The 72089-nt window shown below is 37.7% G+C and overlaps 1 protein-coding gene across 4 annotated transcripts; it reads left to right on the top strand.

The window, feature by feature from the left end:
• The first annotated feature begins 5540 nt into the window (after nt 1-5540).
• Nucleotides 5541-40964, top strand: TFPI (tissue factor pathway inhibitor). 4 transcript variants are annotated; one of them, XM_070956858.1, is made up of 9 exons: nt 5541-5669; nt 5792-5884; nt 16263-16382; nt 24407-24607; nt 28518-28556; nt 30728-30904; nt 32151-32237; nt 39219-39401; nt 40779-40964. In XM_070956858.1, the coding sequence occupies exons 3-9, from the start codon at nt 16268-16270 to the stop codon at nt 40883-40885; spliced, it is 909 nt and encodes a 302-aa protein (XP_070812959.1). In that variant the 5' UTR covers nt 5541-5669; nt 5792-5884; nt 16263-16267; the 3' UTR covers nt 40886-40964. The 4 variants fall into 4 exon arrangements, with proteins under 4 accessions (XP_070812959.1, XP_070812957.1, XP_070812961.1 ...); XM_070956856.1 differs by having other exon boundaries at nt 5541-5884; XM_070956859.1 differs by lacking the exons at nt 5541-5669; nt 5792-5884 and adding an exon at nt 11226-11293.
• Nucleotides 40965-72089: the final 31125 nt, after the last annotated feature.

The following is a 72089-nucleotide window of genomic DNA, read 5'->3' on the forward strand; positions in this document are numbered from 1 at the left end:
CATTCCAGAGGGCAGGCACTGCTATAGAGAAAGTGCAATTCTGAGATGTCAAAAGATGGTGGGTGTTTTAATCATAGGAATTAGCCAGGGAGATACTGTGAGTGACATATAGATCCCTCAAACAGCTGGGCCCTGTGCAATGTAGGATTTTATAAATAATGGCCAGCATTTTATATCTCATCCAGTAGCAAACCAGACACCAGTATAGCTAGGGAATCAGCGGTGTTATATGATCATACTGAATTATGCCCTTCACTGCTGCATTCTGGACCAACTAAGGCTTGTGGGTGGTCTTCAACAGCAGCTCCACTGAGAACACATTGGAATAGTTAAGCCATTAGTCCAGTGGTGAAATCTAAAATTTGTTACTACCGGTTCTGTGCGTGTGGCTTGGTGGTGGGGGGGCAATGTGACTGGGTGGGCATGGCCAATTTTTTTTTTTTTTACTTTTAAAACCATTTTTTCTACAACCTCTTCGGTGAAGAGGTTGTAAAAAAATGCTTTCAAAAGGCTCTGACAATCCCAGCTGAGTTGCCTGATCGTCAGAGGTTTTTTAAAAACCCTCTGCCGATCAAGCAACTCAGCTGGGATCGTCAGAACTTGGATCATCAGAGGCATTTAAAAGAAAAAAACTTTTTTTCTTTTAAATGGTTCTGACGATCCCAGCTGAGTTGCCTGATTGCTGATCAGGCAACTCAGCTGGGATCATCAGAGCCATTTAAAAGAAAAAAAGCCTCTGATGATCGCATGGCTCAGCTGGGCATGGGGGGGGCAGGGATTTTTGCTACCGGTTCTCCGAACCACCCGCCTCCATCGCTACCGGATCGAGTGATCCGGTCCGAACCAGGAGCATTTCACCCCTGCATTACTCTTTTCTCCTTGTAGGAGATTTCTTACTCCGTTCCCCCCACCCTAAGGTTTGCTTTTCTTCCCCCAGGTAAATGGGTCACAGCCTTCCATCATTTTTATTTTCTAACAACACATATGTGATCATCTGGATTGTAGAGGAATTCTTAGAAATAAAGATAATGCTTATTGGGGTCCCTAGGTTTAGTAGGAAGATCCAGTACACATAAGGATGTTGGGTTGGGACCAGCATACACAGTGCCAATCTTATCTTAGTCAGAACAGAGCATGAAGATAGATTAAGGTGGGGATGGGGAAACTGTAGCCCTTTGATGTTCAGTTAACATGGCCAGAAAACATTAGGAATCATAGCACAGAAGCATCTGGTTGGTTATTTACATCTCATTTAAAAGACTAAGCAATTCATGTCCTGATCTCTCAGTCGTGATTTCTCCACATGTACTTACAATCATATATGATTTGATTGAGATCCCAATTTTATGGTTTAGATCACGGGCTCCCAACCCTTGATCTGTAGCCCGGTGCTGGATCGCAGGCCGTTCAGAACCAGGCCACGGAAGTGTTACGCATGCAAAACTATTCCCCCCTCCCCCCCCACCCCGTGTGCCATCTCAGCTGGTCCACCAAGCTGGAAAGATTGGAGACCACTGGTTTAGAGAACAGTTCTTTCACTTCAGGCTTAAACAAAGGCTGATCCATTCCATTCAGCAACTAGGTGGGAAGCTTAAAGATTTCATACCATGCTACTTTATGCATGTGACTCTTTCCCTTTCCTCACCAATTGATTCTTTATATATATTAAAGTCTAGTATTATTATCGACAACAATATATGTGCTACTTTTGCATACAAAACAAATAGAAATGACCTGAAATGTGAAAACGGCAAGAACTATTAAAAACAGAACCCACCAAAATACTATATGTAGTTGTTTTAAAAATGCATTGCTTTTTTACTATCTGCTCTTCAAGTATCACACTTAGATTTTCTATCATGCTGGGAAGCACAAGATTTGAAATTTGCTCCATCCATTGACCTGGACTTTCCCATAAGGAATTTACTTTTGTGTTATCTTTTACTGTTCATTCTTTGTCCCAGATCAATATATAGTCAAAACAAAGCTTCTATTCATTGCTTTGGATTTGTGAGTATTTGTTTTTGTATGTGACTAAATGCTATCAGCAAAGAAACTTTCCAGGTTCACAAAGTTCATGCTTACTGAAATTTGGTAAAGATTTCATATGTTAACTATTTCTTCCCGAATTTTTTTCTTAATTATTTCCTTCAGTTTCTTTTGCATGCATTGTCTACAATGCAATGCTTCTCTTCTCAGCCTTGAGATGTCTTATGGAACTGAAATAGACAAAACATTCACAGATGTAGACCAATATTCTTTGCTGAAGCTGCTAATTCTTGTGGATTTGCATTGACGTTTTGTACATGTATTTAAGACATGTAGAAGTAAATGTTATTCATATATATTTGAATAATATAAATGTAGTTTATTTATGTTTGATAAATACAGCATAGAGTATACAATTTTGATACACCTTATGCTCAGTTTTAAGTTATGAGCAAAGCATGGTACGTTAGTATTGACTAAAAGCAAGGGAAAAAACAAAAAAAATAAATACTAACACTGAGTTTATTGGCTAGCTTTTTGAAGTTTAATGAAAAACTACATTTTCTCAAGGTTCAATGTCTCTGTGATGGCTCAGCAGCTAAAGAGAGCTGGAGAGCTGACAGCCCAGGTTCGAGACCCGCACAATGGGGTGAGCTCCCGTTATTTGCCCCAGCTCCTGCCCACCTAGTAGTTCAAAAGCATGCAAATGCGAATAGAATAGAAAATGGAATGGAACGGAACGGAATGGAACAGAACAGAACAGAATAACAGAGCTGAAACTTGGACGGGACCTCGGAGGTCCAATCCCGTTTAGGCAGGAAACCCTATACCATTTCAGACAAATGGTTGTCCAATCTCTTCTTAAAAACTTGCAATGTTGGAGCATTTACAATTTCTGCAGGCAAGTTGTTCCACTGATTAATTGTTCTAACTGTCAGGAAATTTCTCCTTATTTCTAGGTTTCTTCTCTCCTTGATTAATTTCCACCCATTGCTTCTTGTCCTGCCCTCAGGTGCTTTGGAGAATAGAGTATCTACTAGAGTAGATTAATAGATACTATTTCAATGGGAAGGTAACAGAGTTCTGTGTGCCTTTGGTGTATAGCCATGCTGGCCACATGACATGACCATGAAAGGGGTTCCTCAGCTAAGAAATGGAGATGAGCACCATGCCCTAGAGTTGCACATAAGTGACAGGGAAACCTTTACCTTTTTACCAATGTCCTCAATTATCTCTTATTGGAATCTTCCCCACTTATTCAAGATTTTCAGAGCTTTGAAAACAGAGCCCTCTCATCTGTCTTGGTTCTAAAAGATCAGTGTGACAAAAATTTGTAAAACAAGATGTTTGATCATTGAAACGCATATTTCAAATTTATAGAATTGCATATAAACAATGAGTCCGAGTAATTATGAACTGAGTTACAAATATTCACAATAAAATGCATACATAATTTTCGTTTGATCTTTGTGAGAAGAGTGATATGGAAATGTGTTAAGTAGCTAAACTTACACAATCGCAATGTTTTATATAACATTGTTATTCCTTTTGATGTAATGTCTTTTTATTTATTTATTTTAATCTCACGAAAACAATTCGAATCATTTTGGAGTTGGACAGCCCAGAAAACTGATAAACAGACTTTATACTTGAAATCAATGAATAATATAAATTTCAGGTAGTGCAGAAAGCGAAAGGTAAATGTGTTTTAGTTCCTTTATTTGATCAAGAAATATGAGTTAGACTTACTGGAGCTGAAGTGACCACCATGTTTCATCTATTGCTTTGATCGATGTGTTTATGACACAGGAAATTACATATAAAGTAATTAAAGAATGTCAATAATATTATGATTAAATGAGAGGCCAGACACTAAAATGACTGGTCTGGTAAGTCTATGTCTGGCACAGGCTTTATGTCATTGACAGAAAGTCACATATCAGAGCCAAAGATGATCTTATTCAGGAGTCCTGGGGCAACTGTCATCCCAAGCTGCTGTTATGGGGGGGATTGTAACTAAGGAGTTTCCCAGGTCCCTGAGTTGTGGGATTCTTTTTACCCTAAAACCGTAATTTTCCCTTGCACAAACCAATTCATCATCATATTAACAGGTTAACCGAGTTGGACTGGACCTTGCAGGTCATCTAGTCCAACCCCCTGCCCAACCAGGAGACCCTACTAGTTCCTTGCTTCCAATGCTTCCCATCTGTTGACTTTCATGATGGTTTAAAAATGCCCATATAGATGCCAGAAAACAGAAGAATACTGAAAATAAACTCTCATACGATAGTCATCTTTTTTGCAGTTGACAAAACATCAACCTACTGAGCAGACGTCTGTCTGCATGTTTATATTCAATGACTCTGTCGCAGCTTGTGGTTTCAAAAATATGTTCCTGCTGTTACCCTTCAGCGTCTGAGAGTGTTTTATCTCCAAATGGAACAAACTGGACTTAACAGCCTTAGCTAAGCATAACTATGAGTGGGAGGAAGGGAAAAGGAATGATAGTCCTAGGTCTTTGTTTCTGGATGAGAGCCAGACCATCTGCTTAATCCAGGATCATATTAGCCAACAACTTCCTTTTTACCCAGTAGTTGCTAGTAACGTGCCCTAACAGGAATGAGGTCTGGGAGAAGTATTATCTTCTTTCTTCATGGCACAGTTTCATGAAAAATTGCCATTTTTCAGGGTACAGTTGGGGGAGGGGGGAAGCAGGAGATTTATTTGCAAAAGGTATATGAAGAGAACAAAAAGCTAAACCTCCCCCACCCCACACACACATACCTGGCATTACAACCCCCCATCCTGGATTTCTCTCACAGTTGCAAATGTTTTTTTTCTCCATTTTTTTTTAGGAAAGCCTGGGTTTTTTTTCCCCTAATTTATTTATTTTTTTTTATTTTATTTCCAATTTATATACTGCCCTTCTCCCTGAGGACTCAGGGCGGTGTACAGCAAGAATTACGAACATGAAATACAAATATTAAAAAACAATTAAAATATATATAAATTTGGCCCAAAAATTAAAAATCACAAATCAATTAAAACATTTAAAAATTTCTTCTTAAGCCAATATTTTGGCCTAGTTCCTTCTATGCACATGAGCAGTAATAGCATTAAGATTCCTGCCCATCCTTGGGAGGCAGGAGCAGACAGCAAAAACAGAAGATTTCCAGGTCCAAGTATATGCATGCTTTGTCTGGATTTTAAACATTAAAAAGATATCCTGGATTTTCTTGTTTTGGGGTGGGGGGAAACAGGCAGAAACTCTGTTTATCCCCCAAAAGACAAACTCTTCTGATAAATGGGAAGGAAGGGCTGGAAACCATAGAACCTTGTAGGGATTCTATAGCAGTAGCCCAGATCCGAGGCTGGCAAAAAACCCCATTGCTGGAGAGAGTCTCAAGATCAATTTACACTCCTTGTTTGGGGGAAAAAGGGAGGTGGCTAAGGAGAGAAGACAGTCTGAAATTAGTCAGAAAGGCTGCTCATCCTGCCTCCCACATACTGAAACGCCTCTTATAGAGAAAGTGCTTTCCTGGAAGGGAGAGGTGCAAAATAATTTCACAGGAAGATCATCAACGTGCTTTGAACCGGAAGCTCTGCTGTTGATCTCTGCCAGGCGAACTTCTTGGGATCCCAAGGTTTTCTGCACAGCATAAAGGAGCAACTTCAGAGCAGTGTGTTCAGATTCCCCACTCCCTCTTCACTGCCAGCTTGTCGATTGAAAAGTCTGGTAATAAGATCAGATTATATTCCTCTCCTTGTCTTTTCTCTCCCTGTCCCCTCCACCCCACCCCAGGCCCTGCCTTCTGGAAGAAACAAATACCGAAAGTCTTCCTGGAATCTTGTGATAACTTTTGGGACGTTTTTCAGCTCTGCAAGCAATTTGGTGGTAAGACAATAGCAATGTTCTTTTCATGTTATTTCCCTGGCTGGGTATGCATTGTTGCCAGATGAGTGTCAGATGTCAGATTTATTGATGTTGTCGAAGTCTACTTTTGTGTACTGGGAACAAAATTAAAACGGCAGTGTAATTTAGCTGGAAGGATACCTGAGCAATGACAGTGAGTATTGCCTTCACAGACCCAAACTTTTAAAGCAACTACATGCAAACAGTTGGCAATGTAAACAGGCATATTTTCTATAGATAGCATGGGGAAAAATAAATGTTTTCATCATTTTCCTTCGACTTGTTAACAACTAAAATACTGTGTTTTCCACCATGTAATACCTTCTCTCTCAAACTGTCAAGTACATTTCATTGAACTCTATGATAATTATACCTAAGAGAATTGCAACATAAAACCTACTTAGAGGTTTGGAGTATTTATTTTCTTGGCTCTGCACATCCACAATTGTCTGCAACATCATTTACAACAGATTTCCTTGGGATTCCCTCTTGTGTATGTGAATGTAGAATTCCATCCCAAGTTAAAGATATTATATTATGAACAACTTATGTACTGAAGAAGCTGTTTCAAAGCAATCTACAAAGGAAAGCTATTTATTCACATACATATATGCGTGAAAGGGAACCAAGGAAGAATGCAACAGTTAATCAGCCACTATTTTCATGAAACAAGTTTTAGTACAATTGGTGATAAGTTTTGTCTATGCCATTTGTAGAAAAGAAAGCTGGTGATAAATAAAAATTTCTCTATTAAACTGGAGGGGAAAGAGTAGGTTTTATGTTGCAATTCTCTTAGGTATAATTATCATAGAGTTCAATGAAATGTACTTGACAGTTTGAGAGAGAAAGTATTACATGGTGGAAAACACAGTATTTTAGTTGTTAACAAGTCGAAGGAAAAGGGAAGAGATGATGTCTATACTGAAAGATGATTTATCAGGCACATATTAGGAAGTTGGTCTTGACTAATAAAACTCAAAAGGGCTTAGGTTTCTATGAAGCCATCTCTTCCATTTCACACCTGTCCAGTTGATATGATTGGCAGAAGAAGCTCTGTTGCTTCTGAGGTCAGAGGCTTGTTCTTTTAGCATGCAAGAGAAGTTCTTGTCCTGATTGCTCCTAGATACAGAAGACCCTACTACTCCCTTGGGAGCTGTGTTTGCCTTTCTTAGTATTTGGAGTCCTGTATAGGTATATCTCTTTGCTAAGCTTGGAATTGTTAGATCATTTTATTCCTTGCTGTTATAATTGCTACTAATGTTTAACTTTAATCTATAATTTTAACTGTTTTTATATATTACTTTTGTCTTAAATTGGGTTTGATGCCTTGAATGCTTCAGATCCAGAAGAGAAAGTAATTATAGAACTCTAATAAATAAAAGTAAACATGTCTTCCCACTAGCCAAAAGGTCGCTATCTCATTTAATCCGCCATTGATTTTGAATCCCTTCAGATTAATAGCCTTGAATTTACTTATTAGAAATATAGAGTTGCTTTTCTGCCTAGCATCTTCCTCCTCTCATTATCTTCCTCCTCCCTCCTATTATTATCTCTGGGAAGAATCAAAAGTCAGTTTGGCATTGTGGTGAAGGTACTGGTCCAGAAACCAGGACACTAGTACTGAGTACAGTACTAGTTCCACTTTAGGCATGAAAGCCAGCTGGGTGATTTTGGGCCAGTCCTTCTCTCTCATCCCAACCCACCTGACCGGATTGCTGTTGTGAGCAAAATAGGAAGATGGAGTATTATTAATATTAACTCCCACCTTGAGTTATTTGTAAGAATGATAAAGGCAAGATAAAAACAAAACATACTGTAAATAACTAAAAGAAATAAAACTAGGACAGCTTGGGGATGTGCCTAGGAAGGAAAAAAGCTGATGCAGGTATTTAAATCATGTAAATCATTTGCATAATGATATTACACACATACATGGATGCCCATTAAGTTACTCCTAAATTTTAACATGTATGACATATGAAAGTTGCTTTTGCAAACAACCTTGACATAGCATGCAATAAATATCCTTTGGGTAACAAATTTCCTTTATTTGATTAAAAAAAAGGATTTCCTTTGGTTCAAAGAGTTATTCTCAGTAGTTGTTTATTTTTTTTTAAAGGAAGGTCTAAGAAATGTGAATCTTTGAAGCGCTAAAGATGTCACGCACATAGGCAACATGAGCTATGCAATTTCCTGTGACATTTCTACACAAAATAGAAAGTATATAGAATTATAATATGATTCATTCAAATCTAAAGCTAATTCCCACTCTGGGTTTTCTCTAACTCATTCTAGAGTTTGATTTAAAATTGCCAGCAGAGCTCTCTTTTATAATTGTCTATGGTATCCTGTCAAAACCTCTCTTAGAATCAACATCTGCACACAATTTTCCTAACTTCTTTAGAAAGATCATATTCATTTAAAACTTTATCTCTCTAGAGAAATGAAACACCTGCACAAATACTGCTTTCCAGAATTCAAATATTTGTCCTGCACTGAAATAAAAACTCCCTAAAGAATGCTGCTGATTTTAAAGTCAGTCTAATATTTAACCAGTATTAAGGCAAGATGCATTACTAGCCAAATCACATTTTAAATCAAAGACTGTTTTATTTTCTGCAGACTAGGGTAATTCCTATTGGAAAATGTAGTGATATGTTATCTATGTGATTGGGTCACCACTGATAAGCCTTATTGTTTCACAAAATAAAGATAGTTTCATATTACTAATTAGTTACTTTTTCATGTGCCATTATACATTATCCTGTGTCATAATACGGTGCTTAGCTATGGAGACATTGAGTATCGTAGAAATTTATTTGAACTAGTTTTTGGTTTAACGATAGACCTATCAATATAACATTGATATAGATGCGAATGTAGATATAGATACAGATACAGATACAGATGTAGATGTAGATGTAGATGTAGATGTACATGTACATGTACATGTAGATGTAGATATAGAAAGGCCTATAGCTTGGCTTAACGATAGACCTCTGTCCAGAGTGATTGCTGTCATATGGGTACATTATTACTTGTCATATTTGACTGAGACAGTCCTGATTAAAATAGAAAGAAGTTTCAGGTTTAGGTTCTTCAGTGAGCTAAACCGGAAGTGTTTGTTTTTAAAACTCTGAATCTGTGTGACCCTCTCAAAGAGATCAACCAGACCTCTTTACTTGAAAGTCAGTAATACCGTTGAATACCTTTTTTTAATAGACATGGCTGGTAGTGTGTGAAGTGAATTCCTGATAGCTTGTGCTTCTATGCTCCTGCCTTTGTATATATAGGTTTGGGGTATACTGAGTTAAGTATATCTTCTAGTTCAATATTACTCTTTTTGGTTGCCAGCAATTTTCTAACATTTTATGCAAGAGCTTTCCCATCCTACTTGGATATGAAAATTAAAGCTTGAGTTTTCTGCAGCAAAGCGTCAAATTCTGCCATTCAACTTCCACTGAGTTCATTAGACATTTTGCTTGCATGTGGGCAAGGTATATACATCAAGGCACGAGCAAAAGTTTCACACACAAACAGACATAAATTGTGTTTAAATGCTAGTCAAAGATTGTGTCAAATGCACATGGGAATAGTGGGGAACAATCCCAATTTATATTCCGAGTTTGCATTCAGTTAGGTTATGTATAGGGTCATCATAAGACTTACCTCTTGTGACTAATGAACACAACTATATTAAAAGACAGGGGACTTTTGCTAAACCACAGAAACATTTTTTCTAATAATAAAAGATTACCACTAAAGTTATGACATCTTTTCTTCTTTGACAGCTATCTTTGCAGACCTTTAAAAATCTTTCATTTAAATTGTATTCTTAATAACTTCAGACTTTTATCTCTTTTCGGTTTTTCATTCTATCCTTCCTGTTGTTCCACAGCCACAAAAGTGACTCATTCAAAGTGACAGCCCAGGAAATTGAACAGAAAAACATAAGGCTTTTGAAGCTCAAAATCAACCTAGAAACTTCTTTTTTTTTTATTCTATCCATCAGGAACACGCATAGTTAAAATAACTAGGGATGTACATATGCAAACAAGTAAACAAAAATATTTTAAGGATCTGGGCAAAGCTGAAGAAAAGATTGCTACAGGTTTGAAAAAGCAAAATAACAAAGAAGTATTTATTGCTTTGTTCATGCATTCCTATATTGAATGTATCTGTAAATGTATCTATGAACTGTTGTAAATTGAGGACTACCTGTATTAATTCCTCCAGAATTTAGCACACTGTTCCAAAAGAGTGTTGTAAAGGGGAGCCAGGCATGTATAATCCGATAAACTAGAACTATATTAACATTTGGGTGGTCTAGTTATTTATCTGTGCTTTCAGTTTTAAAAAAAAATGGCAAAACTTGTGTTGTTTTATTATTCAAACTCAAACAACATTGATCCCTAGCAATTTTATTTTCTAAAGAGAACATGGATACAAATATGCTGAAATTCTACCATAAAAGATTTGGAAGATTGCTGCACAAATGCAGAAGGTGTTCAGGATTAAGATCTAAAACTGTGGCCTTCTTATTAAATATTTCTAAAGAGAGCAAGCATGTGGATAATGATTTTCCCAATTTGTTTTTAAATTAAATTAGAATAGAATAGAATAGAATAGAATAGAAAAGAATAGAATAGAATAGAATAGAATAGAATAGAATAGAATAGAATAGAATAGAATAACAGAGTTGGAAGGGACCTTGGAGGTCTTCTAGTCCAACCCCCTGCCCAGGCAGGAAACCCTACACCACTTCAGACAAATGGTTATCCAACATCTTCTTAAAAATTTCCAGTGTTGGAGCATTCACAACTTTTGCAGGCAAGTTGTTCCACTTATTAATTGTTCTAACTGTCAGGAAATTTCTCCTTAATTCTAAATTGCTTCTCTCCTTGATTAGTTTCCACCCATTGCTTCTTGTTCTACCCTCAGGTGCTTTGAAGAATAGTTTGACTCCCTCTTCTTTGTGGAAACCCCTGAGATATTGGAACACTGCTATCATGTCTCTCCTAGTACTTCTTTTCATTAAACTAGACATACCCAGTTCCTGCAACCGTTCTTCATATGTTTTAGCCTCCAGTCCCCTAATCATCTTTGTTGTTCTTCTCTGCACTCTTTCTAGAGTCTCAACATCTTTTTTACATTGTGGCGACCAAAACTGAATGCAATATTCCAAGTGTGACCTTACCAAGTGTGGTATTAACACTTCATGTGATCTTGATTCTATCTCTCTGTTTCTGCAGCCCACAACTGTGTTGGCTTTGCACACTACTGTGCAAAGTAGTGCAGCAGCCAGTAGCTGCTGCACACTACTGGCTCATATCTAAATGGTTGTCTACTAGGACTTCAAGATCCCTCTCACAGTTACTACTATTGAGCAAGGTACCACATATACTGTACCTTTGCATAGATCAAGGCACAGTTCACAATACAGTTTGATTTGGTATTCTTTATCTTGATTCTTTCCTTTGAAAATATTGGCAGTATGGTGATGATTTGTAAAAGCAAAGAACCAAAAAGCTACTTTGGATAGAGCTTGGTTTCATGTGAGCAAAGTCAGGGTCCTAATCTCCCATCTGACTCTTCCTCTCAATGCATTTTTCCCTCTCCTTATCTTATAGCAAGTCTTTATGCTGAAACTGCATAAATCATCTGCAAATAAGATTTGTGATCCAAAATAAAGCCAACAACCGTCTGTTAAGATTCTCAGTCATCCAGATCATGGTTTTTGTCTCACGGGCGCTTTTTCCAAAGGGGCCAGGAAAGGATATTATTTCTCATATCCTTTCTGGGTTCTGAAAGATTGTAAGAGCCGCAGAGCACATTAACCTTAATTCAGTTGGAGATCTGAATACACAAGTCCTGTGTGCCTTCAGTTTTCCCTTTGTCAGTTTTTCAGCATTACCAGGTTGTATGCTTCATGTACCTAGTTATCTTTGAGACCGCCTGCTGCTACCGACGACCTCCCACCGACCTGTGCGCTCCCACAGAGAGGGCCTCCTCGGGGTGCCATCAGCCAAACAATGTAGGCTGGTGACCCCCAGGGGGAGGGCCTTCTCTGTGGGGGCACCTACCCTATGGAATCAGCTGCCCCCTGAGATAAGGAGGATCCAAGACCTCGGTGCCTTCCTCCGTGCCCTTAAAACTTTCTTTTTTCAGCAAGCTGGGCTGGCTTAACATATTTCTTTTAATATTTTTTAATTCTTAATTGGTTTGTTATCTTAAATTGGGGCCAAATTAATATATATCCTTTTAATTGTTTTTAATGTTTGTATTGTATGTTTTTATCTGGCTGTATACTGCCCTGAGTCCCTCGGGAGAAGGTGCGGTATATAAATTCGAGATAAAATAAATAAAATAAAATAAATGTGAAGACAGAAAACTAAAACTAAAACTTGCTTCCACTTTTGTTTTTATAAAGCACAAATTTGAAAAAGACATATGTTTTAAAATTACTCAGTGAAGGAATGTTGGCCCAAGTTTTATTTTTAACAATGGATTAATAAAACAAGGAAGAAGGGAACTACAAAGAGTAATTAATCTTTGGAAGCTTCAGTCCCTGCTTCTGCATCTCCCAGATGGTGCAATAAATAGGTCAAGTATCTGAGATTGGGAAACAGATGGAAGATTTAAAACAAAACGTAGGTACTAGGTATACTGAAACAGGTAATTATAAATACTAATATTCAGGAATGTCCATCCTCCCCCCCCATTTCCTTTTGCTCCATTTCCCATAATAAGATTGCATTTAAAAGTGTTTGATTTATTACTCAGCTTTTACAGTCATTTATTTTTTTTTTAAAGAAAGAACCTTTCGATGAAACCTAGTTTCAGGTTGAATCTACTACTGCATTAATATTGCATAAGCACTTTACATTCTTTGCTGCTTACTAATGTCATATCATTATACACTACTGTCTTCTATGAGACAGGCTGATGATGATCTCTACAGTCCTTGTTTCCTAATCCTGAATCTCAAAGGGAATTTCTTGCAATACAGATTGAAGCCGTGATTTAATAGCAAACTACTGTTAAATAATAAGATATACCATTAATAATTGGCTTGAATTATTTCCAAATTTAAGTGCTTAGGAATGTTTGTTAAAGAATATTTCTTGTGGAAATTTGCCCTGACTCACTTGAAACCACGTAACAGATTTCTGTGAAATGGGAAAGGATTTTACATTACACTAGTTCAGTCTGGCTTGTGCGATCTAGATATTTGATCAAAACATTAATTTTGTGACTAGACTAGATTTTCAGGAACCAATGAGCAGATTTAAGATAATAAAACTTTTGAAGGAAAAAAAAAGAAACAAAATAGCAATATTTTCATAAAAGTCAATATTATAATTTCACTGGGGGCAATCCTGCCATTGATGGTGATTTACCTTCCTCTTCTGGAGCTATTCCTCCCTGTGCCCCTGTGTTCTCCAACACGTGGAACAGATTTTGAAGGCATACTTTCAAGAAGAAAGGACCAAAAAAAAAGTAGCTTTTGGTGTAATTTCACTCTAGGCTTTGTCAAAAACAATTTCATCTACACATTAACAGTCTACAGATTTGCAGGTAGTGCATTTCAAATAACCTTTCAAAATCTCCATGTTCTGCCACCAAACAATGAAGAGTTCTGCAAATAATAGAGAAAACCCATTCAACATGATAATTTGATCAAAGCTGGGCAAAAATAAGTGTTATTGAACATACAAAAGTTGCATTTAGTGAGATGGGCAGTTATATAAATGTGATTAATAAATGTATAATTTGTGTTATTATGGGTAATATGTTATTGAACATAATAACATACTAGTATTGAAGTTCCAAAGACATAAAAATCTTAGTATTCTGCAAATTCTAGCAAATTTGCAAAAATATCCAAATTTTAAAAAAGGATACTCTCAGTCTCAATCTAATAACCAATATCATTGGATTCCTTGAAAAAAAGAAATGTTCTGTTTCTCTCCTTCCAAATTGGACTTTTTTTTTATTTTAGAAAATGTATTCATAGAGCATATCAGTATCTCAGAAATGTTTATGTTAATTCTAAACTTTTTTCATTATTAAATAGATAGTTTTGTTTTGTTTTTTTGTTTAAGCATACAGGAGACAGACAGATAGTCTCTCCATTATTTAAATATAATTATTTCTTGTCTCTTGAAGTATGGCCAAGGTTACAGATACAGGTTTCATGAGGACAAATGGAGCACTAGGAAAAATAATCCTGGTTAAAGATAAGCATTTTTTCCTGCTGATAGAGGGGGAAAAGGAGAGAAAATGAGCAGAGACTTATCTTTACATACTTTTGTGGAACAGATTGAATGTGGTTTCTGAAGTATTAATACCATATGAAAATATATCAGATTCCTAGGCAAAAGATATTTTAAGTCGGAGACTTTCACAGACCTCTAGAGCAGGGGTCCTCAACCCCTGGTCTGCAGTCAAGTGCCGGGCCACGGCCCATTGGGAATCAGGCCATGTAAATGGCAGTTGGGTGCATGAAGCTGCATTTGTGCAAGTAGTGCATGTGTGCAAAACAATCCCCACTCCCCCCCCCCCCGGTCGCCACCACCACTGGTCCACAGAGCAGAAAAGGTTGGAGATCTCTGCTCTTGATATTCCTAATGTGTTATCCTTATTTGATTATTTATTTATTCATTACATTTATGTACCACCCATCTCATCTAGAGATGATCATGAGATAGGACTAATTTTAGTATAGTGAGCTTTCCCAGTCACTAGCCTGGTTGTTGCATTCTGGACCAATTGGGGGTTTTGAGTCATTTTCAAAAGCAACCCACATCAAGCATGTTGCAGTAGTGATCAAGATGAATTCCTATCACAACAGCTTCCTTGCCCATGGGTATGATAGTCCTTTGTTGTCATTGATTGATTGATAGATTGATTGACTGACTGACTGACTGACTGACTGACTGACTGACTGACTGTATGCCAGTGTCAGTGTCAGCTCTAGCAACCGCATAGATAGATCTTCTCCAGGTTTGTCTTTCCTAATCTGACTTTTCACATCTTCCTGGATGGAAGCAATGGTGTACTCATTATTATTGTAATTGCCAAGTAAGTGTAATCATCTTGCTGCTGGTTGTCCTCTTCTTGTCTTTCCTTCCACCTTTTCTAGTGTCATGGATTTATTCAGAGAGTTATGTTTTCACAGAACATGTCCAAAATAGGATCCTTTGTGCCTCAAGTGAGAATTCTGAATTGACTTGTTTGTTGATTCATTTGTTTCTTATAGCTGCTGTCTATGGTATTCTATGGAGTCTTTTCCAACACCAAGTCTAAAAGCCTCAATGCTCCTTCTGTTCTGCTTCTTTCTTTTTGACAGAACCTCACATTGCCTGCAAAATTCTGATCTTTGCAAATATAGAGGCATCCCTGAATCTTTTCTCAGGTCTATTCTATCAAGTGCTAGTCTGGGCTATATTTCATAACAGCTGATTCATTTATACTTTATAGTTGATCCTAAAAAGCAGAAGCTGTCCACCCTGTCTTCATTGCCAATTAAGATGTATATGGCCACCCATCTTAAGCAAATCTGGTGGTTTACAATAAGCATAAAACTAATAAATAATCATAAAGACAATGGTAAGTCTGGTTGTTGTACCTGTTATCATTAATTTGGTGTTTTTTGCATTTAATCTTAATCTTATTTTTTTCCTTAAATTGCGGTCCTTATACAGCCCTTAACTGGTATTAAATAAATATAAGTCCCCCTTTATTCAGGGGAGATGTAAATGTATTAAAATGTATTAAATAATAGATTACATTATACATTACTTTGGATGGAAGGGACTGCAGGAACTTAAAACATAGGTGAAATAGGAATTAACAGTGGGGCGAGGAAATTTCATGCCAATATAATGCTTTGCCAATTCCAGGATTAATAGACAGCGCCCAGAATGCATAATTCACCATGAATTGGCAACAATCAATCAGGCCAAATATAAGAAAAAATAGAGAAACTGATGCTAATTCAACCCGTTTAATTTGTTAGGATTTATCTCATTTGATTAAACTCCAAAACCCATTTCTTTAGACTCAGTATTATTCGGGATAAGCAGGGGCAAGCTTTTCAACTTCTCCTCAGGGTGAACCATATTTTTGAGTTACGCTTCGGTAACTCTGGTGCTCAGGCCTATGCATTAACACAGGCATCATAATAAGTAAGCCTTTGTATCCAGGCCCTTTTTTCTCTTTCCCTTCTGGATGATGATGTGAATTGAACTGTAACACCTATAAGACCTTTTTTCCTTGGCAGTGGAAGGAAGGATGTTTCAAAGCTCTCTTGTTCCTTGTCTTCTGTACTAAAGTTTATTTATTTTTGCTTGTTTAGAAAAGATGAATGGAAGGAGGATCAATATGTGTGTAACTGCCACCTTGTATCTTCTCTCCCAATTTGTCCTTTGCGATGGGACTGCAGCTTCAGAGAATGAGGAATATGCAGAGATTATTGGTAAGTGCTCTTTTATTTATTCTCACAAAGCTACAGTACAGAGAAATAAAATGTCCTGGTTTAACAGGCCGTATTTAATGCAATTCCTAATTGTGGTATGCATTTTCAAGATGAATGGGTAATAATATTTTCAGTCCTGATTGAATTCCACTGGTTATCATTCATGAGCCTGTTCTGTCTTAATTTGCAATTAGTCTGCAATTTCATCCATTCATATGTATGATTTCGAATGTACTTTTCACAAAATACCCTTTTAGCAGCAAACCTAATTTCAAAGCATATTTTATCTAAACTAAAAGTATAAATTAATTACGACAATTTATTTGAGGTCTGAAATTCAAAGATAATGTAAATACAGAAGAAATGTTTTAAAAAGGTAATGTAGTTAAAAACAAAAGAGTTTCCATCTTTGGCATTAATCCCCCTCACTATTGCAATATTTTAATAACCCAGACAGTTCCTATTAAAAAATAAGCTTTAAAACTCGATTGTAAGGAGGATCCTGATATATTAATTATGTCCAGTAAAGTATCTCTTGAAAGATGCATTTCCTGAAGGGAATGAGTCACAGCCATTGAAACTGCCTCTTTCTTGTAAAGGGTGAAAGTCCATAACTTATTAGCATCGCTGCTTGGAGATTCAGCTTGTCTAGCAGGAAAAGCTTTTAGCAGGCGTGGGTGTTGGGTGGGTGGCAAGTTGTCAAATCAAGCTTATGATGGGGACAAAAAAGAGACTCATTTTCTCTCAATGCGACAAGCTGTTTTGCCTTGATAATGCTCATCAACAAGAATAATTTGAACAGAGTCTTGTGATGGATGAACTGTATAAATAGAATATAAATAGAATATATAGACACGAAGCATTTCACTTGGGAGACAACAGAACAATCAGCCATAGGAAAGAGTACTGAATATTTTTTCCTGTCAAGTCAGCTTATCATAAATAGGTGATCATTTAGTTATGATTGTAGAATTAAAGAGTTGTCATATTCTGCAAGGAAATTTGATTTGGGTTAGTAAAAAAAAAACTCACTTAACAAAACCTACATGCATGAGGCTCATTTTAGTAGGAGTAAGAAATAAGGAGAGTCAGTTTGGTGTAGTGGTGAAGGTACTGGCCTAGAAATCAAGAGGCTGTGAATTCTAGTCCTACCTTAGGCCTGAAAACCAGCTGGGTGACCTTGGGGCTTGGGCTAGTCATTCTCTCTCAGCCCAACACACAACACAGGGTGGTTGTTGTTGGAGAAATAGGAGGAAGAAGGAATAGTAGGTATGTTTGCCATCTTGGATTATTTGTAAACAAACAAACATGCTGTGAGTTTCAGACTTCCTTTATGCCCAAAGCCAGTTAGGTGAGGTTGGATCAATCCCTACCCTCAGTTCAAGGGAAAAAAGCAACAAAAACCACTTTTAAAACAAGATGACAACTATCCAGACTGATTTGAAGATATATACATAGTAGAATAATACAACTTTCAATGATAATAATTCTTATTTCAATACAAAATTGAAAAAAATTAATTATTTCAATACAAAATTATCAAACCTTTTATTTGAAACATCTTTTTTGAAATAAATTCTTCTCCATATTTTATATATCTTTCTTTAAGTATTATTATATATTAATAACTGAGCCCAGTGCAAAATGGGATAAGTATAAGAGGGAAAAATATGAGGCGCAAAAACTGAGTGATTTAGCCCCTCGGCTAAATAGAATCTTCTGTAAATCTTCTAGGTTAGGTTAGGTTAGGTTAGGTTAGGTTAGGTTAGGTTAGGTTAGGTTAGGTTAGGTTAGGTTAGGTTAGGTTAGGTTAGGTAATACTGTGCTGTACTGTGCTATACTAATACTGTACTGTTCTATACTATACTGTACAGTACTATACTGTACTGTACTGTACTGTACTGTACTGTACTGTACTGTACTATACATTAAGCTGTTTTCTGTATCACTGTTTTGCAATAAATTTGACTTGGCTTAGCTTAACCTTTACCAGAACTTTATCTAGCTTTAAGGGACAATTAATAAATGACCCAAATTACTTTTTTCATTAACTATACATCCCTTGGAAAAGGTTAAGAACACAGGAATATTAAAAACAAATAAACTTTAAATATAATAGTTTACATTTAGTGTAAATTAAATCACATTTAATGTTTTGCCTTTCTCAGTTCTCAGTACATTGTTCTCGGTATATTGGAGTCTGTTCCTTGCCATACCACTTAAAACAAAGAACACATGTTAAATCTTATAAAGACAAACGAAATCAGGTTTCAGGCATTTGATGGGAAACTGGAACCAAAACGTTTTTTTAGTCTTCAGAAAAATACTGTATCAAATTTTCTTTCCCCACCTTTCCCAGAATTGTGAGAAATGATATGATGAGTTTATTCCATTATATCCAGCTTATGGCTGTCATTCTAGTTCCTACTGAATTCAGAGGATAAGTTGGGACATCAATTTCAACTGCAGGAACATTCAACATTCAAATTCAACAAGGATAGGCTGTATTCTGAATTTCTTGGAACTTGTATCATCCTGAGTGTGGTTTCCACAATTGCTTTTCCGTTAGAACTCTTGGCGTTCTCCTGTTCCATTCTGGAAAATCATTCTGGAAGAATGGGAACAAGGGAAGAGACAAATGGGTAAAAAAATCTCACCTCCCTTTCATAAATTGAATCCTCTCTTGTATTTTAGCCCATCCATGAATAAGAGGGACATTTCTCTTTATGGGCATGAAGTTAATCCCCAAGGCACTAGTGGGTAAACAAACCTATGTAAATACAAAAATCTACTTATTTGCTATCATCACCTTACTTCTTTTGCTTTTTGTGCTTATTTTTGTGTTTATTTTTGCAACCCTTTTTCTGTTAGTCATCGGTCAGCTCTAAGAGAAAAGCAAATAGGAATTGAAACAGGTTAGTGTAACACGTAATTACAGGTCTACCATAAACTCCTCCTGAAGAGCAGGACATGGATGCCATTTGTCCTTGGCTGCCATCTATCTTGGCAGTTCCATCTTTCAAGATTGGGGGGAGGGGGTTTAAAAGAAATTTGCAGGCAATAAAGAGGTTGACCTACCAATTATAGCTCTAGTTAGCCATCGTTTTGGGTTTTTTTGTTTTTGGTTTTTTGTGAACAGTCCATTCTGAGACTGCTATTTCTTTAAATTGTCTGCTTTTGTCCATCTCCCCCACATTTTTTCCCCTCTGGTTTACTTTCTTCCTGCTGTATTCACTGGAAACGTTTTATATTGAAATCCTGTGGTTGCTGATGAAGCATCCCAAGCAGCACAGGATATGTTGTGTGTTCCTCTCCAAGGACCACAAAGGCAGTCTGACCTTATTACTACTTCCCAGCTGCTGTGGAAACCTCCTTGGGAGAAGTGTGTATGTGTATGTGTTGTCCTCTTGTTGAAACTAATGTAGTTGATCTTGTGATGGAGAACTGTTACGTATGGAGGAAAAAGTTCAAATATACTGTTCCACCCTCACTGCTATCCTGCTAGAATGAGCCCAGCAGAGTATGACAAGCAGTAGTGTGTTTCGTGCGGAATTTCTGCAACTCAGCAAGTATCTTTGCTAGGAAGAAGTCCAAGTCCGGTATATTTTTATTACTGAGGAAATATTGACCTCTTGGTTCTCCCATATGTTTAGAAGTCTTTGATTCCAAAAAGGAAATCTCTAATGTTTGAAATAGAAACAAAGACAGCTGCATTTCACACGGTGTATAAATAATGACCAATACTAGGATGTTGTTTTTTTGTCATTCCCAGAATGGCTAAGAGTAAGCATACTCTTTGTGCCTTAGGGGGCCAACAAAACTAGTCTAAATATAATTTTGGATGAAAGATTAGGAGAACTTCCATCAAATGGTAAAATTAATCTCCAGTGTTTTGACATATTTGTTCCAATATATTGCGTCTGAATTCTTTGGGGAAAAAAATACACCACCAGGAAATTAAAGAAAAATTCTACTTCATACTCACAGATTTCACTATCTGGAGTTATCTTAGTGAGGCCGAGGGAAGCTGCTTTCTCTTCTTTTTCTTCCCCTGAACACAAAGCAGAAGGAAACTAAGAATGCCAAGATATGCCAAGAATCAAACAAAAGAACAGATCCTTGGATGAAGAAAAACCTATTAATTCTCTTCCTTCTGTGTAAATTATTATACTCTTAAAAACTAATGGAAACTTCCGAGTACTGTGTGCAATTGCCCCATTTATTGGGAATGTGTTAACTATTAAAAACTCCAAATGTGGAAAATGGAATATATTTCTAAGGGGCTACAAAAGGTCTTGAGAACAGAAGACCTTGCCTTTGATTTGAGTTTATTCAGCTCAGATTGAGTTTTCTGCTAAACCGCAAATAGCCTTTTGGTGTATAGAAAACAGTTTTTCCACTAAAGAACAATATCATTGGATTCCACTTAATAAAAATGAGGCGTGTTTTGCAGTAATAATAATGTAAAATCATTGACTTTGCCAGACTGACAGGGCACTCAGATAATGAGAATCCCTCCAAACTGTTTTATACAAGGTCATTGCCATGTCAGTCAAGGTCACTATAAGATAATAAGTGTCATACGGGAAAAACCCAAGTTAACTGTGGTGAACCACAAAAAGATGATTCAACAATGGACTCAGTAAGCAAAATAGATACAATATCCACCCACCCCACATATACACATAGACATTTTCACAGGAATATAGTGAATCCAAATTTGATTGTGTGTTCAGGTTTTTAATGTCTAAATGACATTAATTAATAATTGTTGAGATTTTTTTAAAAAAGAATTTCCTTTTTCCCAATTATACATGATAGATATCACTAATTTCCCATTGTTCATGGCTTCCTTCTCCCTGCCCTTCTTCTCAGTGTCCCATCCTTTCTACTAAACAATTTATACTCTCATCTTCCTCCCTGGTCAGAGCAGAGGAAAAGAGAGAGGCATTGCAGCCACAGATGGAGCATCAGCTTTAGGCCTCTCCCAATCTGGCCTGGCCTTTTTTGGGGACAGAGAGGTTTTCTGGCTCCAATCATAACCATCCCCATTGACAGATAGGAATGATCTAAACCAGGGGTTCCCCAGTTGATGGACCGGTGCCGGTCCATGGCATGCCATAAACTGGTACGCACAAACAAGCAAAGCCCCCTCCACGGGATACAGGCAGCACACAAAACCACCACCCCACTGGTCCATGGAAAAACCTCTTTCCATGAAACCAATCCCTGTTGCCCAAAAGATTGGGGGCTGCTGATCTAAACTGATAGCAACTGCAAGGAAGAAAATAATTGGAATTAAAGGATCTCTGTCCACAGATGTGTACTCATGTTTTCCATATTTTGCATTTGCAGTAAAAGGCTGCCAAGCAGTTTGAAAAAAAGGGGTGGCTTCAATGGATATCCTTTAAAAGAATAGAACCCTTAAACACTGATTACATCTTATCTCATCTTTTTTAAAAAAAATATAGATCTGTATGATATTAAGATGTGGTAATTTGTCATTTGTAATCTTCAAAGGAAATGAATAAATGAACAGTGTGCGTGACACTTCAGTTTTGTAACTTCCAGGAAATTAATGGCTCTTTGATGTATAATTTCTAGGCAGATGCTGCCCCCTAGAGATTAGTTATGCCTCTTTAAGTCTCAATAATACATAGTCAAATGTTTGAATGAAGCTATATAGGGATATATAGATAAAATATTATAGTGTCATTTAAAAGATAAACTAATATTGAACTTTGTAATAATATAAACATATATAGACAATGTATGCTATATGTAGTATATAAACATTCAGTCCTTTTTCATGCTAACTTGCAAGTGAAAAAATATTGTACCATTGAACCTACTTTTCAGCAGTTTGTTCATCGTCAGTGATATTCTTGTTTCTTTTTATAATTACATCCTACAATAATAAGCATAGTAATTATGCTTTCAATGGAGAGGAAAGCAATTTTTTTAAAAAAAAATAATAAGCAAAGTTGAAAGAGCTACATGATCCTTGAATTTACAAAAAGAAAGCTTTTAGTATACTATAAAGAATAGTTATATAAAGAATGTCATAGTAAGAAAAATGGAATCGTTGACCTGCCATCCAGGAAAAGAGGTTTTAGGTTCTTCCTATGTCTTGACAAGCTGTATCAAGACAGTGTATAGCAGTGTATGGCCAGCAGTTTTAAGCAAATGAAACCTTTTTCATTCCACTGGTGCATTTGGTAAGGTATCTTTATTTTTTCTAGTGCTCTTGAAAAACTATGTTGGAACTAGCTACCAATACCGTGTTTCCCTGAAAAGAAGACCCTGTTTTATATTTTTTGAACCCTGAAATAAGTGCTTGGCCTTATTTTGGGGCAGGTCTTGTTATTTTGGGGCGCGTGGAGGAAACCAGAGGAAATGGCAGGGACCGGCTGCGCATGCATTTAAATATTTTTGGGGAGAGCTTATTTTCAGGGGGGGCTTATTTTAGCGCATGCACTCAAAAGCCCGATTGGGCTTATTATCAGGGAATGTCTTATTTTTGGGGAAACAGGGTATATTTATTTATGGGATAGGCATAGTGAAGGACTTTACAAACTCTACTATATGCAGCCTCCCCCAAACAGCAAATATAAGTGGGGTTACAAGTTGGACTCAGAGGCGCTTGTGCATAGCTGAGTAGCTGATAATACTGTTCCCAGCTTTATCTTGCAAGCAAGCTGGCAACTGGCTGATGCAGGAAAACCCAGAGTCAATTTTTACTGGGTTCTTGCTTTAGATGGGTAACCTCATGGCATTTTATAAAAGCTGGAGTATTGTCAAAATGGAAGGGACGCGGTAGCTCAGTGGCTAAGACACTGAGCTTGTCGATCAAAAGGTCGGCAGTTCAGCGATTCGAATCCCTAGTGCCGTGTAACAGGGTGAGCTCCCATTACTTGTCCTAGCTTCTGCCAACCTAGCAGTTCAAAAGCACGTAAAAAATGCAAGTAGAAAAATAGGGACCACCTTTGGTGGGAAGGTAACAGCGTTCCATGCGCCTTTGGTGTTTAGTCATGCCGGCCACATGATCACAGAGACGTCTTCGGACAGCACTGGCTCTTCTGCTTTGAAACGGAGATGAGCACCGCCCCCTAGAGTCGGGAACGACTAGCACATATGTGCAAGGGGAACCTTTACCTTTACCTATTGTCAGAATGGATTCCTAATCTGTCTGGACAAAGGGACAGAAGGTCAGGATTTTCATCTGCTTCTATCAAAAGCAAATTCTGTTCTAAAGTAAATGTGGATCAAGGAATAAATAAAATTCAGATTGCAGACTAAATGCCAGACTAAGCAAGTGCTTCCTTTCCACTAAATAAACTAAAATTTAGATTTTAGATTCAAGAGTTTTACATCCAGTAGGAAAGTTTTACTTTATGATGCTGCCAGATTCTATATGAATGACAGTTACAAGTAAATTGTTTGTGGTTATTTTATTCCCAGGGCAATCACACAAACGCACTTGATTTTAGGGTATAATGGTACTCAATACATAAAGAATGAAAACCAGTTTGATGCAGTGATTAGGGTACCAGGTTATAAACTAGGATATGTCCAATCCTGCCTTAGAAATGAAACCAAATGGGTCACTTTGGGTCAATCACTCTCTTTTAGTTCCAAGGAGACAAGGATAAATAAAACTTTACTAAAGAAAAATAGAAGGAGGAAGGAGTATTGTGTTGTTCAATTATTATTTATAAAAATAATAAAGGCATTAAAAAGAAAGCCTACAGGGACTAGTCCAGGCAGTCATCAGAAGTCTACACTGACTTGAAGGTGCACGTGTACACACACACACACACACACACACACACACACACACACACACTGAAATGTAGTGTTGGACCAAAAGGAATATTTTACAGACATTCTCATTCTAGCTCTTGGAAAAAGAACTGAATATATATGATACATCATGTTTAGATTCCTTCAAATGCATTTGGCTGTTATACTGTGCATATTATAGCAGGCAATATTATGGAATACTGTTATTTACCTTCTTTCAGGTCTCAATTCATCCCCACTCATACTAGGCATGTCAATCTGTGCCTTGAAAGCTGATTCTGGTCCCTGCAAAGCCCTGCACACCCGCTATCATTTCAACATCCATACTCACCACTGTGAACTTTTCAACTTTGGTGGATGTCAAGGCAATGAAAACAACTTTTTAACCCTAGACGAATGTCAAGAAAAGTGTGTCGTGAAAGGTCAGTATATTCCTTGCTACAATTCTTTCTTTTTCAAAAGAAACACTTCTTTTTAAGTCTCAGGCGAAAGCCAATTCTTTGGACAACTTATCAGATTGTCATATTATGTACTACTGGCTTACCTGCAGAATTTATACAAATATATACATGAATATAGGAAACAGCGTTGTACCAAATTAGATCATTGATCCAACTCGCTCCATTCTTGTAGTTTCCCAAAATGTCAGTGATTACAGCCATTCCTAGAGACATCACAAATTAAATTTGGTGCCATATTCATGTGAAACATCTTTATACACCTGAACTCTGGTCATTCTTAGAATTAAAACTAACTCAATGATAAATATAAAGCTTTGAAAAAGTATTTTGAATAGTAAGTTCCATATCTCATTTTCACCAGGCAAAATGAACATTAAGTCCTAGGTATCCATCAACTTAACCCACATTCCAACAGATGTAAATTTGATGCTCTGGGCAATTTCCATGTTTTAAACTTCAGTCAGTACTAACACTATATACATAAAGCAATTGTTATCCAGGTTTAATAATACATACTTCAGAGATATTGCAGATGTGGTTCCAGACCACTGGAATAAAGCAAATATTGCAGTAAAGCAAATCACACAAATGTTTTGGTTTCCCAGTCTGTATAAATGTGATATTTACACTATACTATGGTCTATTAAGTGTGCAATAGTATGTCTGAAAAAGAAAACCAATGCACATACTTTAATTAAAAAATACTTTATTGCTAAAAAATGCTAATCATCTGAGCCTTCAGCAAGTCATAATCTTTTTGCTGGTGGAGGATCTTGAAAAAAAAAAAACTCACACTAAGTGTGAAGTGTAATAAAGTGAAGCGCAATAAAACAAGTTATGCCTGTATATACTAAAAGTCCAAGTGGGAAATATATCTTATAACCAAGATGTTAATTCAGCAGGGATTTAGTTATTCCAGAGTCTCCAGCAGAGAAAAGTACTATCAAATAGCTGGCTGGTTAAGAAAATCCCAAGCTGCAACTTTTAATAAATCTTTCTGCCAGAAAAAAACAATCTTACTTAACTCAGTCAAGGCAAGTGAAAAGAGCACTGCAGTGGGCAAGTATAATAAACATCATGAATTTGTATGCTGACCTGGAGAAGCCAAACCAGTCAGGGCCCCAGGTGCATGTTTAAGGGTGTACAAATGCAGTGTAAGGAAAAGTGTTTAATTCAAACATAACAAAAGTCAGATGACGAAATAAGACCTCAGTCTCCAAGGGAAAAAGGCTTAAATCATGCCCTTCAGCCTTAATCTCCAAGAAAATTGAAAGTCCTTTTAAAATTAGAAGGAAGGTGACATCATCATGCAGGCAGGGAAGGTATGTTATAGAGCCTTTCATTTAAAGAATGAAAGGGGTCCAGGAAAAGAGCCTCTCTTCCATTTCCCCCATCTTCTGGAATATTCTCCCTTCAGAAGTGAGGTGGGCTATCATTCTCCTGGCCTTTTGAAGGAATTTGAAGACCTCTGCCAACTCAAATAGGGCTCACTGAGCAATACGCAACCCTGGAACCTAAAAGTCTCTCCCCCCACCCCCCATACACACTTTTTAACTTCTAACTTATTTTATTCTTGTTTTTATCTGGCTCTTCTTATTGATGCATTGTATTTTTATATGGCTTTTATGCTTTTAACCGTATATCACCAGAGTCACTCTGGGAGTTGGGCAGTACCCAGGGATGGGTTCTACTTACCTTTACTACTGGTTTGCAACGGGAGTGCGTTTCGCTCACGTGCGAAGAAGCTTCTGTGCATGCGCAGATCATCAGTGATGACATTGTGGCGGGTGGGCGGAGCTTACTACCGGTTCTCAAGAACCAGACCAAACCAGGAGCAACCCACCACTGGCAGTACCTAAATTTGACAGATAATAAATAAATACCCATAATAAATACCCATGGAAAACAAAACTTCAGAAAGTCCCTCTGAATTTGGAAATGAAAAAGATGTCAGTTACATTTTCTGATGCATCTGAAAAAAATATGTGTCAGTACATTTATAAGATTTGAAAAAGAATCATGCTTATAAGATGTTCATATGCTCTGCAACATGTATAACTTATAACTTTGATTACTAGAACACTGGGAATTGCCAATTGCTTGTCTAGTTGCTGAAATTAGTTTAGATGCTTTGTGTACATTTCTTTTATCAGACTTCATCGTTTTCAGCAGAGTTTGTTGGTACTATCTCTCAATTATCTCAGCCTGTCCATCCAAATTGGACTGAGTTGACATGTTACAAGTGCCATCTATTAAAGAGTTTTATTTTATAGAACTCAGGAACTCTGTGGCTCTGGCTGTCTTGTAGAACAGCATTTCCCCGCCTGCCCCTCCCCCCCCATCACAGATTCAGATGGCCCTGATCCTCCTGGCCTTTAGACCTAACTTTTCCTCCTGATGTTGGGCCAGGATGTTGCACAGGCCATTGATATGTGAATTGTGAGTTATCATCCCCAGCACTATATATGTGACTTTCTTGATTTTTATTCTGATTTTTTAAAATTCTTGATATCAGTATGTTAAAGTATATTAGCTGCTCAGTGTCAGCTCGCACTGCGAGATGAGTGGCATATATATTTAATAAACACATAAAGTTAATGTATTCAGAGGAACATGTATAGTCCAACAATGACATTAATGGCTTGGCAGCTTCATTTTTGATATTTCTGAAAGAAAGGGGTTCTACATAGATGCGGCAATGACAAAGTAAATCTACATTTTTAAGAAAAATAACTATGATGTGCAAATTTTGAGAAGCAAAGGAAAAAATTGAAAACTAACCTCCACAGGATGTTTCTATTCAAAAGAAATCATCATCAGCCAAAATGTTGGAGATGTGAATGTTTGGATGCTACGTATTATCATGTTTGGTGGACCTGTAGGAAAGTTAAGGCTTTTTGGATAAAAATTTGGTGGGTCATGCAGAATGTTTTGAAGAAAAAAATTCAATTTTCTCCACAATTGTTTTTACTGGGTATAGTTAGGGGTTTTACATTGGGTGAAACAAAATTGATATTGTATATGATAACAGCAGCAAGATTGTTGATAGGTAAATACTGGAAGAATGAAGCTTTGCCCACTATTGAGGAATGGACTTTGAAGATGGCCAGTTTTGCAGAGATGGAGAAGATTTCAGCATATTTAAAAGATTGTTCACAAGAGACTTATGAGTGGGAATGGAAAAGGTGGATAGAATATGTTCAGAACAAATATCAAACTAGAAAGTATCAAATAGCTTTTACTTGAAAATAATGTACTAGAAATTTTTTAAAGTAATGAGATAAAGAGAAAAACTATACAGGGGAGGGAGCGGCTCAAGTTTATATATAAGTGTTATATTATATTATGTTATTATATTAGGGTTCTTCATGATTATGAGTATATTATAGGGAAGTCAGGGGGGAGGGGAGGGTTAGGGAGGGTTAGGGAGGTTGGGAAGTTTGGGGGGAGGGGAGGGTTAGGGAGGGTTAGGGAGGTTGGGAAGATTGGGGGGGAGGTGGGGGGGGAAAAAGGGGTGAAAATGTAATTGTAAAACTTTTGCAATAAAAAAAAAAAAAAGAAATCATCATCATCATCAGGCTTCTATCCTTCCAAGGTAAAATGAGAACCCAGATTGTGGGGGCAATATGCTGACTCTTATTGTTTAGAGAGGGCTGTAAAGCACTGTGAAGCGGCATACAAGTCTAAATGCTATTGTTAGTGCTATCATCATCTATATTTCAAAAACTATACACATGAACACACCTCTACAAACTATATTCATATATATCATACTGTATATATCGATCTATATTAAAGAGAGAAAGATTATGCCCATATGAGGACTTTTACTGTTACTAGATCTAGTTTAAAATTATCTTTTCCATTACAGATGTGCCAGCGAAGATAAAGAAATCAAGACTTAAGAATGGTAACTTACTGTTTCATTGTGTTTTGTTATCTCTCAGTATTAAGAAATAATTTCCCAACAGAAATGTGGTTGGGTTAAGTTACTATACAGATTTTACTCAAATGTCCAAAGTTCTTATTAGCTTATAAGATTGTTGTACTTATCATAGCAAACAATAACTATAATTTTTTAAAATGTTTCTTTCATCTGTAAGAAGGTGAGGGGCTCAAAAATGAGATCATTTTTATTTCTGGTGTTTGATTTTGGAGAGCTTCATATTAATAGTACAATGCAGTACAATAATTTTTAACTTATAATTTACAATGTATAATGTAATATAATTGTATCACAATTAAGTTTGTATTGTAAAATGAATAATGAATGAGAAATGAACATTGCCAAGATAAATTATTAGTGTTCATATCACATCAACTCAATTATCCTTAGTTAATTAGGTTTTAAGTGGCTGTCTTCTTTGCATTGCACATGAATATCTTGATTGTAAAAAGTACCATTATCTTGAAATCCATTGAAACCAATCAAAGCAATAGGAAAGCAGTGGCATGAGAATCAATATGTTGCAAGACAGATTCTTTTTTATTATTATTTTTTATTATTCAGAAGAATATTTTTACCCATAACAATCCACAGTTTTGGAAGAATTGCATTAAAGTTGATTTCATTTCAGACATTAATTTCTTTATCCAAAAACTGACAAAGGACAGTGCTATCTAATCCTTCTTAGGAGATATAGGGATCAAGCAGTAAGATCTCTGAATCAGGGGTGGGTTCTACGTACCTTTACTACTGGTTCGTGATGGGACCGCATGCGTGCGCGTGCTTCTACGCATGCACAGATCACCCATGACGATGTCGTGGTGGGTGGGCGGAGCCTCCCGTCGGTTTTATTACCGGTTCTATAGAACTGGACCAAACTGGGAGCAACCCACCACTGCTCTGAATGCCACTAACAATAAGTTTGGTTCATCCTGAAATAGACTAATTTCTTCCCATATTACCAAAAATTAAGTTTGGCCCCTTAGGTTTAAAGTTTGAGATTAAAATGTAATGATGGAGAGCATTTCACTGTAATTAGACTAACATAGATATAGTGCATAAACTGTTGGATTAAAAGTGGCAGAAGCAAGTTCAGATCTATCCCCAGATATGCATTTATTTATTAAATTCATATGGCATCCATCTCATTGTCAAACGACTGTGGGCTGCTTAAAACATCATAAAATAACAATATAAAACAATTAAGATGGTAAAAACATACGAGAGATCGCTAGGTAACTTTGGACCAATTATTCTCTCAGTCCAACCTGATTCACAGCAGTGTTGTTGGCATGAAAAGTGGAAGGAAGGAGTGGTATATATTTATGCCACCTGGAGCTCCTGAAGGAAAGGCAGGATATAAAATTTGTAAATAAATAACAGAATGAGAAGTCGGATGTTTAATTGACAAATTTAGCCGAGTTATCATTATGAAATCTTTTGGACCAAGGTTTTCAAACTATTGTCCAATTTCCAGCTGCATTAGAAGTCGTAGCAGCTGTTCTTACTTTCATCATTGGGGTGAGATCATTTTTGTAGCATACGCTTGAAGACTATGTAAATATAGCTGAGTTTAAGCCTGACAACTGAGTATAAGGAAGGAAGAAAAAAGATACAAATCTCATATTTTTGTGGGAGACATTTTCTATCATAGATTACCTTTTTGAAAAATTGAGGCCATCTGGACTCTGAAATTAAATATTAAATATTATGGCGGCATCAAAGATTTACCACTCTCTTGAGGGCTATTGCCTAACTGTGGCTGAAAATATCAGAATAAACCCGGCCTGTGAAACTCATCACATTCCATCTCAGTTATGGCTATTATGGAAACTGAATCAGCCATATTATTTGCAAACCAAAGTAGAGTATATAGCTAGTCCCTAGACAACTACTATGGATAATACACTACAATTACATTATGTTTCACATTCTGGATATACAAAAATCTTCCACCTATAAAACTAGAGTATTGAAGGATTTCCTAAATCTTTCTCCTGAAGTCAATGGGACTGAGTAGCATTTAACTTTAGTTAGAACTGAATGATTTTATAATGAAGTTAAGAGGAATCAATAACAATAACAGTGGAAAAAATGACTGTTATTTTCCTTCCTGAAACAATCCTAATTCACAGAAAAGCCGTCCTTCTGCCTTTTGGAAAATGACCCTGGTGTCTGCCGAGGATTAATTTCCAGGTATTTCTACAACAAAGAGTCACAGCAGTGTGAAAAATTCCAATATGGAGGTTGCCTGGGAAACCAAAACAACTTTAAATCTTTGCAAGAATGCCAAAATACCTGCCATGACAGAGGTAAGTGGAGCTGGTACTTAACTGCATCTCTCAGTGCCTGTTGGTGTAAGGCAGGAATAGAGAGCCTCTGTCCTTCCAGATCTTTTTTTAGAAAACAACTGTTGCTAGATTCCTTCTCTGTGGGAGCCCCAGCCCTGTGGAATGAACTGCCCCCGAAATACGTAAGATCTCCGACCTCCGGGTGTTTCGTTGTGCACTCAAGACCCTGTTGTTCCGCCAGGCTGGGCTATCAACAACAATTTTAAATTGGGTTTTAAATTTCTGGGGTTTTAAAATTTAGCCGAATTCATTTAATAATTTTAAACTATTTTAACTGATGTTGTTTGTGTTTTTAATAGGCTGTACACCGCCCTGAGTCCTTCGGGAGAAGGGCGGTATAGAAATAAAATTATTATTATTATTAAATTATTATTATTATTTTATTGGCTGAATTACCAATGGCTGATAGGACTTGAAATTTATAGAATTCAAAGCTTGTGGGAATGGTAGCATGTCTGCTAAGTTACAACAGAAATTCATTCACATGTTCAGTTTGAAGGCTGCATATATGAGTGGTTGCTATCATCTGTTTTCATAATTGGAGAGAAAAAGCAAAGAGGATAAGGAGTCCCTTTCAGTCTTCAGTGAAAGAACTGCATAAACAATGTATTAGCAAGCTAGTATGACATAGAACTAAGGGACATGGTGGCTCAGTGGCTAAGACGCTGAGCTTGTCGATCGAAAGGTCGGCAGTTCAGCGGTTCAAATCCCTAGTGCCGTGTAACAGGTTGAGCTCCTGTTACTTGTCCCAGCTTCTGCCAACCTAGCAGTTCGAAAGCATGTAAAAAATTCAAGTAGAAAAATAGGGACCACCTTTGGTGGGAAGGTAACAGCGTTCCGTGCGCCTTTGGCGTTCAATCATGCCAGCCACATGACCATGGAGACTCTTCGGACAGCGCTGGCTCTTCGGCTTTCAAACGGAGATGAGCATCGCTCCCTAGAGTCGGGAACGACTAGCGCATATGTGCAAGGGGAAACTTTTCCTTTATCTAACAACATAGAACAGAAGGTGGGAATAAACTCCTTTTTCAGTTTAATGTAAACAAATGTAAATGAAGTGAAAACTGCTTCTTATGTCTAAGTAAGTTCAAATGAAAAGCGGATTTCAGGAAACTACAATCTTGGGGTATTAAATAAATGTTAATCACTGTGTTTTCTCTGTCCCAATATACCATTTTGATCAGATATTTTTTTATATATATTTCAGTCCCCTCAACCAATTCACTACAAATCGATGATGACCACACGGTTTTGGGTACTATTAGTAATAATAGTGCTCCACTTATTAAGCAAGGTATGTATTAATAGTTATGCCTGAGTAAGAATCGGGCTCACTCTATAGTTCTCATCTGAACTTTTCCCTGTCATGTTTCTACTTTGCTTCTCATGATTCTGAAGGGAATTCAGTTTATTAACTAATGGGGGTTTCTGCAAAGCTTGAACCGATTCCTCTCTATATATTTTTTATTTCCTCTCTATTCCATCATCTGTATTGCTTTTTTAAAAGCAGATGTTTTTGCCCTCCCTCCATGGAAAAGCTGCTACTCTGTGCATTCTATTATTCTCCTAAAAGATGAGATCACTCTCATATATAATGCCTAAATAGAAAAGAGCCATAGCATATGAACATATGAAGCTTCCTTAACCAGGGTCACATAGTGCATACTATATTATTAATTCTAATTAGTAACAGCCAAAAACATACTCAACTCTGCTAACTAACACTGGGTATGGTAGAAATTGCTGGGAATTTCTCCTTTAACTATGCCACTGCACAGTAGTGGGTTTCAATTTCGGCTGCTACTGGTTTGCTCATGGGCGTGTGTGCATTCGCTCATCTACGCATGCACAGAGACATCCAGGTGGGTGGGCGGAGCCTCCTGCTGCCGCTGCTGCTGCTACTAGTTCGCCCAATCCAGGGTGAACCAGTAGCAACCCACCACTGCTGCACAAGTATAGTTTACCGAAGAGATCTCAAATTTCTAATATGCCATTGCAGCATGGGAATAGTCACATAATACATGCTAGCACCTAGCATGTTATCTGACAGATTACTTCTTCTGAATGTGCTGCATTTGTATTTTACTGCTTTCTGCCATAGTAGTGGCACTACTATGTTCACATCAGGAATATGCACTTTGTCTTTAGACTAATGACTCCAAACATCACTGAGGAAACATGGATGAGTCCAAGGAAGCCAAAACAAAAACATAGATTATAAAATTTATTCCTCAATAAATTAAATCAGAGTTTTGTTTAAGTTCCGTTTTTAATTGTTACCTAACTATTCTGCATACCTCCTAGAGTCTTGAGACTGGGATATATAAATGTCAGGAAAGAAATAATAAATACTAACATTTCTGAGGTAATTGTTAGTGGCAGAAATAAATCCCTTTTGTTGTTTTTTGGCTCGTTTTTTTAATCTTTCCTGATTTTTATTTTTATTTTTTGTCTGAAAGCTTTCTTTGAAAGATTTGTTGCCACTGTTTATCCATGAGTATATGCCATACTGGAGATTGAGGCTTCTCACTTTTATGATCCACAGTTGTACGTCAGGGAGAAAGGAACAGCTGGAAAAAGACTGATCACGGTTGCTATATTTTTCTGCTGGCCATCTGCACTTTCATTCATATGTGCTTCTGGGAACTGGCTGGTAGTTTGTGGATTATGCATGCTGGCTAGAAATCTGGAGTGCTTGTGAGAAAAGTCCAGGGAGATCTTCTTAATGAACTTTGGGACTGCCTATGATGGGAAAGTGCTGTGTGGTTTTTCTACACCCTGGCTTCATTCATCACAGAACATAGACCTTTGCTTGGGCTATAATCACCTAATCCAGTAATGGGATGGAGGAAAGGCATTCTTGTGTCAGCCAAAATCCAATCAGGATGAAGGGTGGTACAGAAATGTTCTGAGTAGATAAATAAATAAAGCATTCAAACTGTTTCAAGAGTTATTGACAATACTTTTTCTTTTTTGCTTAGTCTTGGTGTTGGCCCTGATTGAACAGTTGAATACATCTCATGTCTTTATATTGATTCTTGCCCCTTGCTTAGGCAAGGATCTGCTGTTGAATTTGGAGACCCCACTCAAAACTTAAACCTATCCAATCAGAGGTACATATTGGTGGGAAAACATAGTATCTTAGAAGTTCTTAGTTCTAGTTCTTAGAACTTAGAAGCGCTATCTTTTAAAAATATCTTTACAGTCCTATGGAGCCACCGTGAGGAACAGTTTGACAGAATTACAAAATACTGGTGAGGTAGCCCTCAACTCATGACTGTAATGCAGCCTGCTCATTACAGTCAGATGTCATGATGGCTATTAAGTGAAGTACCCATGTGATCATCCCTGCTCTTCCTAATGTGGTTGTTAAATGAACATGCTGATCACTAAGCAAAGCATGGGGTGGCTTGGGCCCTGGAGGAGACCCTGACCCAGGCTCCCCAAAGCCTTCCCCACCCTTAAGGCATACCATGCTCCACTTCCTGCTCCTCAAGGGCCACAGGCCCTGCTTTCCATCCCACTGGGCCCAATACCTTTTTCCTTACTTCATATAACCCATTACACACTTACCTTTGAAAGAGCTCCATAGTTTGAGTGAGGGAAGCAAAGCAAGTTTTGTTGCTGGGCTATGTGGCATGAACCCAGAGGTGGCCACCATTTTTCGAGCAGCCACCATTCTGAAACAGCACCAACCCAGCAATAAACACTTACTGTGTTTTCTTAACCCAAACTTAACCTAGAGTTCTTTGAAAGGCAAGTGTGCAATGGGTGATGGGTAAGGAAGAGAGTGTGGGACCTTGTGGGGAGAATTGGAGGGGGGGCGAGATAGCCTGGGGGCCTGTAGCATCCTTGTGGTGGTTGTAAGGGGCAAACAACTATAAGGTGTTTTCTGCTGGCGAGGTGTCTACTGTAACTTCAAACATTTGCTAAGTGACCAGTCGAGAAATACCTCTACATTACTCAGATACACACAAATAAATACTCACATATATATACACACCAATGTATCTTCCTCTAAATGCCTAACTAGATATAATGCCAATTTGCAGGGTCTAATGGAAACAATTTAATTTGCCCTTTTTGCTTGCGTTGCAATTTTCTTGGTAAGTGGCAAAAGTAATCAGATAATTATATAGATAAACTACATAAAAATTTCATTCTAATGAAAGAGACTTGAAGTTGCCATAAATTTATGAACTGTTTTTAAATGGCTTTAATAAGGCATGAAATGTTGCTATTATCTCTAAGTCTAGAATAGTCTGATGGACTACTATAGTTTCTGGATCAAATGAATCTTATAGTACCATTCCTTGACAAAACAGCCAGCCACCAAATATTCTTTGGGGTAGTTAAATAATATCACCAATTTATTACTGCTGTATTAATTGTTAATTGCATATTTTAATGGAAAATGGTATTTCATAATTAGCTATCCTAATCCTTACAGCAGGAGTATGAAATACATACACACACACATACACAAAGAGAAAGATACACACAGAGAGACACACACACATTTGAAATTTGGAAAGCAGAGGGAATTTTATGGGGAGGGAATCAAAAAAGGCAAGATGCTGGTCACGGCAATGTGATTGAAGCTTTATCCCTTCTTATATGTGTTGATGTCACATGCATAGGCAAAGAGGCAGGGCTTCAGTCATGTTGCCACAACTGTCATAGTGCTGTTTTTGAATGGTCAAATGGCAGTCGACAATGCTCCATTATTTCTCTTTATAGATAGTCACAGATAGGAAAATTTTATGCGCAGAATTTAATCTACCTTCTTGGCTACTTTCTTTGGCTTCATGCTGTTTCTCTTTGTGTGCAGTGAGTGAGTGTGTGCTTATGTGTGCTTGTATGTACATGTCTCCATTTGGCTTTGTTCTCTTTGGTCATCTTCACAGAAGGGGCAAAAGAATAAATTCAAAACGCAAGCTAGGCATTAAGAAACACCTCATGATGCTCTAGGACCATGATGGTGAACCTATGGCACATGTGCCACAGGTGGCACACAGAGCCATATCTGTGGGCACGTGAGCATTGGCCTAGCTCAGCTCCAGCACACATTGGCCTGCTGATTTTTGGGCCTTCCAGGCCCACCCAAAGTCAGGAAATGGGCCGTTTCCGGCCTCCAGAGGGTAGGGAGGCTGTTTTCACCCTCCCCAGGCTCCAAGAAAGCCTCTGGAGTCTGGGGAGGGTGAAAAACAGGCCTATTGGCCCCACCAGTAACCTTTTTGCCATCGCGTGCCAAAAGCGGGGGGAATGCAGGGGGCCGCGCATGCATGAGTGTGTGGGGGGATGCGGGGGTGCATTGAATTATGGGTGTGAGCACACATGCGTGCAGCCCCCCCGCGTTCCCCCCACTTTTGGCACATGACGGCAAAAAGGTTAGCCATCACTGCTCTAGGAAATGGCTCTGCTAATATAATATAGAACATAGAATAACATAGTTGGAAGGGACCTTGGAGGTCTTCTAGTTCAAACACCTGCTCAAGCAAGAGACCCTATAGCATTCCAGACAAGTGTCTATCCAGTCCCTTCTTAAAAGCCTCCATTGATGGAGCACCATCAATGGAGCCCTTTTGAAGGCAAGGCAAACTGTTGCACTGATTCATTCTTCTAACCGTTAGGAAATTTCTCCTTAGTTTTAGATTGCTTCTCTCCTTGTTTGGTTTCTTATCTTCCTAAAGGAAGGGGCCATGATGTGCAAAGCTGTGTCATCTGCCCAGTGTAGAATTAAGCCCCTGGTTCACGTTCTCTTGACACCAAAATCCTTTCAGTCAACCACTGGGATCAACTGGAAGTGCGTTTAAATTAAAAAGTCCTGCATGTTCTGTGCAAAGGGCGTGAAAGGCACCGAAGAAAAGCTTGTTCAGTAATTTTACAGGAAAGGACCCCCCTCAGAATCACAACATTAATCTGTCGCTATCTATTCAATGAAAAGACGTGTTCTCTATGTTTAGTTTAAACTGACTGAGGGAGAAATTTCCTTCCTGACATTTTATCTATTTCCTATGTTTCCACTGTTAGTTTGTTTTTTCTGTAACCTAGCAGCACATAAATATAATTTAGGATTTGAGTTTTGTAAAATAATTTAAGCTTCAGATTTTTATTGCCTTTTTTTTTTTTACAAGCTATGAACCTGGGCAGGTTGGGATGCCATAGTACTATCTGTATCATTATTTCAGTCCTAGAAAATTAAGGCCCTTAAAGCCTCCAATGACCAGTCCTTGCTTTGCTCAAGTTTCATAAAACCTTCTTATTCCTCACACAAATCATTGGCATCTTTGCACCAAATAGACTTATTGTTGTTTCTCTTTCATGGCTGTTTCAGAAGACAACATTCTTTACTAGTTAGTATCATGAAGACTGTATCCCTTTTATTCTTGTTTTGTACTTGTCTATTTGTTTTTATGCTTGAGGAGCCCTCTGAAGGTATCCAGGATCTAATGATAGAAAGGACCATGAATCCAGTTGTAAAATTACCCCATAAACTGCATTTTGGTTTTGTTTCCAGGCATAAGCAAAGTACAATTGACTTTCAGCAGAAATACTACAGGCTTTGCATGACATGCTGTGGCCAATGTCAGAACCTGGGATTCTTCGGCTGCTCCAGAAACCTGACATTTGTTGGGATTGTTGCTGAATACCGCTAACGAAATTGGACTGTGTGTGTGTGTGCATGCGTGTGTGTTTGATAATGCCCTAATATAATATCAGTTTGCAGCAATATAATAAGAAATTAAAATGACTACCAGAGCCTGAGTGGCGTAAGAGGCTAATGCCTCCTACTAAGGCAGCATTTAACATCCAGCTGCCTGCAATTACTGCGAGTTCAATTCTCACCAGGCTCAAGGTCGACTCAGCCTTCCATCCTTTCTAAGGTGGGTAAAATGAGGACCCGGTTTGTGGGGGCAATAAGATGACTTTGTATAAATTATACAAAAGTATGAAGGCTATTGCTTAACGCATTGTAAGCCGCCCTGAGTCTCCGGAGAAGGGCGGCATATAAATCAAATTAAATAAAAAATAAATAAAAAATTAATTAATTAATTAATTAATTAATTAATTAATTAATTAATTCACCAGCCAGTACTACTTCTAGTTCTCAGTCCTAGTTTTTGGTGCTTGGTCCTAGTGCTATGGGGTCAGAACTCTAGTGTCTGATCTGTCCAAAAAGGCCCACTAGCAGAAATAACTTTATTTAGCTTTCCCCAAACTTTCAAGTCGGAGCTGCAGTGTACCTTCTATAAATTTCTCATACCGTGATATGTCTGGGGTTATCTCTTTTCTTCTTTGTTTCATTATCTCCCTTAAAAAAAATAGGCTGTTTTTCAGTCTTCCTTCCTTGTCTTCAAACAGATAGCATTCTTCTAAACTGGGCAAGTTTCAGAAGTGCTGAATGTCATTGTGTCTTGTAGTTTCTCGAAACATCAAGCTTTTAGAGAACAATTTTAGCTGCTAGAATGCATTTTTCACAAATGTGAAAACGCGAGGCTTATGAAAGGAGTGACCTTGTAAATAATGGAATGTGATGTTTAAATACAATTTTGCAGCGGGTTTTAATGAGATACAGTATTGGAAAAAATAACCATTCCTGTTGACCTTGGTTAAATCTAGAAACTATATACTGAATTGGAACAGTGGCTTGAAGCATTACATGTTTTAAACAAATTTAGTCAAGGGTAGGTTTAAGTGACCTATCTTGGAAGTCAGATTTATTAGCACAGCACAGCATTGCCACAAACTGGCGATCTAGGCACGCTTGACTGAAAATTCCCATCATCCACAGCTTTCATATTCATTGGCCCTTATTGGGTGGGGAAGGGAGTGCTGCTGGTCCATCACATTTGGAGAGCATGAGACAGGGATAATCTGGGATTTTAAAAAATCCTGTGATTTTATCATGAAAATTCAGTTCTTTTTGTGGTTTATTTTACTATTTGTATTCATGCCTTTATGAATTTCACTTACTTTTTTATTTTTTAAAAAAAGTCTATTTATATTGTATGACAAGTATTAAGTATGTGTATTTCACAGTTTCATTCTTTTATGCATTTATAATCACATTCAATTTTGACACTTTCCTTTGACTTAAAAAACCTCTCCAACAATGCACGCGCACACACACACACAAACACACACACATATTTTAAATTCTGAGAACTGCAGTGCAATACTGGAAAAATGTATATTTATCATAGAACCAAAAATACAACACCAGAATCCAAGTTTCTATTTCTCACCATGTTTTCTTCCTTGCTATGTCTAGAGTTATCCCTGCTCCCTTCTCTTTGTGTGATGCCCATGGACAGAGGTCTTTGCAAAGCAAATGAGAAACGGTTCTTCTATAATCAAACTACTGGAAGATGCCGTCCATTCAGCTACACTGGATGTGGTGGGAATGAAAATAATTTTACCTCTAGGAAGGCATGTGTGCAGATGTGTAAGAAAGGTACAGTTGCAAGTTTTGCAGCATGTGGATTGGAATATTCTTTGCTAAAGTATTACTGCAAGATCCAATCTGGGTCAGTCGCTGGGACCAAAGTTTTACTTTCTGAGCTTTTGGACTTTTGCTGGAGCCCATCTTCAGGGAACTTCTCTTTACTGGAATATGTATTGGAGTAGAAGACAGAAGTTCCCTGAACATGAACTCCAGCACAAGTCTAAAAGCTAAGAAGATTAAATCTCTGGTCCCAGAGACTGACCCAGATTGGATCTATCAACATTATCCTGGGACATGTATAGTTGCCTTCATTCGTTAATTATTATTCCTTAGGCTACCCTAATTTTTCATGATTCGGGGCAGATTACAAAATAAAACAATGAAAAATATGAATGTATGAAACTTTTAAAAGAAGAATTTGGAGAAACAACACCAAAATACCACCCAGTTGCTCTATTTACCCATTGTAACCCAACAACTGAGACTCTAGAAAGAGTGCAAAGAAGAGCATTAGGGGACTGAAGGCTAAAACATATGAAGAACAGTTGCTGGAACTGGGTATGTCTAGTTTAATGAAAAGAAGGACTAGGGGAGACATGATAGTAATCTTCCAATATCTCAGGGGCTGCCACAAAGAAGAGGGAGTCAAGCTGTTATCCAAAGCACCTGAGGGCAGGACAAGAAGCAACGGGTGTAAACTAATCAAGGAGAGAAGCAACTTAGAACTAAGGAGATTTTTTCTGACAGTTAGAACAATTAATCAGTGGAACAACTTGCCTCCAGAAATTGTGAATGCTCCAACACTGGAAGTTTTTAAGAAAATGTTGGATAAGCATTTGTCTGAAGTGGTGTAGGGTTTCCTGCCTAGGCAGGGGGTTGGACTAGAAGACCTTCAAGGTCCCTTCCAACTCTATTATTCTATTCTGCTTGAGGGACCAGGCTTTGAGGGCTTGTTTAATTAAGGCCTGTGTAGAGATTATACAAATCTCAGGGAATATTATTCCAGAGGGCAGGGGTCATGATAAAGAAGGGACACTTCCTGGGTCCCTCTACCCAGAAGACCATGCCTGTGCCTTTCATAAGTAGGCTTTTGGTTTGTTAATCATCTATTTCTCATAATAGAAGTGTGTAGGTATACTAAAGGCATCAATATCCCTGTCATAATGCTTTCAGATACCTGAACAATTGCTGTATATTGTCAGTCCTAAATTGTGACAGCTGTTTTTTTTTTTAATGTTCCCACTTCAAGGAGTTTGTAATATATAATTAGAAAAAAAAAGGAAACAACAGAAGGAAAGGCGGGAAATTGAGATGGAGACATAAAAAGAGAAAAATATGGCATGCTGTTTAGTACATTTTGTCATTTCTTTTTTTTTTCCCCTCCAGGTTTCATTTCAAAGAAGGGACAAAAAGGTGTCAGGAAAATACGTCGGAAAAGAAAGAAACAACTAGTCAAGGTGGTGGATGGGGAAATTGTTATTGAAAGGATTTAAGCACTATATAATTAAACCACTCTGAAAATGTTTCATTTGAAGACATCTACTATTCTTGTATTACCCACTTTGTTTAACATTGTGCATATTTATCAAGGTTTCATTTAGCAACCTTCACATCATTCTATTCCCTTGGAGATTTGTCAGGCAGAAGAGAAACTTTTTACTGTAAAATTAATGCTGTGACTTTTTTTTTCTATGGTTATTACATAGAATTGCAGAATAAAAGGCTGTGATCCGGAGCTAGCTCACTTTATCTTCTTAATCTGACACTATCTAATCACTCTGACTTGTACATGATAAAGGAATTTTCTGAATATACAGCACTGTGACTGCAGATCACTCTGTTTTATTCCCACAAAGTGGTTGATTTGCCTGAAGAACTGATTCCTTGCTGTATGGATCCTTGGACAATAGAATACAGGTAATCCTCAATTTATGACCACAATTGAGCCCAACATTTCTGTTGCTTAGTGAGAAATTTGTTAAGTGAATTTTGACCAATTTTATGACCTTTCTTGCCACAATTGTTAAGTGAATCACTGCACTTGTTAAATTAGTAACACAGTTATTAAATGAATCTGGAATCCCCATTGATTTTGCTTGTCAGAAGGTTGCAAAAGGTGGCCCCAGGGTCATTGCAACTGTCATAAATATGAGTCATCTGCCAAGCATCTGAATTTTGATCACATGACCATGGGGATGCTGTAATGGTTGTAAGTATGAAAAACGATCATAAAAGTCACTTTTTTCAGTGATGTTGTATAATTTCGAACAATAAATGAACTATTGTAAGTCGAGGACTACCTGTATAATTGGAGTCCTTTGGATATACTGTAATCATTGAACCTGTATGACAATAAATACAGGTTCAATGAATTTTCAACCAATTGAGAAATTTAGGAAAAGAAATTTGGTTCTCATGTCTGCAGAGAAATATTACATCAGCTTATTGCAAATGTAATAAATCTTGAAAATAAGGCGGACGGTGGTTTGTTACAAAAATACACAAGAAGAAATGAATAAGAAGTGCTTTCCAAGTCACAAAAGCCACTAAGAAACAAGTTAAACAAGACTTCAATTTCATTTCTATTTCTATTTTAAAAGCCAAAGTTTTAAATAAACACAAGGTTTAGCACAGCAGTGTAAAAATCTGGATTCAGTGCAAATCCCAAAAGTGCTTTTTCAAGAGGCAACTGGACTTTCTGCTTTTCCTTTGAAGACATTTTGCTTCTCATCCCAAGTTTTTTCAAAGAAAACCCAGGCAGTCCAGTTGCCTCTTGAAAAAGCAACTTTGGGACAACCATGACCTGGATGACTGAGACTCTCCATAGACATTAAGTGCAAATGGGTGCACAACTAGGACCTTCAGAGGTTCTTTAAAGCAGTCGTATCAAGATTGAGTCACTGACTGTTTTGTTGTTGTTTTTTAGTGTAAATATACCGTCAAAAGCTATATATAAAGCCCTGATATTTAGGCATTTGTGTATTTTACTGCAGGTTTTTAAACTCATTGCTTCTTTTTTTAAATAATAAATCAGATTCTTCATTTTTATATTCTGTAAATATGTAGTACCAAGTTCTATATTTAGTAAATATTTTTGAATTTACTTTATCCCATTATCATATATAAGAATAGTCAAGCTGAACACTGTTTTTTTTTTCAAAAAAATATATATTATATACATAAATACATAATGTAGGAGACCATACTGTTATGTTTCTTTTTTAGGAGGTCAATGTCTTCAGTTGGTATATAAACCCTCTTTAGTCTTGCTATCAAATCACTGTTTTTAATTAAACTTGGATTGAATTAGGGAAGGAGGGCACTAACAAATCTTTGCATCCAGGAGGGAATGAAATAGAGCATGCTAAATGATTGTGTATGGAAAAGAAGAAAGAGAACCTGAAAGAAGACTTGAGGATTGGTATTTGTGGGAGATGGTGATAAAATGCTCATTTGACTCGGAGAAAATGCTGAGGAAAGATATTTGAGTTCTGGGGAGGTTGCAAGTAGGAAACAGAAATTCAAAACAACTTTTTGATTGTATTACTTGAACTAAGGGGCCTTGGACAGGCCTTCAAGATTCTGTTACAATATCCAAACCACATTAAACTTTGTTTCAAAATTTATAGTAACTTTTGTGTGTTTATTTATTTCAATTTTGAGACTGCCCAACTCCTCAATGACTATGGACAAGCAATTTTAAACAAAACTAAAGTGAGTAGAAGGGAATAAACAATCCCTTTAATCTAAGTCCTAGGAGAAGAACCAGGTTGTTCCAGAAGACAAGTATTACAATCAAGTAACTGTGTCTCCCAGATCCTGCCCAATGATGAACTAGGTATGCCTAGTCTAATGAAAAAAATGACTAGGGGTGATACAATAGCAGTCTTCTGGTATTTGAGGGCTGCCACAGAGAAGGGTTGATCATTCTCCAAAGCACCTGAGGCCAAGACAAGAAGAGTATCAAAGATAATCTTAGAAAACCCAAATTCCTAGAATAAAGGAGAAATTTCCTGACAGAACCATGAATCAGTTGAACAATTTACCTCTGGAAGTTGGAGTTGGTCCATCGCTGAAGATTTTCAAGAAAAGACTGGACAGTTATTTGTCCAGAATGACATAGGGGGTTGGACTAGAAGACATCCAAGACCTTCCTTACAATTCTCTTATAGAATATCCTACATAGAACGTTGTATGTTGTTTAGTAAATGGGACCTGGCATGCACTCACCCTGCTTGATCTGACCAGACATGCATAAACATTTGTAGATAAGCAGTCCACTATCACTTCCCATTATCTTGATACTGTACCTCTATGGATGCATCCCAAGATTGTACTGCTTCCTTTAGCAGCTGCGTGCCCCCTGATAAAACTGCAGCACAGATTAAACTGATATTTAATCTACAATCTACCCAGACACAAGACTCTTGCATATACTACTGCTGACTTCAATAACACCAAGGTTGTACATGTGCATCTGCTTTTTTTCCTACTTAAGTGGAGAACTTTATGTTTCTTATGTTTAAACTGTATAGTTTGAGATAGGATCCATGTCTATCAAAAGGTTTTTTTGAACCTTTGTCTTTATCGGGAATTTTTAATTTGAAAACCCTGCTTCTTTAATACACACACACACACACACACACACACACACACACTTAAAAGAAACATTTTAAATACTGTTAAAAATTAAAAATTTCAAACACTGCCTAGACCAGATGTTTCTGGTTAAGATTCAGTTCAAAGTTGAGGGGGGGGGGAAGCCAAATGGATATTTCTTATATCAGAACTCCCTCTGCTGTTTGAAGATAAAAGTAAAAATATAAAACCATTCAAACTTTTTGAAATTTGTTTCGTAATGTATGTTTGAATAAGGCAATAAGCTAATACCTTAAAACAATTGTCTCCAGATGGATGGGTGGGTGGGTGGGTGGGTGGGTAGGTAGGTAGGTAGGTAGGTAGATAGATAGATAGATAGATAGATAGATAGATAGATAGATGGATGGATAGATGATAGATAGATAGATAGATAGATAGATAGATAGATAGATAGATAGATGGATGGATGGATAGATGATAGATAGATAGATAGATAGATAGATAGATAGATAGATAGATGGATAGATGATAGATAGATAGATAGATAGATAGATAGATAGATAGATGATAGATAGATAGATAGATAGATAGATAGATAGATAGATAGATGATAGATAGATAGATAGATAGATAGATAGATAGATAGATGATAGATAGATAGATAGATAGATAGATAGATGATAGATAGATAGATAGATAGATAGATAGATAGATAGATAGATAGATGATAGATAGATAGATAGATAGATAGATAGATAGATAGATAGATAGATCTATGAAGGAGGCCTCAGAGACAGCAATACATAGTAGCAGGGTGTAAGATGCAGGCAGGAACAGTATACATTGAATAGCACAACCACATAAGTGGCATTTGTATAGTAACATCTACATAGTATATGGGCTAAACCCATGATGGCGAACCTATGGCACAGCCATATCTGTGGGCACGCGAGTGTTGCCTAGTTCAGCTCCAGCACATGTGTGTGCTGGCCAGCTGATTTTCGGGTCTTCTGGGCCCACTGGAAGTCGGAAAACGGGCCATTTCCGGCCTTCAGAGGGCCTCTGGGGGATGGGAAAGGCCGATTTTGCCCTCCCCAGGCTCCTAGAAAGCCTCTGGAGCCTGGGGAGGGTGAAAAAGGGGCCTACCTGGCCCGCTGTGCCATTGCGTACCAAAAGTGGAGGGAGTGCGGGGGGGGCATGCGCGCATGCACAGGGGGTGGGGCACATAGAATTATGGATGTGGGTATGTGCGTGCATGACCCCCACACTTCCCCCACTTTTGGCACTCGATGGCAAAAAGGTCATCACTGGGCTAGACCCTCCTAATGAGGGATCCCACAGAAGATCATGGAGAATAAGAGGACTAAGATCCTGGGAGACTTCCGGATCTAGATGGACAGACATGGACTAGCCAGTCAATCAAACATTGTGACAATATATAAGGACCAAAGACAGCAGTGGTGATAGAAAGCATATGAGAAGCTGGAGAAGTACTAGGGGCTAAAGGAAAATAAAAGCCAAAGTGGTCCCAGTGGTGGTAGGAACACTTCTCTCATTCCTAAACTGGTAGAGTGGCTCCAACAGATTCCAGGAACAACGTCAAGTTCTCTGTTCAGAAAAATGGAGTAGTAGGAACAGCTAAGATATTATGCAGAGCCCTGAACCTCCCAGGAATCCGACAAAGGTTTTGAGATTGAGGAAAACACACACCACCCATAAAGACGAGAAGGGAATCCATACATAAATGGAATGCTCTCTCTCTCTGAGTTCCCAGAGCCAATAATGTTAAAAAGGAAAGGGCTACGTCTTCATTAAGGCTGCTTAACTGTTAAAACTATGGGTGGGGGGGTGGGACGACTGAAGAAAGACTGTTTCCTTCAGATTGCTGATAAATTACATAGGGTGGACAATCAGATATTTTTCATCATATGATGACTGATAACTCTATGACTCATTGTATCACATTGCAGACAATATTAGTACCCATCTCTCATTCCTCCATTTGAAGTGTAAGGCGAATGGTGAATTATTGATCTTTCCCATATCTTGCAAAAATATTTGGTGAGTACTGATCTATAACAATATACATGTGTACTTAATACTTACCATAATTGTGCTAACATATCAAAAGGATATTTCTTTTGAAATTTCAATATTTGTTAGAAGTTGCTGTAGAGGGAAAAATCGCATTGGAAGGATGGCTTGGGAAGTTATTCAGAGTAGGAAAATTAGGTTGGGAGAGCAAATAAAACTGATGGACCTCCCTTGCTTTGCCAAGTAAATGAGGTAATAAATAGATTGTCAACTATTGGCTATTGTTTATGGCAGATTAATATACAGAAAATTAAATAACTTTTTAAAAAATAATATGTCCCACTCTCCTCATTCCTCCAACACTTTAACCAGTAAAACTGTTTTGAAAGAGTACTGCAATTTCAGGAAGCCAAAGATACTTGGTTAAAACTTAGTATGCAAAGAGTATAAATATTCATCATTGCGGAATTCAGTGTTGGACTGTTACAATTCCAGTTACACATGGGCAAGCCTGTTTCTCCAGAGGGATCTTAGAAAATCTGTCGTGTAGTAATGCAAAAGGCAATTATTATGCTTTGCCCAGAAGAAAGTTTTTCTTAATTTGGAGAATGTCAGTAAAGAGAGATAATTGGCTGTTTCCCAAAAGCCCTTTGTCACCCAAATCCTATTTCTCTGTGACAAGCTACTTACTGCCTGAAGTTCAGGGTCATTAAATCTTTGAAGAAGAGTGCATTTGGCAAGGTCATAGCCCAAGAATCGTAGAAACTCTAATGATAGCTGATAAGTCATTTGTTTTTGTTCTATGACATCGTTCAAGTTTAAGGAGCATTCACTGGTCATTATTAATGGGGGTAGTCCTGAGGAGAAGAACTGTACTTTCTGTCAACAATTTAACATCAGTCTCCATGTCCTAACTTCAATTTTACAGATCCCTGTTTTTAACCTGACCAGAGTATTGGAAATGTCTCTTGGTACTACAATTGTAGATAACAGAAATTTAATTTGGGGCACTATAGAGATATTAGTCCTAGCCAGGGGTGGGTTCTACTTACCTTTACTACCGGTTCGCATGTGCGCGCACTCTTCTGCACATGTGTAGAAGCGTCTGCTCATGCGCAGAAGCATTTTGATGATGTTGGGGTCGGTGGGTGGAGCCTCCTGCCAGTTTTACTACTGGTTCTTTAGAACCGGTGCAAACCGGGGCAACCCGCTACTGGTCTGACCTGGTTTAGAAATATTTGCAGCCTCCTCTCCCTGCGTATACCAGATGCCATCTGCTGGTATGTCCATCCTCTAGTTCTTGTCTTGATTTGTCACATTCTAGATTTATCCATACTGCCTAGTTGCCCCATTACCAGAACACATTGGCATCTATTTATGGAGGGCAGGAACAAATGATGTTGCCTTCTTTTAAACTTCTGTTTCCTTTCAAGCCTTGTAAATAGAAGATTGTGGTTTTGGAATCTGCCAGATCCCAATCAACTGGGGTAAAAGAGACTTACTTGTTGTGGCCCGCCAGTGGCCTGTGCAGCTGGTAGCTGATTCCGGCAGCGAGGAGGCTGGTGTGGTGATTCACCAGCAACTTGTGCAGCTGGCACCCTAGTCAGACAATGAGGAGGCTGGAGAAGATTGGGTGTCAGAGGTGGGGATTCAGCCAGGGCCTTCAGAACCTCCAGAAGCTCCCATAAGTGAAGAGGAAGAAGAGGAGGAGTCTCTTCTCAATGCACGGGCACGCAGAACTGCCAAAAGGCAGGAATGGCTCCTCAGGAGGAGGTTTCCTCGAGAGTAAGGCTTGGCTAATTGGCCACTCCCCTAGCCTATTTAAGGAATGATGACGACTGAGGCAATTTGCAGAAAACAACTTCGTTCATATTCCTTCGCGTATTGACTCCAGAAACGTCTGATCGGCTCTTGCTTCTCTCTTGTCATTTTTCCTGCAAATTGCTTCTGGGCATTCTGCCAACCACAGTAAGCTTACATTTATCTGAAAGATTTTGCCTCAGAATTGAGTTATTATTTCTTAGACTCTTTTCGGCTGTTAATGAAGTTAAATTAACAGCCCTTTTTCAGAAAAGACTGATTTAAACTGTACTTGTGTATGAACAACTACTAAGAAAGCTCATTAGTAGTCCTTAATTAGTAAACTAAGGTTTGTAAGAACTTTGTGTGTGCTACGTTCTTTGTGGTCCATAGCTGGGGCAGAACATTACCCTCAGTTCCCAAATAGCCATTAGAGCTTAACAGGCCAAGAGTTATAGCATTTTTGCAATTGTAGCACTCGTGGTAAAGGTAGCTCTAAAAAAAAAAAAAAACCCAGAAAAGCAATAGGAGAGCTTTTTTAAAAAAAGTTGTGCATGCATTTTGAAGCTTTAACCATATATAAATTTAATGTGTGTGTGTGTGTGTGTGTGTGTGTGTGTGAGAGAGAGAGAGAGAGAGAGAGAGAGAGAGAGAGAGAGAGAGAGAGAGAGAGAGAGAGAGAGAGAGAGAGAGGAGAGGAGAGGAGAGGAGGACGCACAGATAAAATTATATGTATATGAGATTATCAGTTCACAGGAAGAAAAATGTTTGGCTATTACTTTCTTAAAACAGAAACTATGCAATGGTATCCTACAGTCCAGAATAAATAACTTGCAAGCTGATATCAAAATGTCTCAGTCCAGTCCAGACCAGGCAGAATTTTATGAAGTCAGCTTAGAATCAAACTGGTATGAGCACAGACCAGGAACAGCTTAAACAATTAGTGCAAATATTCCTTCTGTCATCTCTACATTATGAAACTATGATGCCCATTCTATATTTTGGTTGATCTTGGATTTTCTGTTCAGTGTCTCCTATCTGTTAATCAGCCTTCCTGTCTGGGTTCATATCTTATTTGTGTCACCTCTATGGCCATCATTTGAAGCTGCCTGCCTGAGTTTTTGCAATGGGCATTGAAGCACCTCACCTCCAAAACCAAGGGAACTTTTCTGCCAATTGCAGGTCCTTCCACCCTCAGGGTGCACACTCAAGAATGCTAACTGCTTCTCCTTCTACCCACAAGGTGCATGCTCAAGGAATGCCTGATGGTTAGTAGTGGCTGAAAAAGTCACAAGATGAAGTCAATATAGTGCCTTCCCTTTCAATGTTATGGCTGCTAATCAAGATTACACCCTGTGATATTGAACTTAATGGACTGAAGCTCTGGGAGAAATTTGCTTCATATATAGATGAATCTCTGTAATAACACAAATGATAGATTTAACATTTAATCTGTTTTTTCAACATAGTTATTTGTTGGAAGCTACAGCAAGACTTAACCAGTTTTCATCAAGTTTTCAAGATCAAGGGATAAGCAGGTTCTTAAAACAGTTTTCTTAAAAATATTTTGAACTACATTTCACATGTAAACAGTTTTAGGTCTATTAAATCACGGGAACAATAAGAAAGAGATTTGGGGTCCATGCTCAAAGTTTATTTATTACAATAGCTGAGGCACAGCTCTATAAAATAGAGGAACTTGAGCTGCTGATGTACTGGTAAGTATGGTGTTACAGAGTTTGTTCTTATATGTGTATTTAAATATATTAATAATATTACTCTTTTTTTATTATTATTAAAGAGTTTTACAAAAAGAAAAAAAAGTTTTTACAAATATTTCCCCGTCTCCCCCCTCCCTTCCTTACCCCCCACCCCTGAACTTCCCAGAACAAAATATAGGGTATAACAGTTGACAATCTTATACTAAACTAATCTAACTATCTATGGATTCCTATCCCCCCCTTCACACTTTAACTCCCCTTTTACTTAACTAAATATAAATACTCTTAATTTTTCTATTCATTCATAAGCTATTTGATACTTTTTAGTCCGATATTTGTTTTGAATATAATCAATCCATCTTCTCCATTCCAATATATATCTTTCTTGTGAATGATCTTTCAAATATGCTGAAATTTTCGCCATTTCTGCCAGATTCGCTACTTTTAATGTCCATTCTTCAATAGTAGGCAAATCTTCCTTCTTCCAATATTGCGCCACCAAAAGTCTAGCTGCAGTTATTAAATTTAAAATCAATTTAGTCTCTATAACCGTACAATCTGTAATTATACCCAGCAAAAACAATTGTGGAGTAAACTTTATCTTCTTTTTAAGCATATTTTCGATAATCCACCATATTTTAATCCAAAATGCTTTAACTTTTTTACAAGTCCACCATATATGATAATAAGTGGCATCATCACAATCATCTCCAACACTTAGATTGCAAATTCGGATACATACAAGCCAACTTTTTAGGATCTAAATGCCATCTATACAACATTTTATAAAAATTTTCTCTTAAATTTTGTGCTTGCGTAAATTTTACATTTCTAACTCATATTTTTTCCCAAGTTTCCATCATTATTGGTTCCTGAATGTTTTGTGCACATTTTATCATACAATCCTTAACTAATTCCGTTTCTGAATCTATTTCTATCAATATATTATATAATCTTTCTATATGCATTTGACGTTGGTCTCTAATTTGTTTTACCAAATTTTCCTCATTCTGCATGATACCAATTCTCTGATTTTCTTTCCATCTAGCTTGCAATTGACCATACTGAAACCAAGTTTGAATTATTCTTTCTTCTTTTAATGCATTTAAGAATTTTAACTGCAATACACCCCCTTCCATTTTAAGAAGCTCTTTATAGGTAATCACCTCTTGTTTTTGTTCTACATTTAGATTCTCTATCGCATGTCTGGGTATTGCCCATATAGGTATCTTATAATTTAACTTATATTGATACTTTTTCCAAACTCGTAACAAAGCATTCCTTAATATATGGCTTTTAAAGGTCTTGTCCACCTTTTTATCATATAATAAGTAAGCATGCCAGCCATATAACAAATCATATCCTTCAATATTCAATATTCTTTCTTCTGTTGAATTAATCCAGTCACTAATTATTGTTAGGTCAGCTGCTTCATAGTATAATCTTAGATTAGGCATTTTAAGACCTCCTTTCATGTATATCTTGCATTATTTTTAACTTTATTCTCGGACTTTTCCCTGCCCAAACAAAATTATTAATACCCTTCTGCCATTCCCTCAAATTTTCATCTTTCTTGAGTATTGGTATCATTTGAAACAAAAATAGAAACCTAGGTAAAACATTCATTTTTATTGCTGCTATTCTTCTCAACAGAGATAATTGTAGTTTTCCCCAATTCTCCATCTCTTTCTGTATTTTTTGCAGTATATATGTAATATATACCCCTAAATATTTAACCTTTTTTACTATTTCAAATCCTGTTAGTCTTTCTAGTTCTTCTTTTTGCTTTACCGTCATGTTTTTAGTTATTATCTTTGTTTTTTGTTTATTTATTTTAAATCCAGACATTTGTCCATATTGGCTAATTATATCCATTAAACCTATAGCTGGTTGTACTGGTTGAGTTAAAGTAACAACCAAGTCATCTGCAAATGCTCTTAATCTATAATCATGAAGTTTAATTTTAATTCCCTTTATTTTTTTTGACCCTCGTATTTTATTCAATAATGATTCCAAAGTTAAAATAAACAATAATGGTGATAAAGGGCATCCCTGTCTTGTTCCTTTTTCAATTTTAAAAGTTTCTGTTAAACCACCATTAATTATTATTTGTGCTGTTTGTCTCTGATATATTGCGCTAATAGATTGTGTAAAGTATTCTCCAAACTGCATCTTTTCTATTATTTTCAATAAAAATTGCCAATTAAATCGATCAAATGCCTTCTCCGCATCCAAAAAGATAAGCGCTGCAGGGACTTGGTTGTTCCTTTCCAAATATTCCAATAAGTTTACAATTTGTCTTACATTACATTTCATTTGTCTCCCACTTATAAATCCAGATTGGTCATTATGAATCATTTGTTGCATGATTACCATTAACCTATTTGCTAATATTTTAGCAAAAATCTTATAGTCAGTATTTAAAAGCAATATTGGCCTATAATTCTTAGGTTGGCTATGATCTTGGTCCTCCTTTGGAATCAATGAAATAAAAACTGTTCTCCAGGAAGGGGGTACATCTCCTCCGGCTTGAATCTTACAAAATAGTTCTACCATTTCTAACTGCAAATTTTTATAATAAACAGCTGTCAGTCCATCTGTGCCTGGACCTTTACCCCCCTTTAACTGTTTAATTCCTAAAATAATTTCTTCCGAAGTTATTGGTTGGTTCAGTCCTTCCCTTTGCTCTGGTGTAATTACAGGGATATTCTCCTCCTGTAAATATCTGTCTATTTCTTTGCCTTGAATTGTATCACTAGCATATAACTTTGTATAGAATTCTAAAAAAGCTTTTTTAATCATATTTTGTTGATATACCTCTTTACCTTTGTATTCTATTTTTTCTATAGTACTTTTTGTTTTTGTTTTTGTTTTTTCCTTAACAAGTAGGCTAACTGTCTACCTGGTTTATTTGCATTACAAAAAGTGTTATGTTTAGCATATTGTAAATTAGTTGCCACTTGGTCTGCCATCAACATATTAAACAGCCCTCGCAACAAATTTATTGTTTCCTTTATTTTCTTATCTGTTGGATTTAATATAAGTCCCTGCTCTTTCTTTTTTATTTCCTCTTCTAAGTCCCTCCGTTTCTTTTTTTGTCCTCGTCTATATTTATTATTCATATGTATTAAGGTTCCTCTCATATATGCTTTACTTGCATCCCAAACCATTTCCATAGATGTACCCTTGTGCATATTCATAACAAAAAATTATTTCATTTGTTTTTTACATTCTTTCACATTTTCCTCATATCTAAACAAATTTTCATTTAGCCTCCAAGACCTTCTAGCTCCCTTTTCCTGCTCTAATTCCATCCACACTGGACTATGATCAGATAAAATTCTTGAACATATCTTCGTCTTCTTTACCCTAGAAAAGAAATCATTAGTGATTAATATAAAATCAATCCTAGAAAAGGATTGATGTCTATCAGAAAAAAAAGTAAAATCCTTTTCTTCAACATTTTGTTCCCGCCAGATATCTCTCAGCTCCATATCATCCATTATATCAAAAAAAGATTTGGGCAATCTTGCACGATTTTGGGTATTTTGAAGTAATCCTTTTTTTGTCCTTTTGGGTATACAATACTCCATTCCAATCACCCATTAATATACACGATTTATAATCCCATTGTATTATTTTGGTATGCAAAAGTTTATAAAATTTTTCTTGCTGTTGGTTAGGAGCATATACTCCAATTAAAAGTGTTTTCTTCCCTTCTATTAGTAATTCAATTGCAATATATCTTCCTTGAGCATCTGCCTCAATTAATTTGGCTGTTAAATCTGTCTTTAGGTATACAACTATACCATTTTTCTTCTCTGGAGCAGATGCAACAAAATGTGTCCCCAATCTTGAATTTATCAAATATTTTTGACCTGTCACTCTAATATGTGTTTCTTGTAGGCAAATTACATCGTTTTTAAACTGTTTCAAATAATGAAATATTTTCTTTCTCTTTTGTGGTGAATTTAAACCATTGACATTCCAAGTCAAAAATTTAGTTGCCATTCTTGGCACCTTGAAGCTTTAAGAATGCCAGCTGAAGATCCTCCTGCACCTTTCTCTTCGGCCTTGCTCCTCCCACTGCTTCTGTTTTTGTAGCTTCTTGAGCTTTCATTTGGGTTTGCTGTATCTTTAAATCTTGTTCTTTTCGCCTTGCTGCAGCACGAGTCTGCCTTTGATCTTTTGGTTCTTCTCTTTTTTCTGCTACTTCCAAAAGTTGATCAGTACCAAAAAATTGCAATAAATCTTCTTCAATAAGCGAGGTCTCTCCTGCAGCTTGTGGCTGTTTACTTTCCTTCTGTCCCTGTATTGCCAGCTCTTCTTTTCTTCTTCTCATTTCCTGAGATGGTGGGCATCCAGCCTTCAATATGTTAGTATAAAAATCTCTTGCCTTCCAAATTGTATTAAGACGATACCTTTCTCCCATTTAATTCACCACCAGTCCAGCTGGAACATCCCATCTAAACTGAATCTGTCGATTTCTAAGTTCATCCACCAAAAAAGCAAACTCCTTTCTGCTTCTCAACATTTTGGGGGGAATTTCTTTCAGCACTAAAACCTCTTGTCCTGCAATTTGAAGTTTATTTTTATAGAAAGCTTGTAAAATTTCATTTCAGGTCCTCCTCATTGTAAAGTAAATCACAATGTCTCTTGGCAATTGATTCTGTCTAGCAAACCAGGAATTAACACGATATATTTTGTCAATTTGCAATGAGAGATCTGCTTGTTGCTCCCCAGTTATCTTTGCAAAAGCCTCTGCAAAGATCTCTCTCAAGTTCTCTCGATTATGTTCTCTCAGACCTCTTACTCTCAGGGCAAACTCCATCGCTCTATATTGTAGCATCACCACTTCATCGTCTGCCCTATCCACCTTGGTCTGAACTTCATCCATTTTATTTTCCAAATTCAGATTAGACTGATTAATTTCTTCTACTCTTTCATCCAACAATTCAATGTGTTTTGCCAGACCCTGAAATGCCATTACTATATCTTTTCTTATTTCCTTATTCCGAGTTTGAATGACTTCTTTAATTTCAGCCATCTCTTCAGACACTCCCTTAATTTTCCCCTCTAAAAAAGAAGTTTGTTGCTTCAAAGCCTCCTGCAGAAATTCCTGTAAAACTTCCAAAGTCAATATTTCTGGGTTTGAAGTAGACAAAGATTGTAGTTTTGATGGTTGTGCTGGCGATCCTCCAGCACTTTTAAAGCCAGATTTTATTTGCTTAGAAGCCATTTTTAGTTTTCAATTTATACTTCCTACAGCAACCAAATCAATAAGTCCAAATGTTTTTAAATCTTTTGTAAGTATTATAGTTTATTTAAAGTCCAAACTGTAGTCTTTCCACTTTAAATCTTTCTTTCTTTGGTGTAGAATCCAATAATCTTAAACAGCCTTAGAAACGCTAATGATGTTAACTATCACTTTCACTATAACTTTCACTTTCATGCCCTGTTACAGTTCAGGCGCCATTTTTGCTTTCGTTTTTAAAAGTCTTAGAAGGAAGAAGTATAGACACAGAGTTAAAGTTCAGTACTTGCAGTTGCTAGGACTCCTGTTTTTGTTCTGCCTGCTTTGAGATTATTTTGAATCTGAATGTTGATTGCAGGGGTGGTTGTGGCGTCTTGTTCTGCTTTAAGCAGAGAAGTCCCGGATTCGGAGCTCAGTCAGACTACCAGGGAGCTCTCACCCTCCAAGCCCCAGAATTGCTCCTAGGGCTTTTGGGGAGCTCTACCTTTGTTCGGCTGCTTGCTTTCCTCTCTTCTCCCGAGGGGAAGGTTTCCAAACTGCCAGACAGCTGATTTGCGCTGTCTTAGCAGTTTTAACGAAATCGCGGGGCTGACGATCCAAAAGGAGCATCTGTCAGCGCCTGCGGTGCCACCGGAAGTCCAATAATATTACTCTTTATGTTTATAGATTCTGTTCTGAAGAAGTTAGGAAACAAATTTGGAACTCAGGTATTTAATAGAGAAATTTCCGTTCCTCACGGAGATTTCTTTTATTTTATTGTGTACTTTAGAGTAAGTTGAATGGTACATTTAATAGCAGATCTTGTCCTATCTTTTTTTTAATCCTCAGGTTCTTATTTAAGAATTTCCATCTAAGACAGGAAATGAAAACAGAGGAAATTATGATGAAAGCACAGTTTGAATGTTACCAGAAATTTATACAAGTTCCTGTGCATGAGAATACAGGTAAAAGAGTACTCTTGTTATGTTACCAATATGAATATAATTTTAATTGATAAAAGTCGAAGCAAGAATCTGTATAGCTTCTTTAAATCTTTGGCTAAAGCTTATTTTTTTTCCCACAAGGCCTTGCCCCATTAATCCTCCAAGACAAATTATCCTCTTCATTGAGGGGGGTGGGGCTTCCTTCTTGATGATTCCATGATTAAGTAATTGCTTCTTCCTAAATTTTCGATTTCTGCCCCAAACCCACAACCAACTCTTTCATTGACAGCCAGACTATGCACAACAACTGCCTCTGTTCTGACCTCCTTGACAGAGACTCTCAACTGATGAAATTAAAACAGACATTAAGAAAACTGAACTACTCACACAACAAGATCAACATACGAATCAATAAAACCAGAACAATTACTAGAGAAAGCCTATTATAAGACAAACCACATATTTGTGCCTGCATCTAGGCCAAGTAACTTATTAATTAAAAATTATAACATGGAGTAATTCCCATATGCACCAAAAGGTTTCAGTTTATTTCAGAAAATCTCAACAAATACAATAGGTTAACAAATTTAATTTAAATCTTATATCAGTTTAGGTAATCTAGACTCTTAATAGGTATACATAACAGAATAAAAGAGTTAGAAAGAACTTTGGAGATCTTCTGCTCCAACCCCTGCTCAAGCAGGAGATGCTATACCAGGGGTGTCAAGCTTGCATTGTCACGTCGTCGTCACATGACGTATTGCAACTTTTTCCCCCCTTCACTAAACTGGAGGTGGGGATGACGCATCCAGCCTGCGGGCCATGAGTTTGACATCCCTACTCTATACCATTCCAGACAAATTGCTGTCCAATCTCTTCTTAAAAACCTCCACTGTTGGAGCAACCACAACATCTGGAGGCAAGTTGTTCCACAGTCTCACATGTAAACTGCATCGCCCTAACCAACCTGTTCACTTCTCCTTCACCCACTCCATCTCATTCTAATTTAAATCCTATGTTAGTTCAGCCACTGTATGCATCTGATTTTTTAAAATAAAAAATAATTTGTTATAAAAGATTTTTATTAAAGAATTTCATAAAATATAAAAACTTATACAAGTGAATACAAAGTTTGAAAAAAGAAAAAGAAAGAAGAAAATCAGAGAAAAATCTAAAAGTTTTTTCTTTTAGAAAAAGGAAAAAAGCAAAAGAAAAATAGAAAAGAAAGAAAAAAGATACAAAAACTAGCTTCTGATCTTCATTACAGCAGTTATAACCAGTGGTGGGATTCAAGTAATTTAACAACCAGTTCTCTTCCCTAATTATTTCTTCCAACAACCAGTTCACCAAACTGCTCAGAAAGTTAACAACCGATTCTTCCGAAGTGGTGCGAACTGGCTGAATCCCACCACTGGTTATAACTACTGTTTTATAAATTTACCTCTTATTCTATGGTTACAACATAACTCCCTTCTTTCTATAATCTATCCTCTCTGATCATTCTGTGGAAAACTGATATGAACAAGAACAAATGTATTATAGATTAAAAACTGAACATATTTCTCTTTAATTTTTAGGTTCTTACTGCAATAGAACATGGGATGGCTGGTTATGCTGGGATGACACTCCTGCAGGAGAAACAGCCACACAGAATTGTCCACCTTATTTTCAGGATTTTGACTATCTGGGTAAATAATTACCGTTCTTTGTTCACTGGCACTGTAAAGATTGAGACATAAATTAGCAGCTGGATGGTCCGTCTCATGAGAACCTCAAGCAGAATTCCTATGTGCTCACATTTTCCAAACCTTCAAAAGATCATTAATGCTCTTCCCACTTTCCCATTTTTCCAGGGAATAGTGAGTGACTTCTGACTTCCCTATTAAATTTCTTATTAAAATTCTTATTAAATCAGTGGTAGGCTGAATTGAGAAATTTAAACCATGCCTGTCATTTGGATTCCGCATGTTGCCTTTCTTTCCTCGTTTTGCTTAGGACTTCTTCAATCTTACCAGAGTCACTGTATTTATTAACAAAAGTTGCCTGTACAGAAGACTCAAGAGAGAAGCATTAAAAATGATCCTTTGATGGCAGAGTTCTCAAACTTATTCCTAAGAATTAAAAACAGTGCCTTCCTTGGCTAATTACAAAAAGCTAAGAAGAATTGGATTTGATGAACTGGGTTGCTTTTGATAAGACCATGCAGATAAAAGACAATCAGAAAAAAAATGGAAGTATAATGGCATGGCACATATAAGGAGGTTATCAAATCCAGGCAATTCTTTAAAATAGTACCTTTATATCAGTGCTGGGTTCTACTTACCTTTACTACCAGTTCACAACGGGATCACGCACGCAACCATAAAAAAATGAAGAAATAAAAAAGGTTTAAACAAAGTGAAACTAAAATAGAACAATAAAGTAACCAAGGAAAAAGAAACCCCCCCAAAAGATATATCAATATGATTAATAAAGAAGGAGTGCAGAGCAGAGAGTGGTGGGGGGAGAGTTGGAGTGATATCTAGCAGCCACATTCAGAGTCAGATTCCCCCATTGGGTCCCCAGGCCAACTTGCAAAGCCAGGCTTTACACTCTTGCAGAAGAATAGGAGGTTGGGGGAAAATCTTACCCTGGAGGGCAGGAAGTTCCAAAGTACGGGAAAAGTTTCTTCTTCTGGATCCTGACAGTCAGAGTTATTTGACTGATCGGATATGAAGTAGGCCTTCTCTGCCAGCCTGAGTAGGACAGGTTAGACTTAGTGGGACAGTGCAATTCATCAAGTAGCATGGATCTACAGTATGCAAATAAGGCAAGTTGTCCTTCAGCGAGTTGGCCATAATGAATTGTCCCATGGTGAATTGGCTGTGATGAGTTGGCTACAGCGAGTTGTCCCATTCCATTCCAAAGAATGCTTTTGCTGCCACACTTTGCACCAATTGAAGCTTCCAAATGGATTTCAAGGGTAGCCCCATGTAGAGCACATTACAGTAGTCCAGATGAGAGAAAACTAAGGCTTGAGTAACTGAGCACAAAGAGTCAAGATCTAGGAAAGGTTGCAGCTGGTGTAAAAACTGGAGCTGTGCAAAAACTCTCCTAGCCATGCCTACTACCTGTTCTTCAAGCAGGAGATGTGAATCCAGGAGAACCCTCAAGTTGCAAACTGGGTCTGAATGGGAAAGTTCAACCCTGTCCAGAACCAGAGATGACAAAACCCTGGATGCAGCCAAAGCCATTCAGCCTTACCCATGTTCGGTTAAGTCCATTGTCCCCAATCCAGGACCCCACAGCATCCAGACATTGTGAGAGAACAGAGATAGCATCACTTAGGTCACCCATGGTTGATGGTATTGAAGGTCACTGGGAGGTCAAAAAGGGTGAGAATGGCTGCACCACCTCCATCTCACTCTTACCAGAGGTCATCCATAAGTGCAACCAAGTCTGTCTCTGTCCCATAGCCAGGCCTGAATCTAGATTGAAAAAGGTCCAGGAAACACACTTATACACTTGGACCTCACCAAATGGACTTCACCATAACCAGATTGACTATGTTCTATGCAGTCATCAATCAACCAGCTCAGTCCTTGCTTTTAAGATATATCAAAGGGCTGATTGTAGTTCAGATCATGAAGTGTTGGTGGCAGAGATTAAAGTCAAATTATGCATCACCAAAAAGGCAATATCTCCAAAGATGTTTGATGCAACCAAAATCCCTACTACATATACAATAGAGATGAAAAATAAATTTGAACTACTGGACACTGCTGAAAAGATGCCTGGTGAATTGTGACAAGTAGTTCAATCAACCATTATTGGAATTGCAGAAGAACACATTCCTCAGAGAAACCAGAGAAAAAGTACAAGTGGCTCTCAGATGAAACCATCAAAATAGCTGAGCAAAGAAAAGCAGCCAAAGCAGCAGGCAAATGGGAAGACGTAAAAAAACTGAATGAAACTTTCCAAAAGACAGCAAGGAAGGATAATGAAATTTACTGGGATGAGCAATGTTGAAGGACTAGAGGTGACATGATAGCAGTGCTCTAATATCTAAAGGGCTGCCACAAAAAAGAGAGTGTCAATCTATTTTTCCAAAGCACCTGAAGGCAGAACAAGAAGCAATTGATGGAAACTAATCAAGGAGAGAAACAACTTAGAAATAAGGAGAGATTTCCTGACAGAACAATAAATCAGTGAATTTATTGTTGTGGATCACTGTAGGTTTTTAAGAAGAGATTGGGCAGCCATTTGTCTGAAATAATATAAAGTCTCCTGCTTGAGCAGATGGTTAGACTAGAAGGCCTCCAAGATCTCTTCCACCTCTGTTGTTCTGTTATGAATGTAGCCCACTTGCTGATGCTTGCCAGAGTGCAGGCTCAATCCCAATACCCATTGTTGGCTCAAATGCTCATATCCACATGTATATGGCTCAAATGTTCATATGGCTCAAATGCTCATATCCACATGTATATGACCAGAGTCAAATTACACCCTTGCCCTCCCCTATGTTCGACAACAACAAAAAGTTATTTTGAACCAGAGAGTTCAGATGAATTTTGATGTAATCTGTATTGGGAGAAACAAGGGGTGGCCATAATTTCTTATAACCTTTAATTAAAATTTGGGACCTTCAAGAATCAGAAAAATTCTGAAGAACCTAAAGGTAGAAGATAGGTTTTTCACTATTGAATTCTGCTTGAACAATACTTAAAAATATTGTTCTGTGACAGAAAGGAGTATTGTTTGTATTGGTTTTTTTAGACAATGCTTGTGGTGATTTTATTTTTTTTCTCAACAAGAAAAAGCATTTAAAATCTGTGAAGAAAATGGACATTGGTTTGTACACCCTGAGAGCAAGAGACAATGGACAAATTACACCCTCTGCTCTGGAAATTACCAGGATGTGAAGGTAAGAGAAGTGTAAATAGAACTGGCCTTGAGGAAGAGATCTTATGGGCAATGCACCAAACAACAAGACTCCAGATGTTGATACTATCCTTGCAGAATTACTGAGAACTGTAGGCATTGAATCCTCTAAGATGTACACTTTATTTTTCCATTTTGTTCTACTGTCTGAAATGAATGAATTTATTTGTTTGTTTGCTTGCTTGCTTGCTTGCTTGCTTGCTTGCTTGCTTGCTTGCTTGCTTGCTTGCTTGCTTGCTTACATTCTGACCTGCGGCACACACACACACCTCAGAAGCAGTGGAGGGTTCCTCCCGGTTCGGCCCGGTTCTGCCGAGCTGGTAGCAGTGACGATATGATGTCACCGAACCGGTTCTGCTCCCCCACTGCCCCCCCACGTTATTATTATCTTTTATTTGGCCCCACCCCCAATCTATTGCTGCCTCCTGAGTCCCAGCTAATGGGCTATAAGGAAAAAAAAACTCTTGCTGTGGGGCTTCAAAGGGCCGCCCTACAGCTGATCAGTGGTAAAAGGCAGTGTGGTGGTAGACTGGTGCCTCCAAAAACAAATGAGTAGACCGGTGCCTGCAAAAATAAATGGGTAGACCAATGTCTGCAAAAATACATGAGTAGACTGGTATAGCTCTGCAAGCAGTTAAAAGCCTGGTAGACCAGTACCTCTGCTAAATCCTAAAGAATTGTCACATGACCATCAAGCCATGCCCACAAAATAAGCCATGCCCACAGAACCAGTAGTAAAAAATTTTAGAACCCACCCCTGCCCAGAAGCCAACTATACCACAAGCTCTAAGCATAGAGCAGAGCTGTCAAACTGCTCACCCATGGGCTGGATGCATCATGCACAAGCCACACATACCCCAGCACTGCAAAGGGGGAAAACGTCACAAAATGTCATGTGACAGCAACGTGACGTGGCAAGTTTGACACCTGTGGCATAGAGTTCATGCCAGCATTATAACTAATACAAAGAGCCCCAATTTTCAGTCCTCCATCATACTTTCCTATATAAAATAACTGTTATCTAGGATTTATTCACAAATTTAGCAACAGTAAATATGAAAATCTTATTTTATGCAGCCCTTCTCTTCTACTAGCACTGGATTTATTTGGGTCTAATTTCTTTCAGATTCTACTTGTATTTGAAATATTTTAATCTTTGATCAGCCTTTTGCATGTTTAAAAAGTTGTTTCTTTTTTTTATTCCCGTTATCTGGCCGGGTAAAAAGGGCATCTTTCAACCAATACAATGAAGTTTCAGTCCACATAACAGCAGGAAAGAAATTATTCCTAATTCTTCATAGATGTTAAGTAGCAATTCAGATGCCTTCCAGAATTTAACAGAACTACTGTCCTGGAAGCTGGATAATATATTCACAATTTAGAATGTAATAGAAGGAACAGGGGAGATTGCTTCCAATCTATCTTTTAGTATCCAAATGATCAGATATGGTGACCTCAGATTGTAATTTGTGGCAAAATTGCTCCCATTTTTATACTGTCTCATGAAGGTTTGCAAAAAGCATTTTAGTGGAACTTGTTCTTTTGTAGCCATAGATTCAGGACACATAGAAACAAATACAAGTGTAAAATCTTTATTGTTCACTTTTCTGAATTACAGTCTTAGCCCACTTGCGCACACATACCACTAATGCATACTTGTCCAATTCAAAGTCTAGCTGGCAAGACCATTTGAATCTTAGAAAGCTTCAAGTTGGACATCCATCGGGAAACATACCTGATTATATGTAATGACTCCAGAATCCTACACTTCTCATTGATTTTAATAATTTTTAACTGGATTTGGCCAGTTCCAGCTTCATAACTTCTTTTACTAATGAGTGCCATTACCTTTAGTTTACAGAGCAACTTCTTTTTTTTAGATCCACCTGGTGTTTTGTTGTGTCCTCTTAACTTCTTTTACTCTGTTTGTAAAAACAAACAATTCTCTGGAAAAGACATTTTGAATAATTTACTATAGAAAAATAATTTACACTCATGTTTGTGTTCCTAAATCTTTTCCAATGAACCTAAAGGTTCCCCTCGCACATATGTGCTAGTCATTCCCGACTCTAGGGGGTGGTGCTCATCTCCATTTCAAAGCCAAAGAGCCAGTGCTGTCCGAAGATATCTCTGTGGTCATGTGACTGGCATGACTTAACGCCAAAGGTGCACGGAACACTGTTACCTTCCCACCAAAGGTGGTCCCTATTTTTCTATTTGCATTTTTTACATGCTTTTGAATTGCTAGGTTGGCAGAAGCTGGAACAAGTAACCGAAGCTCACCCCATTATGTGGCATTGCCGACCTTTTGATCGACAAGCTCAGCATCTTAGCTACTGAGCCTCCACGACCGTTTCCAATGAACCTGAGACTCTTCAATGCAGTTAATCTGTTACCAGTAAAAGCTAAATAATACTAAATGGGAGTAATACATTTATTGCTTTATAGAGAAAAAGGTAAAGGTAAAGAAGATTTGACCCTGTTGCCAACTATAGGGGCAATGCTCATCTCCATTTCAAGGCTGTCTGAAGACTTTTCCACACTTATGTGGCCAACATGATGTCATGGAGTGCTGTTCCCACCAAAGTGATACCTATTATCTACTTGTGTTTGCATGCTTTCAAACTGCTAGTTTGGCAGAAGTTGGGACAAGAACAGGAGCTCACCCAATACATGATCCTCGGGTCTTGAACCTGGGCTGCCGGCTTTCCAGCTGACAAGCCCAGCATCTTTTTTTTTTAATTTGATTTATATGCCGCCCTTCTACGAAGACTCAGGGCGGCTTACAATGTGCTCAGCAATAGCCTTCATCCTTTTGTATATTTATACAAAGTCAGCTTATTGCCCCCACAAACTGGGTCCTCAATTTACCTACCTTAGAAAGGATCGAAGGCTGAGTCAACCTTGAGCCTGGCGAGATTCGAACTTACAGTAATTGCCAACAGCTGGTGTTAATCACAATGCTATCATTGTGCTGAGCCACCAGGCCCTTAACCAATCTTAACCATTGAGCCATTGCACTGCCCGCTTTTATAGAGAAAGTATTGTAAATTTCAAAAGTCCCTACCAATCCAACCTAGTGGAACAGAATGGGCATGCTGCAGATCAGAAGTGGGTTTCAGCAGGTTTTGACCAGTTCTGGAGAACCGGTAGCGGAAATTTTGAGCAGTTTGGAGAACTGGTAGTAAAAATTCTGACTGGCCCCGCCCCCATCTATTCTCTCCCTCCAAAGTCCCAGCTGATTGGGAGGAAATGGGGATTTTGCAGTAACCTTCCCCTGCCACGACCACCAAGCCACACCCACAGAACTGGTAGTAAAAAATTTTGAAACCCACCACTGCTGCAGATCCCGTCACCCAAAGAATGTCAGAAGACGAGCTTTTACTGCAATGGCCCATGCTCTATGGAATGTCCTCCCTTTGTAGATCAGAACAACCTCACCTTGTTAGTCTTTTGTACACCCCAAGAAAACTGGGCTGTATGTTCCCTTGCCTGGGACGCTGAATGGGTCAAGGGCAAAGTATCTTGCTCCTGGGTATATTTAATTTGATTTAATGTTTTTATTGGTTTTACTGTTTTTACCGTTTTAAAAAGTTTTTAATATTTTCAACCGCATTCTATTTTTTTGAATTGTGAGCTATCCAGAGTCATTGATTGAGATGGGCGGCCATAGAAATTGAACAAACAAACATCACATAAATATTGTGATGTAATACCCTTGGACCCTAAATCATGATAATGTACTTATTGTGATAATTATTAGTGGTCAATGTATGTATTACTTTGAGCTTTTGTATTTCATGGAACACTTGCAGCAGGAACTATTGTGCACGACAACAGCTTTCTACATTCAGATTCCACCTTTGTTTCTATGTTTTATTCCAGTCATCTTGGAATGCCTACTACATTGCTATTACTGGCCTTAGCCTTTCCTTTGTTTCGCTGTTGATTTCCCTTGGCATATTCCTCTGCTTTAAGTAAGTATTGTTTTAATTTTCAGCAGTGTGTGATTTACCAATTTGCAAATTTGTATGCAATACAAAGATATATATCTCTCACTCACTCCAAATGAAGAAAAACATGCTATCATCTATAAATGTTGTGGCCCATCGCTGCCAGCCCAGCTACCTGCAGAGTCAGATGAGGAGGAGGTGGTGGGAGAGCCTGATAAGTAGGGTTGCCAGGTCTGCTTCCCAAAAATAGCGGACAAGGGGGGGGGGTTAAGTAGTAAAAAAATAAAAAAATATTACAATTAAATTATATATTTTCTTACAAACATTTTAACACATATTAAAATAATCACTTCAAAACTTTACTTAAAATTCAAAACATCAAATCTATTATAATAATATGTAAAATATTAAATTACATTTTACTTTGCTGTCGTGTGTATTTTTTATTTGACTGCGCAGCTTTGATCAATTCTTTGTGTTTAAGGAATAATTCTTTAATTTCAGTACAACGTTGAGAAATATTAAAAAATATACAAAGTTCACTTCGAACTGATGGTACAAGCAGTCGGTTACGTTCGTCAGTCCACAAATTTCTCATGACGCTGAAAATTCATTCATGTTTGCATTTGATACTGGAATTGATGCACAATACTGGAACAGTTTCAGTAAACTCGGAGCTGGCTCTTTCTTGAAAAAGTACGTCCACTTATCAAGGGATGAATCACCCTGCAGATGAACATAAACTTCTTCTAAGGCAGAAATTTCATCGAAGAGAGTGTTGGGTGGAAGTTCTTCTCGCCATGGTGATAATAACCAAATGTTCGTCATTTCTTCTAAAGTTGGAGGATTATTGCGATCAATTAGATTGAAACAATTTAGCATCTCATATACTGAATCGGTGAAATTATACCACTTTTCTAGGTACGCAATGGCTCTTTGATACACGTTGATGGATTCTTTCTTGAACTTTTGCATGGCATTCTCAGGCAAATGTTTTTTACATAAGGCAAATAAAACTTTCATTCCAAAAACTGCTCATCGTATTTTTTTTGCAAAGAATCACGCAGCTTACACATGATAATGTGAAGATCACATGCAAGAATTTTCTTGCTTTCCAGCTTCAGTAGGGTGTCTTGCCTTATTGACATGAAGAAGTGCGTGAAATATAAATACAATTCTGAAATAGTTGGTTCATCGTCCTTTGCGAGTTCATTTTCCTGATCCGAAATAAGGTTCCAGATAACCTTATGGCACTCAACAGATCCAAGAGAAATAAAATACAATTTTAGAGGTATCCAGTTTAAAAGAAGTCTTTCGACCGCTTTAAACAAACTTAACCAACGTGTTGGAACATGGCGCAAAACTTCATGGAATTCTAACTTGCAAAACTCAAAAAATGATTTCAACTCTTCTCGTTTCTTCGCAGAATTCGAAAATTTGGCAAAAACCTTCAGCACTACATTTTCGATATCAAAAGATAACTGCTTTAATGAATTTTTGCGCTGTTGTGTAAAATGTGATTATTGCAATGAGCATTCGATCTTTGTCTCATTCTAACTTATGAAAAAAAAAAGACAAAACGTGATTCTCCTATCCTTATTCTCTTAGACTGTACAGCTTTAGATTACGTACCATTTCATCATAAAGCTTTTAAATAAAAAAAATGTCCACTATTTTGTGAAAAAAAATAGTGAACATAATGTGAAAAAAGTGGACTGTCCACTGAAATAGTGGACACCTGGCAACCCTACGATAAGGAAACAGCTTCAGAGACAGAGGCAGAGACAGGGCCTTCCACCCTCCCCCAGATGGAGAAGCAGCTGTCTTTGGGGCCTAAGGTGAGTGAGGGAGAGGAACAGATGGGCCCCATCCCAGATGTGTGTATGTGCAGAGAGGAGACGAGAAGAGAGCAAAGGAAAACAATAAGCAATCTCTCAGAGAGAGGCAGACACAGACAATAGCCAGTCCCTCCCTGGTTGGGAAATAAATAGGAGGGGTTGGGGAGTGGCCAGTTGTCGCAGACAATCATTTTTTTCTAGTATAGAGCAAGCAATTTGAATTTCTTGGCTAAACCCAGGTTTGTTTGGGACTAATTACATTTGATTTTTTGTTTATCCATGTGAATAAAAGACTATTACTGCCCTGTTATAAAAAGGGGCTTGTTTTACTCATGAGTAAATGTCTTATCACTACCTCCAAAGGCTGGGTCAGAACAATAAAGCCTTTCAAGGTATGGGCCACATTATCTGAGGGACCAGCTATCTGTTGGATTTATGACAATTTGCCATGGCCAACTCACCATGCCTAACTCACCACAGCCAACTTTCTATGGCCATCTCGCTGCAGGACAAGAGTTAGACTAATATCAAAGAATTGATGGAATAGAATCATTAAAGAAAGGATAGAAAAATACCTCAAATAGGTATTGCAAACTGAAGCTGTGTTATTGTTGCAACCTTTTCCAGGTTGTCATGGCTTCATTGTCTCTGTTCTTTCCATGGATCCAAAGCTATGAGAAAAAAAACATGCTAAGACATCTGTGGCATCTGGTTTTCTACTTCTCTGTAACAAAGTCAAGATTGCCACATTATTAGAATACCCTGTTTCCCCCAAAATAAGACATCTCCTGATAATAAGCCCAATCGGGCTTTTGAGAGCATGGCAATAAGGCCAAGCGCTTATTTCAGGGTTCAAAAAAATATAAGACAGGGTCTTATTTTCGGGGGGAAATGATACCTGAAGACAAGAAGGATATATGTGTTCTTTCCTATTGTCTATTATAAAAATCTACTACTTTTCTTTGGGAAAGGGATTTTGCAACATGTTTCTTTCTCTGATGTGATACGTGGTTTATAAACATAACAATGGCTGTCATAATAGCAATTTGCATTGTGACATAAGGCTTTCTCAATTCATTCATGATTTGTAAAGGGAAGAATTGCTGTTTCTTGTCACTAGCATTACATCAAGTAAGTATCATTGGGCACAGAAAAAATTCAACATGATTTTGTTTATCTGTTGTTGTATCATAAAATTCTTTTGTGTCATCTGTGGTAATTGATTTACTTGCAGTCAGTTTGAGAAAAGAAATAGTTTGCCCCATCCAGAACTTCACAAATAAAAAATATATATTTCTCCCCTTTGGGGGAAATGTACTATTGATACATTATATATATATATATATAATCAATATACTCATTCTGTTTCTTTTTGAGGTAAGCATCGCTATACAAAGTGCAGAGGAAAAATGAAATAGTGAACAGAACAAATCATACATGAGAAAAGAAATAAGTACTGTTCAGTAACTGATTCTAGTTTACTAATTCATTCACCTATATATTCACATTATGTAATATTCTCCATGCCTTTCTATTGTTCCCCTTTGTCCTGCCCCATTCATTCATGTCTCCTGCATTGTGTCTGGATGGACAGAATTTTCTTCTCTTTTGCTCATCAGATTGCAGAGGGATCTGCTTCTAGTGGTACCCTTTCTCTGTTGCTTTGTAGTATTTTCAAAGAATATTCAAGTCAAATTCTAAAGACATTAGAGTTTTTTTGGTTTTTTGGTTTGTTTTTTTTAAAAGACCTTACTTTCCTTTTACTTTGCTCAATTTGCTAGTTTTACATCCAGAGATTTCTAGGTAACGTATTCTGGGAGAGGGAAGCATGATATCCAGATGTAGACTAGCTCAATGCCCATCAGAGCACAGTAGTGCATTGAAATAAAATTGTAGCATTGTGCATACACCAAACAGTATTTGATAGAGGTACTTTGGATTGCATGCAAGGACAGTATTTCTCTATTATTCATTAAAGTATGCAACCTTTTTTTAGGTTCTGCACAATTCTTCCCAGCTTTAGAAACCTAATGAGGACATCTATATAGTAGTAAAATAACAGAGAAGCCTTGGTCTCATACATGGTCTGAAACAATGATTCCAATCATTTTTGAAGCATGCACAGCCCTGTCACCTAGTGTCATTGCCACAAGGCATTTTGAAATATAAAGATAGCAGCTGCCAGCCAGATGCCAATGAGAACCCCTTTGCCATGGCTGCTAAAATCACATATCACCTGTAATCATTTTCTGTACTTCACTTTCCTTCTCCCAAATGGATCAGAATTCCTAAACAACTGCACCTCATGTTAGTGGGACAGTGAAAACAGTGGAGGATTTGTCAGCTCCATCTGTATGCAAACATTTTAAACATTGTGGACACTGTAGTCGAAGAATAAAATCACTGATAAAATTAAAAATGTGGTCATCACTGGCCAGATTCTTCGAAAGACCTCTGGTTTTTCTGAAAAGATGATTTTTTAAAAAATCCTTTCAATTGATCAGATGAATTTGTTCCTTTCATAAACATCCCATCCAGAACTGGGAGGGATTTTTCTTTTGGGATCTGAAGTTCTTACCAAAGAAGGTAACTGATGAACAAATGCTTGGCACGGAGACAATGGATGTGTGCTGAACAAGACAAAACCACTGTTACTCAGATAATGTATTTGATATAAAACCATTCTGCATGCAAAAGAGATAAACAATAATTTTCTCTCCTGTGTTTCTTTATAGGAGCTTGAGTTGCCCAAGGGTCAGTTTGCATAAGAATCTCTTTTTTAGTTTTATTTGCAACTGTGTTATATCACTGACTCTTCTGGGAGGAATTGTCCAGCAGCACAGACTGGTTGCAACTCCTCCAGTAAGTAGGCATGATGTTGTTTTTACTTTTTCAAATTTATCAGCTTCAGCATCTAATTGGGAATACTGATTCAAAGCTAGGAGTGACAAGGGCCCTTTGAATCAGAGAATAGCCTGGGAAGTTTAATCTTCCTCTTCACATCTGCTTGTTTGCTAAATCAGGTGGAAATTATCTATATTATAAAAGAGCCTGCATGAATTGTATGCTGTACTAAGTTGATACTCCTGTCTGCCTACAGGTATGTAAAGTGCTTCAAATCTCCCAGCTCTATTTTTTTCTTTGCAACTTCTTCTGGATGATGTCTGAAGGAATTTACCTCTACATTGTCACTGTGGTAAATATATTTGCAAAAAGACAGGCCTTGCGGTGGTATTATTTTCTTGGCTGGGGTACGTTGTTTTCCTTTCACTTCCTCTTCTTTCTACATTGCAAGAACACACACTGTAGCAAGATACATTGTCATCATGGGAAAAGTAACATGCTGCATTGAATTTCTGAAGGTTTTCTAAGCCCCCTCCCTAAGCCTAACTCCTCCCATTATTGTGATTGATAGATTCTATAGAATTCTGCAGTCTCATTTTATTTGCTTGACGTGTTGAGTTAGATATACAGACTCTTATGCTATCTTTAACATGGACTATAAATTATAGTTATTTTTAATCAATTTTAGATGCTTACTTTAATTTAGTTTGATGCATACTAACCTTCAGAAATGCATTCTTTTCTCTAAGACATTATATATTGATTGATTAGGTCCCATCATTACCAAATTAGCTGACTCTTGGTAACCACATAGATCACATAATGCATAATTTTTCTCCTCAATATTTATTTAGTTTACTAATATTTGAAAGCAATATTGGAGCTAAATAAATAAAACTTTCTGTGTTGTTAAAAAAAAATCTATTTGTTGTTCACAGGAGTCCCTTTAATTCATGTCTCTACATATGCTGTAGCCAGAAGCCTGTATTTCAATGATTAGTAAGTCAAAACTAAAATCACCCAGCACATTTTACAGGAATTTATTTAAAGGAGTCACAGATAATCCTCGGGTTACAATGGCAATTGGGAATGAAAATCTTGTCACTAAGTGATAAAGCTCAATATCACCTGACTCAGTGGTGGGTTCCAACCGGTGTTACCACCGGTTCTCTTCGTGCATGTGCTTTGCGCACGATCGCTCCGCGCAAGTGCGTTAGGTTTCTCTGCCACTCTGCCGCACCTATCAGCTGGGCTAAAAAACAAGAAATAAAGATAGGAACAAAGTGGGGGAGGCGGGAGGGCCCAGCTCCCAGTCAAAGAGAACTAGTTCGGTGATGTCACATCGTCACCACTACCGGCTCAGCCGAACCGGGCCAAACCAGGAGCAACCCCCCACTGACCTGACTACATCACTTAGTAACGTAGCTTTTTTTGGCTTTTTATTATGCCATGTTTGTCTTGAGTTTGTTGTTTCTTCCTTGGAAGTCCTCAGGAAGGTAGGGAAGGTGACAATGACAATCACAGGACTACTAGATGCTGCAACCCTCATAATTGCGAAACTGGTTGCCAAGGACCTAAATCCTGATCACATGACCATGGAGACACTGCAAAACTTTTGAGTCCTGCTCATAAATTCCTCTCATTCAGTGCTGTCATAACTTTGAATGTCGCTGAATGAGTGGTCCTAACCCAAAGACAACTAGCATTGTGGCAAGAATACTCTTATACTTTTTTTCCCAGCTGCTGGTACACAACAGATACTCTTTTATCATATACCATCGACGGGCCTATCTACACTGTTCTCTTGGTAAGAACATATCACAATGATTTCCATATCAAATATATTTTTCTTACTTTTATGCCAAATGTTTATCTATGGTGGTGGTGCGCAGTATTGCAGGCTAACTCTGCCAACTGAAAGGAGTTTAATCCTGATGGGCTCCAGGCTGACTCAGCCTTCCATCCTTCCGAGGTCAGTAAAATGAGGACCCAGATTGTTGGGGGCAATATGCTCAGTAAACCACTTAAGAGAGGGTTGTAAAGCACTATGAAGCAGTATACAAGTTTAAGTGGATGATCTGTCCCCGTACCCACACACACACAAACACAGCCAGTCGAGGGTTAAGGAAACACTTTGGAACGCACCCAGGTCTTATCTCCCACTTGGCAGCGATAGACACACCGTCTGCCAAGTGACTTTATTTTCAAAGTAAAACAGAAAGATAAATACTCAAGAGTCCAAATGTCCGACACTTTAAATCTTTCTCTCAGCAGTTCCGGACGAGGCTTTAGTGACTATCCAGGGTTTGCTTTGTTCGTCACAAGGATCCTTGACCACCACCCTCTATTATATAGTCTCTGGGGTGTGGTCCAGTGACTCAGTTCTAATCCCTAGCACGCCTCCTAAGCTGCTGCAAACGTTTATCATGCCTTCGGAGGCGTGCGTCCAGGAATGATGTTTCTTCATCACTCTGATTCGAATCAGCTGTCTCCTCTCCCTCGGCCGGCACTTGAGACAATGCCAGAGGGGAGGGGCCTGGAGAGGGAGGCCTGGCTGACTCCTCTTCCTCATGCTCGGAGCTTTCTTCCTCCGATGGGACAGGCTCAGAGGGCGGGGCCACAACAGTGCTATTGTTAGGAATAAGGAGGAGGCTGACTCATTGACTCTGAGGTGAGTTGGGCTGAGAGAGAGTGACAGGCCCAAAGACACCCAGCTGACTTTGATGCCTAAGCTGGGACTTGAACTCATGGTCCTAGTTTTTATCCTGGTATATTTATCACTGGCTATCATGAAGTATCAAGAATAAATAT

This window comes from Pituophis catenifer, unplaced genomic scaffold, assembly GCF_029215685.1.
Source record: "Pituophis catenifer annectens isolate HBS135680 unplaced genomic scaffold, rPitCat1.0.hap2 SCAF_1, whole genome shotgun sequence".
NCBI classification, from domain to species: Eukaryota; Metazoa; Chordata; class Lepidosauria; order Squamata; family Colubridae; genus Pituophis; species Pituophis catenifer.

Bases quoted from the DNA above. Each gene is read 5' to 3' on its own strand.
- TFPI (XM_070956856.1), top strand. From the start codon at position 16,268: ATGAATGGAAGGAGGATCAATATGTGTGTAACTGCCACCTTGTATCTT. The intron at 30,905-32,150 runs GTAAGTGGAGCT...TATATATTTCAG, and splicing joins AAATACCTGCCATGACAGAG to TCCCCTCAACCAATTCACTA. The intron at 32,238-39,218 runs GTATGTATTAAT...TGCTATGTCTAG, and splicing joins TGCTCCACTTATTAAGCAAG to AGTTATCCCTGCTCCCTTCT.